The sequence below is a fragment of the Cupressus sempervirens genome, chromosome 4 (assembly GCF_028749045.1).
Source record: "Cupressus sempervirens isolate cs-2001-9-10 chromosome 4, ASM2874904v1, whole genome shotgun sequence".
Classification (NCBI taxonomy): Eukaryota; Viridiplantae; Streptophyta; class Pinopsida; order Cupressales; family Cupressaceae; genus Cupressus; species Cupressus sempervirens.
The window spans coordinates 732,550,260-732,622,348 of record NC_143121.1 but is presented as its reverse complement, the minus strand read 5'-3'; positions in this window follow the sequence as shown (position 1 = coordinate 732,622,348).

Here is a 72,089-nt window from a genome sequence, read left to right as displayed (position 1 = left end):
TTGCATGCTGCTAACATGGGAGACACGTTCTGACAAATTCATAGGAGTCTTCTTCAATGGTGGGCCAATAGTAGCCTACTCTAAGGATTTTTCATGTTAGGACAATACCACTCGTGTGGGCACCGCAAACTTTGGAGTGTACTTTTTTTAACACCATCGCGGCCTCATTTTTGTCTAAACATCGAGAGAGATTATCATGATAACCTCGATGATATAGGGTATTGGCTATGATAACATAGCAAGATGATTTTTGGATGAGGTTCTGGCATTGGGTACATGTGAGGTGAGGGGATATGATACCATTGTTAAGGTAAGGGTGAATCTCATGGTACCATGGGGATTGGGGACCAACCAAGATACAAACACAATTTGAATCCTCATTCACATAGGTGGGTGTGAGGAGATGCTCAACTAAAAATTCATACTGTGTAGCTACTTGGGGAATTTCCAAGAGCGAGCTGATAGTAGCCATAGCATCTGCTGCTTTGTTCTGTATTCGAGGCACTTGTGTAAATTGAAGCTTTGTAAAATGTTGGGTTAGCTGATCAACTAGCTATTTTTAGGGTAATAGCTTTTCATCTTTGGTTTGATATTCATTTAGGGCTTACCTGATGATGAACTGAGAATCGCCAAAGATTTGTAACTTAGTGATGTTCCATTATGCAGCTATCTTTGATCCTGCTATGAGGGCCTCATATTCAGCTATATTGTTGGTGCTAGGGAATTGTAGCTTGAAGGCTTTTGGAATGTAATCTCCTTCAGGTATGACCAACAATATTCTTGGCCCTGATCCATGAGATGTGTATGAGCCATCAAAATAAATTTTCCATGGGGGTTGTTCTTCAATTAGACAGATATGCTCATCTGGAAATTTTGTGATCAAAGGATATGCATCTATTAGAGGTGCATCAGCTAGGTGATCTGTTATAGCTTGCCCTTTGATTGCCTTTCTATCCACATACTGGATGTCAAATTCGCTAAGGAGCATAACCCATTTGGCCAAATGGCCTATAATTTTTGTCCTGGAGAGCATATACTTGAGAGAGTCGATCTTGTAGACTAGTTGGATGGTATGACTGAGCATGTAGTGATGAAGCTTTTGAGTTTAGAAAAAAACTACCAAAAAAGCTTTTTCCATAGGAGTATAATTGAGTTCATAACCAACTAGGGTTCTACTGATGTAGTAGATGGCTCTTTCTCTGCCGTAGTCATCAAGTTGTGCTAGAAGTGCCCCTAGAGCAATAGGCATTGCTGATATGTACAAGATCAGGGGACAACAAGGAACTGGTGGAACCAAGATAGGGGGATTGGTGAGATACTACTTGAGCTTATTGAAGTTGTGCTGACATAAAGGATCCCACTTGAAGTTGTCATCCATCTTTAGTAAATGTGAAAATGGTGTACACTTATCTGCAAGCTGGGAGATGAAGCACCAGACAAATTGAAGCTTTCCCTGAAGAGAGCGAAGCTGTTGCAGTGTCTGGGGAGGAGGCATGTCTAAGATAGCCTTGACCTTCTTGGGGTCGATCTCTATACCTCATTTAGACATTATAAAGCCTAGAAGCTTGCCAGATGTGACCCAAAAGACACACCTCTTGGGATTCAGCATGAGATGATATTTGGCTAACCTATCAAAGTCTTTCTCCAAGTCAGCAAGATGATCCATGAAGGTATGAGATTTGACCAAGATATCATCCACATAATCCTCCAAAAAGCTATGGATGAGATCATGAAAAATGGCTATCATAGCTCTTTCATAGGTAACCCCAGCATTCTTTAGGCAAAAGGCATCATGTTGTAACAAAAGGTTCCCCAAGGGGTAGTGAATGTTCTCTTATGTTGAACCTCTTCTGCAATCTTGATTTGATTATACCTAGAAAATCCATCAATGAGGGACAAAATTTCATGTCCAGCTATAAGATCTACAATCATATCTATTTTGGGCAAGGGAAAATCATCTTTTGGACAAGATTTGTTAAGATCTTTGAAATCAGTGCAGATTTTGATGTCACCGTAAGGTTTAGTGACGGGGACCATGTTGGAGATCCACTCTGAGTAGTTGATAGGTCAAATAACCTTAGCAGCTAACATTCTTTCTAATTCAGCTTTGACCAGTAATGCCACCTTGGGGTGCATTTTTCTAAGCATTTATCTGATGGGCTTGATCTTTGGATCGACTGCAAGATGATGAACTACAAGCTTTGGATCAAGTCCTGGCATGTCCTGATATGACCATGCAAATTGGCCAATGTTCTCTCTTCAGACCTCCAAGAGGAGGTCAACTTGGTCTTATGATAGGGATGCAGCAATGTGAACAAGTCTAGGGATTGCTAAAGAACCGATGTTGACTTCTCTAGTATCTTCAATTAGAATAGAAGACACCTCTGGTCGATTATCTTGAGGAGGCAATGCTAAATCCTCATGTTTTTCTTGTGGCTCTAGATTTTCTTGCTGAGGGGTTCTCTTCGCTGCCTTAGCTAGTCTCAGATTTTCCTTAGTTCCAGTTTTGGGTGTATGGAAACTAGGTTGGGGATTTTCTCCAAAATACCCTTTGGGATCTAGCTTGTAGATATAGGAAGAATCTGGCTTTATTTTCTTATGAGGAGTTTCGACTCCCATGAATCTTAGAAGTGCTTCCTCTGATGTGAACTCATCAATGTGTATGATGCTTGGTTGGTCGCAATCTATGAGTTGTGGATGGGCAAGTGGTAGGTCAATGAGGTGGATGGATAGTTCTTGGAGAATAGAGTCTCCTAGGGAGATTTGGTCTAGGATATCATCATAGGCTCTCTTTTCAACTTCCTCAGGAATGTCTTCGATTTCAACAAGGTCACGGTGAATGTTTGAAAAAGTGTGACTATCCGTATTGGTTCCCCCAATTGTGGGTATGCCAAAGCCAAGACCTGACTTTGATTCCCACTAGTGTGCGTCGATGGGGCACTGCATGCCTCTTTCTTCTAGTCCTAGACCACCAGCTTGATAGTTCCATTTTTCAGTGATGAGCTTATGTTCTTGGGGATACTTCTGGCTGAAGTGATCAAGGCATGCTTGATTTCTTAGAGGTACATCCTTATGTAACCAATTGTTGATATCTGGAGTGAGCTCCTCATGAAGAGGGATTTTCGAGGATACAAAGGTTGTTGGGCCGAACTATTTGTATCGAGGAGGTGGAATCTCCTCAACTTTGTGATATTTTGGTTGTCCATGGGCATGTGGATCAAGTGGGAGTGCCCCAACAACAAATGCATTTGATAGACTATATTCTCCATAGCCTTTGTTATTGATCTTCACAGTAGACAGGGTGGAGGCGAGGATGGTTTCTGGGTCATTACAAGTGTGGGATGAGTTGGCGATGGCTATGCCAATATCAATTCCAAGGAAATGGTTTGTCTATGAGGCTTCAACCACATTGCAGTAAGCAAAGGGTTTTGGATCGGCATGGATGGTTACCTCAGTGCCTTGATGCAAAAATTTGACGCACTGATGGTAAGTGGATGGAACGGCTTTCATGGCATGAATCCATGGGCGACCGAGGAGGATGTTAAATGGTAGGTTTAGATCAATAACATGGCAGAGTGTCTCTTGGATGACTGGCCCAACCTTGATTGGCAGTAAAATAGTTCCTTCTGTGGTTCTTTCCAAGTTGTCATAAGCTTTGATGGTGATAACCTCATTGATGATATCTGCCTCAGTATATCCAGCTTGTTTTATGAATTTTAGGGTGCAAATATTCAAGGCTGATCCATTATCTATCATTACTCTTTTCATGGAAAAATTGGATACCATGATGGCTATGCGAAGTGGAAGGGTGTGATCTAGCTTGACCATAGGTATGTCGGTGGGTTTGAATGATAGGGCACATGAGGAGGATAGCTGTCCAACAAGATTACGAAAATCAGTAGCGTTGATATCTGAAGGGACACAAGATTCTATGAGAGCACTGTCAAGAATGTTCTTATACATGGGACTAGTGCGAAGAAGGTCTAAAATGGAGATTTGGGCTAGCATGTTCCCAAGGTGTTCCAAGATATTGTACTGGGTTTTTGATGGAGCTGATGGTGTTGTTTAAACTAGTGGGTCTGCGATGTTAAATTGCACTCTTCGAGTGGTGATTGCACACTCATTGTTTGGTCCTTGGATATTGATAACATTGACAAAAGGCTCTTTCTCAGATATACAACCTATGCGGCTACCATAGTCTATATAGGATGAAGTGTGGTCAATTTTCTTCCCATGTTGTTGGTTCGGCTTGCGGTTGTTGGTGTTGTTTTTGTTGTTTTGGATAGGTGCTTTTCCAAGATTTTGGTTGTTATGAGGAGGAAAAGCATTTTGATATATCTATAAGCCTGTATTGGGAGAGGTTTGGGTGCCAACGGTGATTTCTTTTTGAACAATGAGGTCCTACACATAATCCTTCAGTTTCATGCATCTGAGGGTAGTGTGACCTTTTGCCCTATGAAATTTGCAATACTCATTGTCTTTGTACCATGCAGCTTTGGATTGGCTTGGGTCGATTTGCTGGGTAGGAGGAACTTTGATGAGGTTTTCCTTGACTAATTTCTCAAAAATGGCATCCAATGGCTCACCAATGGGTGTATAATTTCTAGGTGTAGGTTGGAATCTAGGCTTTTGTCCTGCAACTACATTGATGGCATTAGCTTGATTGCTAGACCCTTGAAAGTTGGGTCTTGGATTGTGGTTTTGATAGCTTTGGTTATTCTGCTGTTGGTAGTTGATAGCTTGTTGATTATTTGGTTGATATGATGGGTTGGACTAGTTTTGAGAAGGACCAACAATATTCACATGTCTGGTGTCAGTGATGCCATCTGTTGCAACATGCTTTTTTTTGTTCCAATACCTAGACTTGTCATTGGAATGTGATTGATTTTGGTTGGCTTCCTTGTAAATTTTGGCCACACCATCTTTAATGAGTCCTTGCTCAAGGATCATTCCTTTCTCCTTGATATCTTTGTAGGTCTACAAATAGTTCATGGTCATGTGGTGAACCAAGCTAGGATAGGCATTATCAATAAACATTTTCACCAAATGGCACTCTGGCAAGGTGCAAGATATGTGGGTGGTAAGGGTTTGCCATCTTTGCAGATATTTGGGAAGGCTTCCTCCACCTTTTTGCTTAGTGTGGACAAGATCAACTACTGATAGCTCTGTCTCAACAAGATGGGCATATTGGGCTACAAATGCCTCAGACAATTTAGCAAAGTTTTTAATTGTGCCATATGGTATTCTATAAAACCATTCACAAGATGGTCCGGCCAACCTTTTGGGAAAGAGACGCAAGAGGAAGACATCATCATATGTTCTTGGTAGTGCATGTAAAATTCTTTCATATGTGTGATAGGATCTCCTTTTCCTCTAAATTTTTCAAACTTGGGTGTCTCAAAATGCTTGGGAAATGGTGTCATGGTAATGGCTCTATCAAATGGGTAAGGACACACATTCTCAAACTTGAAATTTTTTGGGTCATTTAATTCTTGGATTTTCTTCAAAGTTGTCTTCATGGCTTCCCATTTTGCATTAATGGGTGATGGATTTGGTGCCTCCAATGTAGGAGTGCCCTGAGGTAGGTATGTGCTAGATGGGGCAACGGAATATGGATGGCTTTGAGGTATGGGCTGGTAGGGATTGTACATGGCTTGGGCAACTGAATGGTGGATGATGGGTTGCTGTGGTGGAGGTGGCACATATTGCTGCATGTGTTGTGAGGCTTGCTATTGATATTGGATTTGAGGTTGGGATTGAAGAACATAAGCTAGCTATGGGATAAACGGATTGCTTTGTGGAGGTAAGGTATAAGATGGTTGTGAAGCTTGGGGAAATGATCGGGGAGCTTGTGGAACTTGACTTTGGATTTGAGGAGTTTGACCAATATATGTGGGTTGTGCCCCCATTTGCAAAGGTGTCTACATGGAAAAAGAGGCCAAGTAATTTGTGGCTGGTGGTGGTGGATTTCCTCCTAGAAGTGGCATAGAAAAATAGTTGGTAATAGGAGGTAATGGATTAGTTGGTGGTGGAGGTGGTGGGAATTGAAAGCTTGGAAATGGAATTGATGGGGTTTGATAGCTTGGTGGATGGGTTTTAAAGCTTGGTAGAGTGGTGGTAGGAGCTTGGGTCACTTGAGAGCTGGGCAGAACATTGGTAGTAGCTTGTGGGGTTTGATAGCTTTATGGAGTGAGGGTAGTAGCTTGTGGATTTGTGGCTGATGGCACTAAGCTCCAAGAACCTAGTGGAAATGATGGAATGGTGTTCTTAGCTGAGGTAAAGAAGTTGGGGGTGATGAAGGGTTGATTACTTGGCCCCATGGGTGGCATCCCAGTTGTGTATTGCTGAGGTTGGCCAAAGATACTAGCACTAATTTGGGAGATGGCTGGATTTGGAAGGCTAGGTTGGGGAGTAGCGGCACCAATAGTGAAGTGAGTGAATGATGAGGTGCTTTGGGTTAAGGGGGTTTGGGATGGAGTGGTATGGACCAATGCTAGAGCGGTGGTGGCTAGATTGTCTTATGGAAGAGAGATTTCAACTTGAGTGGAGGCTGTTATGTTTGGGTCTATTGGATCATATGGGGTGGGTTGAGGCTCTTCTTTTGGCACATATTGAGGATAATTGGAATCATAAGAGCCTATGGGTGGTTGGAGTTGACCAAACAATGGGTGAGATGGCTTTGGGGAGGAGGTCTTCCAAAGTCGAAGGCTCCGATGTTGTCCCTTCGAAAGTTAGCCATGATTGTTTCCTTGTTTTTGTCTATAATGGCCCTCACCAATACTGCATTTCCTAGTTGTTTTATGAAAGCTTCAATGTCAATAGGTGATGGTATAGCATTCTCTGGGCTGAAGGATGGTTGAGTGCTCAAGGGGAGCGATGATGTTGGATCCAAATGATAGGGCTCCATTATTTCCATCTTTTTCTTGCCTAAGTGAGTGACGAGTGGCATGAAAATTCAGAATGTTCCTAGGGATGAGATGCAACAATGCTGATGGATTCAAAAGGGGAAGGCTTTTCTATGCAAATGATTTCCTAGGTTGAGGCAAAGCTGTATGACAAAACCTAAGGAGGATTGGGTTGGGGATTCTAACTTCAAAGATGTGTTGCCAAAGCACGAAAGGTCTACTTTCCTATGTGCAAGCTTGGTGGTGTTTGTGTCAACTTAAGGATTGACTGATGATCCTTTAGGAAGAACACGAGATTGACCACTTGTGGATCCCAACCTTTAGCTCAAGGTGATGAGGGATAACAAGTGACAAAGCTAGATTACCCTAGACAAAGCTCTGTCAAAGGGATAACCTTGGTGAGGCTGGTGGATTTGGAAGGTGTTAGGAATGGAAAACTTTTGGCAAAGTGACACCAATTTTGAAGGCTTGGATGTGAATTTTTTGGGTTGCTGGCTAGATGGTTTGATTCTAAATGAGGTGGATGAGCTAAAATGCTTAAGGGGATGACTAAAGATGGCTGGATTTCCTACAAAGATGACTCTAAAGTGAAACTTATGCAATAAGGTGTGGAGAAACAAGGGAGTCTTTCGATTCACCTCTCGATTCTTATACTCTGTCGGAACGCTGGAGTTGAGGTCATCCCAAGGGGTGATGAAATCCCCAAGCAAGCCTCCTAAAAAGAGAAACAAGGTTTTGGATCCTAATCTTATGCACCCAAGATGGCCTCGAAAGATGACAAGGGGAGAGAATATTTGGATTACCTTGGGCTAAAAGATAGGATTCTTTTTCAACTGACGCTTAAGTTTTCTAATCTAGACTTTGCAAGCACTCATGTTTAAGAGACAATGTTCAATTCCAACTTTGAAATGCACCAACAATGAAAAAATTGATCGAAGAATGCGAACAAGAAGAAGAGATAGGGTAAACAAGAAAGTAAACCCACGTGCCCGGAGGCCCTCCATGTCAAGTATCGATTGATTTTCTTTAAGGCATTCAAGATTGAGTGTTTGTTTGTTTTAAACCCAAAACAAAGATGTGTGAAACTCGATTGTCAAGCGCGTGCTCGGAGGCCCTCCATGTCAATAGTTGTTCAATTATTATACCCAAATGAAGTGTTAGCGAAGCTAATGTGCATTCAAGAGATTTTCTAACTTAGAAAAACCACTAAAGACCCAAGTCAGTAGAGTTTGATCTTTGTGGAACACATAACACCCTCTTAGGTGGACCCATCCCCATAGATGGCGCTGAGATTGCAACCAATGGTTAAATTGATGGGTGATTAAAGAAGGTGAGTCCAACTACAAACTCACTTAATGCATCTTTATTAGTTTTTATAACTTAGAAGATTTATAAAATGTAGATTCTTTTTATGCCCCAAAAGATGATTATTTGATCTATGGCATTCAAGATTGGATTTGTTGTTTTAATCATGCATTCAAGGAAAATTGATTTTTCTCCATGGCATTCAAGAGTGTGTTTTGAACAACATACATTCAAAGAAAAATGTGTTTAACCATTCAAGTTCATTCCATGAAAAACCTAAAACACATGATTAAATCTATTGCTCCAACCTACAATAAGACAAACAAAAGCAAATTAATTAGTCACCCAAAATTTTCCAAAACGAAAGCTTAACTATGGGAAAAAAAAAATTAACTTTTTTTGTTGTTTTTCCTAAGCGAAAAAATGCTTAGAATGGTCTAAATCCTACGGAACCACTAAAAGTCAAATTTTTTTAACTACAAAGTGCAAAAATAAAGATTTTAAAACAAAAATGCAACATAAACAGGTAGAGATGACAGTTCAATAGGCGGAGACGCCAAAATTTAGAGACACTAATCTGCAAAGATGCCAATCGGCGGAGACGACAGAGAAAGAAGCGAAGACAACAGGTCAATTTTGCGACACAAAAAATAGGAGACAAGCATAGATGCTAATTTGTGGAGATGTTGATTTGTAGAGACGATGGTTTGGGTTGGCGGCAGTGCAGATGACAAAATAGAAAAGGCAATGATGGAGACAACAGAACTGGAGAGGCGGCGATGGAGACGATAGAGTAGCTAGCGGAGGCGCTGATCTGCGGAGATAACTAATTAAGGATGTGGAGACAACAGAGTAGCTGGCGGAGACGACAGAGTAGCTGGCGGAGACGACAGAGTAGCTGGCGGAGACGACAGAGTAGCTGGTAGAGATGTTGATCTGCGGAGATGTCAGTTTGCTTGCGTAGATGAAAAAGTAGCTGGCACAGATGATAGTTTGTAGGCGCAGATGCCAAACTACGGAGATGACACTGCGCAAAAAAAGCTGAAAAATGCAGAATTTTTCTAGAATTTTTTATATTTTTTGTTATTTTCAAATTTTTGAGGGTATGTCTTCTTCCCAAGTGCGCCCTTCAAACTGCAAAAATAAGTGAAACACCCTACAACTCACTCAAACAACAAGAAACATTAGATTGTTAGAAAAAACAACATATAGATAAAAATGGATGATTAAATGACTCATAGTGGGGTCCCACCAGGTGTGCCAAAATGTATATGCTATATTAGTATGTTAGAAACACTAAATTAAGAAATCAAAAGCATTTACAAACTAAAATACCATAACATAAATGAGAGACTAAACAGAAAAACCCCAATTGGAAATGTGAGCCAAATGAATGGACTCTCCCAATAGGATTTAGCTCTTTGCTTGGTAGATAAGTCTAAGGATTGGGATGTATGCTCAAGCTTCAAACTAGCTTCAATGGAGATTTTTGGGATTTTTGGTGTGGATGTATGAGATTAGTATAAAACTTGGTCTTAAAATGGCATTATAACTTTAGCTCAAAAGTTGTGATGATATGGCTTGAGAGGGGATTCAATTTATAGGCTAAGGGCTTGAGGGATGGAGGGTTAAGATGTAAGGATGGAGAAATGGTTAAGAAGGGTTGAGATTACATGAGAGGAGAGCACATGGATTGTGCTTTCTTACAGCCAATCAAGGAGTGACACATGTCACAGGGTGAGTGGGTGGAGGAAAGGGCAAGGATGAGTCAACAAAGGAGGCTTAAGGGATAACATCTTCATAAAGACCCTTCATAATGGCTTGTAAGAGCAATGAATGGGCTTGTAAGAGTCTTTATGACTTTTGTAAGAGCATTCATTGTTGGGTGGTTGGGATATTTTGGAGGGAGTTGAGATTGTTGACTTTCCTTGGCTTAGGAAAGTCTTAAGCTTGCTTAGGGAATGTGACAAGTTTAGGAGGTGGATTAGGCTTGGGTTTAGGATTAGATTAGGGATGTTAGAGATTTTTAAGTGGATGGCATTCATAAGGGTGGGTGAGTTAGTGGCTAAGCTTGGTTAGTATGGGTGGATGGGGTGGATTAGGCTAAAAAGAGGGTTTAGGATAGTTTAGGGGTTATTAGATTTGAGAGATTTATTTATCAAATAGATTTATTTAATAAATGAGGATTTTGGAATTAGATAGAAGAATAGGATTAATTGATAAATAATAGGTTATTTGATTTATCAATTAGGACTATAGATGATTAATTAAATTAATCAGCTAGGGGATGGCAAAGGATTAATTAAATAAGAATTTAATTAATGATGCCTTTAGAGATGCCTAAATTAGATTACCAACATGGTGTAATCAAATTTAGGTGTCTACATTGGGGATAAGATCCAATGCAGGTGCCTTGAGATTTTCAATTAAAGAAGTGGAGGGAGTGCAAGTTTATGAAAGTAATTGGCTATAAAGAGGGTGTAAATCATCAAAAAAGGGAAAATAATGTATATAAAAAATGATCCAAAACTCCATTTGAGAAAAACCCAAAAATCATTTTCAAAATTGGGAACTTTGATTTTTTGGCAAATTGAGCTTTCGAGGTTCGCAGGTCCACAGCTACGAAGGTCCACAACTTCGCATCTATGTAGGTCTGCAGCTCATCATTTTCATGCAGGTCTGTAGCTCTGCATTTTTTGAGCTCCAAAATTCAAAGGTGCATCGACAGTTGACTGCCAGTTCCAAAAATAGCACGTTCCATGCATCGAGAGCACATTCTGATGGTAAGTTAACTTTGACACACACCTAGAGAATGGTTAGTTTCTATTTTTGATGCATCTATGCACTTCCACTTTGACTAATGGCTTCCTCCTACTTTCTCTCTCATTTTTTCTTTGTTTTCGACAGATAAAGGGCTCATGCATCGAATTAATGAATAAAATATGGATGGAGTCCTTCTAAGCACTAGTTAGATTGTCAGTTTGTATATATTTAGTTTGTTTTAATGTTTTAAAAGCATTTTTATTGCATCAAGATATCTCTCACTCTCAACACAAATTGAGGAGAGGATTTCTTATAAATACCCCATTGTAAAATGTAACAAGGGTCGCCGTTATTATGCAGTAAAATTATGCTTTTGGTGCTAGCATTTGGAGTGTAGTTATTCTTTCCTGAATGTGTCATTTTTTTGTGGATTTTATTCATGAGATTGTGATTGAGCCAAAATTTTATTGCATTGTTTCTAGATGTGCAATCTTTTAGTTCTAGTGTTTGCTACAAATATATGAATTCTGTTGACATAACGAGATTTAGAAGAGATCACCCGATTGTGTCTGCATAGCTTTTTGTCTCGCATGAGCACACTTTTCATGGCCTTGCAATTTGATGAAGAGTAAAACATCATTCAATTTGTTAAAGATTCTCATTAACGATTGCATCAGTGGATTCTAGAAAGTGTTGCTCCTGTTTTCATTGGTTTCCTACCGATTTCTTCAAAGGTTTAACTCGTAGTGTGTTGTGTTCTGTAGCTTATGTCCGTTTAGGAATTTCAATTTCAAGTTATTTGATTTCATGTTATTTACTTTGCTAACTCTCTATTAGAATAGGACCTCATAGTAGCTACATTGTTAGAATTGCATTCATTCAAAAAAAAATAGAAAATAAAAAAATATTGTTCTTTTGGTGTGATATTTTGAGACAGCAAATAGATTTTACTTTGATTCCAAGATAAAAGAGTTTTTAGAACCAGCAAAAGCTTTCTTGTGAACACTCACATTTATCTTCTACTGAGTTGGTTTTGGTACGTCACAAGACAAACATTGAGCCTTGGAGTGGATCGTTAAAAAGATTTACTTTTCAAGAGAGGAATTACACTATGGATTCCTGTTATTGACCTTGTGCAAAACGAATGCTCAACACAACTGTACTCGATTCAAGGTATGAACTATAGTGCTGATATCTTCTGTCCATTATTTGATAGCAATGTTCTTTTCAATCATTAGAGTTCTTGCACAGTCCATGATAGATCTATTCCTCCTTTCAGCTATTCCATTCTGTTCGGGAGTTTTAGGAGCTGATACCTATCTTTTAATTCCTTTTTCAATGCAGAAGTTATTGAATTCATGGGAGATGAATTCACCACCCATATCTAATCTCAAACATTTCAATCTTTTCTCGATTTCCTTTTCTACTCTAGCCAAATACCATTTTAACTTCTCAAATGCTTTTGATTTCTCCCTCAAATACATGATAGTCATCATTCTAAAGTGGTCATCAACAGAAATAATGAAGAACTTTTCTCTAGTATAGCTCTTAATTCCAATTGGTCCACACAAATCAGTATGCACAATTCCCAAAATTTCTTCAAACTGATAGTTTTTACTTTTAAAGCTAGTCTTTCTCATCTTACCAATCTAACAATTCTTTCATAGAACAACATCATGTTTCTTTATACTAAGAATGCCTCTTACTTTCCTGAATTTTCTTATTTTCACCAAGTTATCAAAATTCACATGACATAACCTTCTGTGCCATAACCAACTTTCTTCCACTTGAGAAATAAAACATGAACATTCACTAAGTTCAAGATAGAACAAGTTACCTTTTGTTTGTATGCCTGATCCAATCAGCTTTTCTTTGTCATCTAGTAGTCTTGCCTTTCCATGCATGAATTCCACATTGAATCCAATATTGATTAGCTATGCCACACTCAACAGATTGTGTTTTAGTCCTTCAACCCAATAGGCATTATGACATACAAGCTCTTTCGTTAGTGAGATTCTTCCTCTTCCTTTTATACAACAAGGTTCATTATTGCCAAACCTCACACTACCACTATCATAGTCCTCAAAATGTTCAAACTTTGTTTGGTCACGAGTCATATGATTCAAACAACCACTATCTATGATCCATGTATCATTTTTTCTTACATGAGAGATAAGTGTCATCTTATCTTCCTCATCATTATCAGATTCATCTTTCATAGCAATGTGAACAATTTCATCTTCACTATTATCAGAATCCTTAGAATCCTTAGCCATTAAACATGTTTTCTTACTTTTTTCCTTGAATGATTTTAAATCTTTCTTACCATTGCACTTGTGACCTTTCTTCTCATCCTTTTTTTTCTTGTTTGGGCACCTAGCAGCAATGTGACCAATTTTCTCACATGAAAAATAGATTAGAGGAACCTTACCTTTATATTTTCCTTTGGCTCTTGAATATTTCCTTGCAAATAGAGCTTCAACCACCTCAAGATCATTGTCAAAATTCTCTTCTAATTCTTCTTCATTTTTTGACCAAGAATCCTTTATCTTCTTGCCCTTTTCTTTAAGTGAAAGCTTGGCCTCAAATGCAAATTCAATGTTCTTGGAAGCTGGAATGTAGTTATCATAGTTATCTAGCCCAAATGCAATCAATCTTCCTACTATGGCCTCTAAATTTATCTTATGATTTGCTTCAAATCTCCTTTCCTGAATTGTAGAAACTTTAATTGCATAAATGGGAAGTAATGTTCTAAGAACTTTACTTACAATTGTTTCCTCTTTGATATCTCCTCCTGAAGCCCTGATTACACTGATGCTTGCTCAGACTCTTTCAACATATTTAGCAATGTTTTCATCCTCTCTCATCCTCATCTGATCAAATTATCCTCTTAAACTTTTTTCTTTGGCTCTTCTCACATTTTCATCACCTCCATAGATATCTTCCATCTTGTTCCACATAGAAAAGATAGTTTTGTAATCCTTGATATCATCAAATTCTTCATAGCTTAGGGAAAATTCAATGTCTATCATCACGGTGTTATGAGTCTTTTTCTTGACAATGTCATTGGTAGATAATGTAGCAGAAGGAGTTACATATTCTTCATCAAGATATTTCAATCCTGTATCTCCAATGGAAGCTAGATGGAGTCTCATGAGACCTTTCCATGCTAAGAAGTTATCCTTTTTAAGCCTTGGAATTTCCCTCTTTTAAGACATCCTAATCTTTAGCTTAGATCCTTGAAATCCTTCTTGCAAGTACCAAAAGCTCTAATACCAATTGTTGGAAATATATATGGAGTAACTAAGAGGGGGAGTGAATCAGTTACCACAAAAAAAAATCCACAGATCCCTTAAATGTCCTATAAAAATAGTTACTACTATCACTCGGTAATCATATAAAAAAAATTTGTAACTTGGTAGATGTACTATATGTTAACTTATTACTAATCATTAAGCATTTACAAAGATTTAACATGCATTTATAAGGAAATAACATGAACACAACAGACACTAGATTTAACATGGAAACCCAATATGGGAAAAACTTCTAAGTAACTAGCTACTGATTTTCACTCTTCTAAAGTGAGCCCTATTAGGAGCCAACCCTATTAAAAGTTACAAAACACACTGTTAGGTGTGACCTTATTAGAGGATTTAATCACCCTATTAGGAGTGGCCTTACTAGAGGACTTTAGAATAATTCAATAGAACTCTCACCTTGTTAGAGGATTTACAAAGTGGCTGATAGACCAACTCTATTAAGAGATTTAGAAATCACTGGTATAATGGTGAGAAAGTAACAATGAAGTGACCTAAATGCGATGCAACTAAATTGCTGATACAGAACTCTGTTCTACTTTACTAGATCCTCTCTAATCGAATAAGTCTTTGCTACTCCTCATGGATATTTGAGCCTCCTTCAAAATTTTTTAACTCTTTCCTCTTTACACAATCAACACACTTGCATGCTCGCTCATTACAATTTAGAATTCACAACTTGACCTTTTATTTATACCTTACAAATTGTCAAGTCAGCTCATTTACAAGTTACATTTATCAATAATTATTACCTCAATTGGCTACACTCATTACATAAAAAAATTAAGCTTTATTTCCCAAAATAATGAAATCCTTCATTGGCTGACCTTGCTTGGTAAATACTACTCTAGAAATGATTTACATTGTTCACCAACTAAAGCTCAGTGAACACTACAAACTCTACAAAATCTTTTGGAGATTGAGTGAACTCCATAAGCATTGACTTTCCTTTGCTAACCTTGTGAGCTCGATTACCATTGACTTGTGCCACAGAATCCTTCAATGCCTAAGTGAGCTCAGTAGACACTATTTTCATAGAGTAACTTCTAGGAATGCTTGGTAGACTCTAGAATTTGCTTTGCTAACCAACTAAGCTCGGTAGACTTTATTTGATGACTGATATGATATTTGTGTAACATCAAAGACAACATAAAATTGTATCCAACAAAAAGTATTAGAACTTCTAAGAATAACCTATGAAATTTTGATTCTCTGTTAACGTGTTTATTCTTCTATGTCTAGAATTTTTTCCCTTCAAAAGGCACTATAGTTAGGAGAAAAGATGTGTTTGTTCTATACCAAATAAATGAATATATTGCAGAAATGGGTGACAATTATGGCAACATCATGGACAACTACTTTGATGTGTTCAAAGATAAAATGAAAAATAGGTTCAAGATACCTAAGAAGTTAGTTGAGGACTACAAGGATGATGTGTGCTTCATGGTTTATTGTGAAAAGGTATACATCCAGGCAATCAAGCCTAGAATTGTGTGGGTCAAACCTATTGGCTATGAGACAAATATTGATGAGACCAAGGATATCATTGCATCCCTTGTCAATGAACCTATTGATCCCAAGGCCCCTCATTTTGGTACTTATGAAGAGGCTAAGGCAAGAATAGAGCTAGAAATAAAGCTCCCTTAGGTAGTTAACAAAGGGAAGAGGAGAATATCCAAACTAAAATCTAGTGCACCTCTCATGTTAACTAAGGGTAAAAGTTAAGATGAAGAATAGGCAAAGGATAAAGAAGAATCAGAAGAAAAAGAAGTACCTCTGAAGAAAAAGGGCAAGGTGATCATCACCAAGCCTACAAAATCATCCACCATAGTCTTCAAAAGGAAGTCAAAGAAGAAACGAAGTGACATTGTACTCAGTAGACCTCCACCCACCTTTCAAGAAAAATTAAAGCAAATGGAAAAAGGAGTTGGACTAAAAAAAATTTAAATCATTGAAATATGAGACAAGGACAGACATATAGTAGAAACAAGTTAAAGAACTAGTGCTGAGTAAAATGGGTAAATGGAAATACTCACTGGACTAAATTTCTTATCAAACCTCTAATGAATTGCTAGAGAAAATAAAGCCAAGATGGGATTTTTCCATGCAAATAGTAAAAGACATGTATGCACAAACCCTAAGGTAGTTACTACCAAGCATATTAGATATTGAGGTAAAAGAGTCTTTAAAGAAAAATGAAGAAAAATTGACTCTAAGGTTTAATACATATTTAGTTTTGATTAAGGATATAAAGCATGTAGTTAAGAATGCTACAAACACTTGGAAAAATATTTGTCATCTTCATAGATGAAGTGAATATCCAATTGAAGTAAAGGATGGTGATGAAGAAGAGGATAAGGAGGGTGGGGGCCCTAGCTCAATTGGCTAAATCTTCCCTATTGCAGGGGGTTGGTCATGGGTTCTAGTCTCCCCCGTCCCCGTGGTACTAGTTTGTGTGTCGCACCAGCACTATCGATCACATTAAAAAGTTTACCTGGTGCATTAAAAGAGTTAAAAAAATAAAAAATAAAAAGAGGATAAGGAGAAAGATGAGGAAGAAAATGTTGAAGAAGTGACTCATTTTGATAATGAGGAAGATGAAGAGGATCAAGGTGAAGAAGCTACTAAGGAAAATAAGCAAGATGGTGAGGAGATTGACCCAGTCAAGATAGCTACTATAGTCATTGTGTCACTTCCTCACTCCCTGAGCAATCCTTTGACTACATCAAGTATGGAGATAGCTTTACCAAGTTTAGGTGTGACTACTACAGACATATCAAATGTCCAATCACTCTTTGCCCCAACATAGCTCAACATATCATTGATAGAAGTGAATTTTTCTTCATCAACCAAGGTGGAGACTCCCACTTCATCTACTGAGTTAAGTTCTTTAGCAATCACCTCTACAATTTTGAATTCTTCAATTTTCAGTGCATCCATGGTAAGCTATCTAGTTTTGTCGACTTCAATTTTGGATTCTACAATTTTGGATTCTTCTAGCATCTCTAAAAGTATTCCATCAATCAGTACTATATCAATTTTTACTCTAAGTTCGAGCATGTCCACTATTGTTTACATTTTGGGTACTAAGGCAATAAGTACAAGGAAAGTTGATCCTCAAGCTCAACCAAGTACAAAAAATTTCAAAGAAAAGGAGACAAAGGAAGATATAAATTTGAATGAGGAAATAGAAATTCCTAAATGGGATATCTACAATCTTTTTATAGATCAAATGCACATATTTGGTGAACTCCTCCAGAAAATGTCCAAGAAACAAAGATTGAGAGAGGAAAGAGACAGAGAATATAAGATTATAGATGATGCCAAGAATATTTTGACCAAGGATATTGGAATTAACATTGATTCTTCTCAACCTATTTTATTTCAGCTTGGAAAGGTAGTCCAAAACTTCAAAGAGGACACTACAGGACAAGAGAAACTAGTTGAAAAGGCTAAAAATCAATTCAATAGTAAAGTGTTGGAGCACATTTCTCAACAAATAGTTATTCATCAAGTTGAACTTTCCACAATTTTGGTCAATCTTGAGGTGTCTTGTTCAAATGTGTCATCACTTTTTGCAAAGCTATGTGATGTCACTAAGTATACCAAGGAAGTTAAGGACAAATTGTCCAAAATTGATACTAATCTTAAAGCAAGTGCTCAATAGCTAAAAATTGACCCTAGTTCAAGCTCTGCACATTTTAAGAAGATAAAAAATTTGACAGACATGCAAGCTGAGTTGTTAAGAGAAGAAACAAGGATCGACTCAACATTGGTTGATATACAAAACGTGATCCTTCCAGTCATGGATTCTATGCAAAAACACATTCTATATTAAAAGAACCTGATTCATGATAAAAACTTCTTTGTTGCTGACCACATGATTGAATTATCAACAAAAGTGCAAATTTCCATTCATACATGCAAGGTATTGCAAAAAAACTGGGATACAACTTTTTCAATCACCCTTAAGGTATGCTCTAAATTCTTATCTCATTTTGGTCTCTAAATGTAAATACGTTGCAATAAATCTTTGCCATTACTGTCAAAAAGGGGGAGATGAGATATGGGAGAAAAAAAAAGTTACAAGGGGAGATATGTTATTATTTGTACATAGTAGAATACATTGTATGGGGGAGAAATATGCTATGATGTAGACATACTCTATATAAATTTTCAAAGATAAATTTTGAAAAATCTCAAAAAATAGACTAAGCTAGTATTACATGGTGATGAATACAAGGTATTCAATTTTGGGCTAATAAATGTTTTTTTCACCAATACCAAAGGGGGAGATTATTGACATATCAATCAAGTTTGTTATTAGTGACACACACTTATTCAGATTCCCTACAGCCACTGAGCTCATTGAATAGTTTATAGTATTTTCCATGTAATTCAATAGCCACTAAGCTTCTACAGTTACTACCAAGTCTTTTGGACTAATCTCCATGATTACTGAGTAGATTTAGTTAGTGTGAAGTCCAACAGTTCAAACTAAGCATTTCAGTGTACACCAAGTTTATCAAAGGTTACCAAGTTTGCAATTCATCTGACGTGAAGCCTATTTTTATCAAGCATTATAGTATCTATCAAGCTCACAACTCAAGTGATGGGAAGCCAGTGTTAACCAAGCTAATTCATAGTAACCAAGTGATTCAGTGTTTACCAAGTTGCACAATATCTCCTGAGTCACCAGTGTAGACTAAGTTCAAGACTACTTAAAAGTGATCAGTATGGATTGAGATTCTACATCTATCAAGAGCATGATGATTCCAAGCAATGAAACTAGATGTCGTGTATCAGAACCTCACTGATTCAGTCTTCAGGACCCAAGTCTCTTCATGTGGGTCGACTTTGTAATATATGTGTTAACTTGTGTCATGGTTCACTTTATAATTTTGTAAATTGGATTGGCATACATATTTGATGTATTGTATCATATCCAATGTAAGTAGTATAAAAATGTGTATAAGCAAGAATGAAAATGTGAGCATATGTATTATAAATGCAAAAAGTTCAAGTTCTGAATGCAACATCAAAAGAATTGTAAAGGCCATATTAGTACAAGGAGCAAAAATGACAAATCTATCACAGAAAGGTGATTAGTACACTAAGGAATCTCTATTCACAAACTCAGTTGCAAATTAGAGATCTACTACTTCATCCTAATAGGTAAATTGGTCAAAATCCTCTAACAAGGTAGGCCTAATAGTTTTTTCCAAATCTCTTTATCGAGTGCATACTTCATTGTATGTTTGTAAATTCTCTCACAAGGCGGACCTGGCAGTCCTATTTTCTCCTAATAGGGTAGATCATTAGAAGTGATCAATGTAAGCCTTAACAAGCCAACTTTATGTTGTAATACTAATGTTTGTAGGTATCATCCCCACCCCAATTTTACTTTCTATTTGGAAGGTTTCTAGGTCACCAAATCCTTGTTTTCAAGTGTTCTGGATGCCTTCATGTTTTCAATTTCTCATGCATGTAATTAGATTAGATGTGATGAATTAAATGCTAATTGGTTTATTGGATTAAGAATTGAAATTGGTAGAAGTTTTAGAAGTTACTAATTCATGCCTCCCCTCTCAGTAACTAAGCATAGTCTTGAATATTTCCAACATACCCATGTCCACAATTGAACTACCAGCTCTCCATTTTCATTTGATGTTTGATCAATGAAATATGGGCTAATATAACCCACACTCTTATATCAAATTAGATTCATGAGTAATGAATAATGGTGGAATCTAAAATTCCCCAGTTCTCCTCTCCATGTAGACTCAATATTATCTTTTATTTTCTCTAGGATATAATCTACATAATCATATTCTCCACTGTGATATTCATCTTGTACATCTTTGGCCACAATGTATATTGACCCATATACCATATCAGACCCATCTTTGGCTACCACTTTATGGACACCATAAATAATCTTCACAAAGTAATTCTTGAATTTGTCAAGGGGTACCATTTTATCTACTTTCTTTGGATAATCCCTAACCTTCTTGAGTTCCATAGGGATGTGTTGCATCATGGTTTTCCTAGTGTAGGCATTGGTATTCCTCTCAAACTTCCCTTCATTTTTTCTAAGTATAGTGGTTCACTCATTGCACCATCTAATCCAAAAGGTTTTATCAAAAAATCATGTTCTAGTGTGCACAAAATGGTTCCATCATGCCAATGAAATGATTTGGTCACTCAATTGTAAGAGTTAATTAGGGCCTTTAACAAATCAACATCTACAAATACTTCTAGGAAGATGAGCTTTGCCAAATTTTTCTTCCATAGATTTTAGATAGGGATCTTATCAAATATATTATTTTAAAAATATCTAAACAATTCATACCTGTCAACACCAAGGCAAGCAGCATCTCTGTAAAATGTATATAGGTCTCTAAAACTATGGTCATTTTTAGAGATGGCCTTTGAGGAATCTGGAAATAACTTTATCCATTTGTTTGTATATTTACTAGGTCTCATCTATCATATTTTTCCTCCTTTGCAAGTGGATTTCTTAGTAATATCCATGTCTATAGCCTGGATCTCTTCCACCTTTTTATTCAACATCTTGATTATGAATTAGGAATCTATAAAACTCTACAACTGGCACTAAAACTCTACAAATCTTTACACTAAATACTTTGTAACTTCTTGAAATCTTTCGCTTTCTACAAATGGTAATATGTTATTTCCTAGAGAGTGTCTTTATGCTATGTGTACTCCATCAACCATCATCATGCATTGATTTCCAGCATGCATGAACCTTAAACCCATTTTTTTTCTATCACCTCAATGGAGTGTTGACATAACTATCTAGCTTTGCATTCTCTATACTTTACTCATATTTCATTGGTCAAAAACTTGTCATTTTTGAGCTCGGGAAAGGGAAAAAAGAACTTTCACATCTTATTTTAGGACTTGTGATCTTATGGTCCACTTTGAATTTCAAATGCTTCACATCCTCCTAAGGAAGAAAATTGACCTTTATGATCTTATGATCAATCATGTTTTATATTTTTAAAGAGGTCTTTTAAGTTTCTCATGATCTTATGAGCCACATCTTATCATAAGATTGGAACATTGAAAGAAAGCTAAAAACTTACACTTAACACTTTATCAACCTTTTCATAACATTGCTTCAACATATATAAACTTTTACAATCTTATGATCACAACTTTGTGTAACATCAAATGTTGTCTTTTCTTATATTACAATCTCTCAATCACAACTATTTAACTCTTATCATAGCTTTAGAAGATTTCCTTTACTTGCTTCTTTAACCTCCCAATCATACACTAGTTTTTATCTCCTCTTAGTCGTAGCTTTGGAAACTCTAACATTCACTTTTCCTTAACCCTTATGACCATAAACTTGACATTACTTTTACTCTTCATATCTTCAGAGGACTTTATTGATATGTGTTCAATTTCCTTATGCTTGCACACTTGGCCCCACTTCATAGGATCATGGCACTTAATAACATTAGCACTTTTTGTCTTACAATTTGATGATTTCCTTTCTTTCGTATGGTTGAGGGTCCCCTTATAAGCTGTTATGGTTATATGCTCTTCAGTTCATCATAAAATCATATCACTTGGTATTCACCATAAGACACAACAATACAAAACTAGGATGAGTGTAAGATCATAACTTACAATTTTATGATTATATTAGATACCGTAACATTGGGAGACCCAAAATTTACCTTTTCAATCAGGAGAAATCCTTTGTCTCATAACCTCTAGAGAAAAAAAATTTAAACTTACAATGTAGATGATGAAACCCCAATCATAAGATCATAATAAAAGATTGAAAAATTGAAAAGCACAGGCAATCTCCCACTTGAGCATAACTCCTAGGGTAAAGGTTAATTTGTATTATAGATTAAGGAAATTTCTTAATGATAGGGTAAAATACATAATCCATATGACATTACAATATCCTATGCTAGGGAAGAATTAAACTGGGCTAGAGAAAAACTTATTAGGTCAGCTCTTTTTCTTGAAAAATGACAACAATTGCATAACAAACCATAACTGCACAATACTTTCAAGACATTTTCACCATAAAAAAATTTCAAGGTTTTGCATAGTGAAAATAAGAGCTATTAGTGGCTCTATCTAGGGTTGATGAATAACCTATATTTATGCAAAAAATTAGAACTTTTGGAATAAACAGACCACACACATGACAGCAACAATGACAACATTTAGAGAGCAACACTAAGACCAAGAAACACTGTAAATATATATAAAGATTTACAAAATGTATATACCTAGCTAATGGTCATGGAAAGATAAGAATTACCTAGCTGATGTTCATGGAAAGATAAGCATTTCAACAAAAATACCTCTTCAAGGATTTTCCATGAACTAGTAATTCTAGAATATTACCTGATAACTTCCTTATGAAATAAGAGTCTTCTCCCCAATTTTCATGAACTAGATATGGTCCTAACCAAATGGGATCAAACTTCCCACATTTTCTTTTGTCCTCTAATATGGAATTCTATAACAACACCATATCTTGGGGTACAACTTTCTTGATATTGTCCTTTTGTCATACAAATGTTTAACTTGGACTTGTAATTTTGCATTTTTGGCATAAGCATCCCTTCTTGTTTCATCCAACTGCATAATGTAATCCATTCTAATATGCATCTCATCAATGAGATCATCATCATAATGTTGAGAAAACTTGTACACACCCCTAAAATTGTTCTGATGTAGCCTAGCTTGTATTCCATATACTAGATCAAATGGTGCACATCTTATAATTTTCTTCATCGTTACTCTATCAACCCATAGTGCTAATTGCAATTTAGAACCACAAGCCCTTTTTTTTCTTGTAGGATGCTCCTAGTGATCTTCAACATACTCTTGTTGCTCTATTCTACCTACCCATTTCCTTGGGGATGGTATGGGGAATCTATTGATATAGCAATACTATACTTGTCACAAAATTTCATAAATTCTTCAAACCTAAAACACATGGCATTATCAGTCATAATTTTTTTAGGACATCCAAATTTGGTTAAAATAGTTTTTAGTAGAAAGTTATTCACCACATTACTAGTAGCATTCCTAGTAGGAATAGCTTCTACCCACTTTGTAAAATAGCATGTTGTCACTACTATCCATTAGTAACCAATATTGGATTTGGTTGAAATTTCTCCTATGAATTCCAATCCCCATTGTTGGAAGGGTGCTTGTACATATACTAGTTTAAATTGCATGTTTCCAAAAATTTAAACTTTCCACTGAATCTTTGACAAGGATCACACTTTCTCACAAGTTCATATGCATCTTTGAAAAGAGTAGGCCACCAAAATCCTACTCTAATCACTTTGTGAGCTATTATTATAGCCATATAATATCCTCCACATACTCCACTATGCATTTCATTCAAGATCATTACTAAATGATCTTTATCAACACATTTGAATAATATACCTACCATACTTCTCCACCATAGCTATCCACTCATAATGATATATTTGATAGCCTTTAAATTTATGTCCCTTTTTCTAATTATCACTTCAGCCTAGTGGAGCTTTCATGTATTGCAAGTAAAATATGATATCCTTATACCAATCACAGATATCCATATCACATAAGCCATCTATGCCCTTACTATCAAGTTGATTTATTTGATTTTCTTTGAGGTTTTCCTCTACCATAAGCTTGGCAAGGCCTTGAGCTTTTACCAACTTTGTAATATGAATGTCTATATTGAACTCTTAGATTATGTTGATCCATCTACATCTTCTTCCTGAAGACTCTTGTTGTGAGAAGATATCCTTGATTGCAACACTTGGAATAAGTGCAATTATTGTAGCATCCATTAAGTAACACCTAAAATGTCTTAACTATCTTGACCAATGCATAATAATTCTTTTCACTTATGCCATATTTTAATTATGTAGCCTACAATGATTTACTAAAAAATGCTATCGATTCCTTATATACGTCCTCATTTTTCTATAATAAAATTGTTGCAATGGTATGGAATGAGGCAAAGAAAATATGTGCATTGGCTTAGAATAATCAAGGTTCTTAAAATAGGAGCATCTTTTATTTCTTGTTTGATTCTTTGAAAGGCCATGCTTGGTTCCTCATCCCATCTGATCTTAGAGCCCTTTTTTAACATCTGAGAGATAGGTCTACTTATTTCAGCAAAGTTTGTAACAAATATTCTAAGGAAATTTATTTTCCCAAAGAAGGATTGAATCCCCTTCACATTCTTAGGCTTTTGAATCTTATTCATAGCTTCTACCCTTTTAGGGTCCATCCTAACTCCTTCTTTCCCTACCAAGTGGTCTAATAATTTTCCTTCAATAATAGAAAATGCACACTTTTTAAGATTGAAAGAAATACCATACTTAAGAGCTCTGATAAATACCTTTTTCATATGCATACAGTGGTCATTTTCATCCTTTGAATATGTTGTCAAGATATCTTGATACACCACTAAGAACTTTTCAATTATATCTGCAAAGGCCACATCCATGGCTCTCTGAAAAGTGGCACGAGCATTAGTTATGCCAAAAGGCATTCTATTGTAGACATATGTTCCCCAAGGTGTTCTAAATGATGTCTTATACTACTCTGATTCCTTTACAACTACCTGATTGTATCTAAAGAAGTGATCCATCATAGACATCAACTTTGATCCAGTAACTCTTCGCAACATGAATTCCATGTTTGGCAAACCATAATTGTCTTTTAGTGAAGAAATATTTAGATTTCTAAAATCAACACATAGTATTATGTCACCATTATTCTTCCTAATAGGAATTGAATTTGATACCCAAGAAGAATTCCTAATTTTCTTAATGATCCCAACATCTCTTAACTTCGTCAATTCCTCTTGCATCTTTAGAGCTAGTGTTGGATTGATGGGTCTCTATTTTTGTCTAAAAGGCTTAGCTCCTTCCTTCAATGGGATTTCATGTTGAAAGAGATACTCTCTATAGGCTTTTATATCATCATAAGACCAAGAAAAAACATGTTTGTACTTTCTCAGAAAATTAATCAAACTCTTCCCAATTTTAGGAGACAATTTCTTTCCTATATATATATATGTATGTATGTATGTATGTATGTATGTATGTATGTATGTATGTATGTAGATGTACATATATGTGTGTGTGTGTGTATACATATATCTACATATGTGTACATATATCTACATATATCTACATATGTGTACATATATCTACATATGTGTACATATATGTACATATGTCTACATATATGTACATATGTGTACATATATGTCTACATATATGTACATATGTCTATATATATGTACATATATGTATATATGTATGTATGTATATACATATATATACATATATGTATATATATGTATATATATGTATATATACATATATATGTATATATATATATATGTATATACATATGTATATATGTGTGTATATATATCTATACATATATATATATACATATGTATATACATATATATATCTATACATATATATACATACATACATATATGTATATATGTATATATATGTATATACATATGTATGTATGTATGTATATACATATGTATATATATGTATATACATATGTATATATACATATATATATATATGTATGTATGTATATATATGTATAGATGTATATATGTATATATGTATATGTATATATATATATATATGTGTGTGTGTGTGTGTGTGTGTGGGTATATATAGACATATACACATATATATATACATACATATGTACATATGTAAATGTGTATGTATATGTATATATATATATATATGTATATGTGTAAATATGTATATACATACATACATACATACATACATACATACATACATACATACATAGATATAGATATATATCTTTTTAGGTGCTTATTTGGTCCCAAGATTAATCTCCTCTAAGTCCCTTATATCATGTTCATTTTCATTTGTCTTGGATCTATCAGAGTTATAAAAAATAGTCTCCAACACAACCAACCCCTTAGGAATCTTATTCATCTTTAATTGGGTAACTTCACCCAAAATAGTGTCCTTACAATCTATTGTTTCCACAAGTGTTGCACAATCAATCTCATGTCCATGGTACTTGTCCTCATTGAGAAAAAATTTCATGATATCTTTTTCATCTTCAAACACTTGCCAAATTTCTAAATTATTGGGGATTGAAAGCCTATTTTGTATCTCAATTGTAGACACACTAGCAAATGATATATCATTAGACTTGATTACTAAATTAGCCAAAAAATCAGCCATCTTATTATTTCTTCTATCTATCTGAGATATGCCAAAACTATCAAATGCTTCAATTTGGTCCCAAACAACATTTCTATATTGTTTTAGCCTCTTATTCTTGGAAGCATATTTCTTCTTAATTTGAGACACAATTAGCTCTAAATCACTAATAAAATGCATGTTCTTAATTCCATGATGTTTTGCCACTTTTAATCCTAGTAAAAGGGCCTCATACTTTGCAATATTCTTAGTACATGTAAAATTCAAAGTAAATGAATACGTAAAAGTATTATTATTTGGAGAAACAAAAAAAACTCAAGCTCCTAACCCTTCTTTGGAATTAACCCCATCAAAGTACATGGTCCAAAGGTTTTGAGAATCTATAAAATTTGTTACCTCTTGTGTAATTACTAGAGTTGGCTTTTCAATTTCTTGAATAATAAGCTCAACTCTAAAAGCATTAACCTTAGTATCCAACAAATAGGTAGCATCTCTATCAATTTTGTGCACAAGCATATGAGTAACTCTTCATTCTCTATCAACTTTAATGGCCTTGTCCTCTATGTCAAATGTAGCATAAGAAAGATCACATTGTAGGCTTCCTCCCATTGCAACACTCCATTTCCTTGAGAGCAACATCTCTTACTATGGAGGAATATCAACTACTAAGACTATCATGGTTAGTTCAACATCAAGGTATGTAGCTAACTTAAAAGGAAAAGCATTGATTGTACCTATGATAGGCACTTCTCTCGCACCCATGGCCCTACATCTTGTTGACATTATAGTCATGTTTGTTATTAGTGACACACACTTATTCATATTGTAAGTATTTGCCAAGCATATTATATAGTTAATAGAGTTAACCAAGCATTTCAATCTCTATTGAGTTCAATAGTGGATACCAAATCCAAGGGATAGTATTCAATATGTGCTTAGTACTTTCTAACATAATGGCAATCAACAGTGTAAACTTAGATTCATAAGGTTTACCAAGTTCCTTAGTGCAAATCAAGTTCTGCAGTGCTTACCAAGTTTGTAGTTATAACGATGTGAATCCAATTTCGACCAAGACACTCAATGTTAACCAAGTGATTTAGTTTTTACTGAGATTGTAGTGATAGCATTTATCGAGCCATGCAGTATGAATCAAGTGATTTAGTTTATATCTCAAGTTTCACAATATTCACCAAGTCACTAGTGTAGACCAATTTTAGACTACTTGGAAGTTATCAATATGGATTGAGCTTCTACGTCTGCCAAATGCATGATGATGCCAAGTATTGACTATGGATGTTGAGTATTAGAACCTCATTGAGCTAATTTTTAGAACCCAAGTTCCCATAGTTTTGGTCCACTCTGTGATACATCAATTTTCACCAAGGAAATAAGAGATAAACTATCAAAGATTGATGGAGATCTGGGGGCAAAAGTGCACAACAATTGCAACTTGACCTAAGTTGTAGCTCCACTCACTATTCAAAGATCAGATTCTTAACTAATATGTAGGTAGAATTGCTAAGAGAAGAAGCCAGAATAAGAGCTACACTGGTAGACATTTAGGGCATGATTCTCCCAAATATATATTCATTGCAAAAACATATTCCACATGCCAAAACACTCATCCATGATAACAACTTCTCATTTCCAGATCACATGATATAACCTTCAGCAGAAGTTCAAGTTGCATTGCACACATGCAAGGTGTTGCAAGAAAATTGGAACAAGAAAATGATGTTGATTTTAAAGGTACATTTAGATTTCTTGTCACATTTTGACATTTCTGTATAGTATATAGCATACATCTTTGGCATTAATGTCAAAAAGGGGGAGAATATCTATATTATAAAGGGAAAGTATACATAAAGGGATAGAAAATGTATATATCAAATGTGAAAAGATGTAAATTATATTGTATATATATATGGGGGAGCATTATATATGTATAGATACTCAGAGATGCATCTTCTACAAAAACAATTTTGAAAAATCTAAAAAATAGAGTACTCTACCAAGTTGGAAACACAAGGTGATGAATAAAAGGTGTTCTTGAAATTTAGTTTTAACTGATAAGTGTTTTTTTCACTAATGCCAAAGGGGGAGATTTTTGACATTACAATCATGTTTGTTATTAGTCACACACACTTATTCAGATTGTAAGTATCTACCAATCATATTGTATAGTTAACAGAGTTAACCAAGCATTTCAATCTCTACTAAGTTCTACAGCTACTACTAAATCTAAGGGACAATATTCAGTTTGCAAAGAGAAATTTCTACCATAATGGTAATCTTCAGCGTAAATTGAGCTTCATAAGGTTTACCAAGTTCCTTAGTGCAAACCGAGTTGTGCAATGCTTACCAAGTTCACAGTTACAGTGATGTAAATCCAATGTTGACCAGGCCACTCAGTGTTAAAAAAGTGATTCATTATATACCAAGCTCATAGTGATAGCATTTACCAAGCCATGTAATATGAATTAAGTGATTCAGTTTATATGTTGAGTTTCATAGTATTCACTAGGTCACCAGTGTAGACTGAGTTCAGACTACTTGGAAGTGATTAGTATGGACTGAGCTTCTACGTCTATCGAATGCATGAGGATTTCAAGCATTGACTATGGATGTTGAGTATTAAAACCTCATCGAGCTAGTCTTCAAAACCCAAGTTCCTGTAGTTTAGGCCAACTTTGTATTTTGTGTAAACTTGTATTGTAGCTGACTTTTTTTATTTGTAAATTGGATTGGTAGATATGTAATGTATTGTATCACATCCAAAATATAGATATGAAGTAAGATATCAAGTAGAGAAGAGTAGAAGTGTGAAATACAAGCCTATAGCAATATAAGGAGCAGCAAATATTAATCTATCATAAAAAGGTGATCATTACACTTAAAGAATCTCATTCAACAAACCAAGTTATAGACCAAAGATCAACCATAGTTTCATCCTAGCAGGTGGATCAGTTAAATCATTTAACAAGGTAGACTTAACAATCATTTGTAAATCTCTTTACTGAGTGCATACTTTATTGTATGTTTGTAAATCCTTTTGCAAGGTGGACCTAGCAGTCCTTATTGCTCCTAACAGAGCAAATCATCAGAAATGATCATTGTAAGCCTTAACAGGCCAACTTTATACTATAGTACTAAATCTTGTGGGTATCATCCACACCAAATTGTACTTTCTATTTGGAAGGTTTGGGGGTCACCAAATTGTTTTTCAAAATTTTATGAATGTTTTGATGTTTTTAGTTATTCATGCATACAATTAGATCAAAACACACATGAAGGATTAATTTGTAAATAAGGATTAAGTTTTCTTATTTACTGATTCATCCCTCCCCTCTCAGTAACTTAGCCTATCATATGTATTTCCAAGACATCTACCTTGCTTTGTTTCAACTTTCAGACCTAAGGCTTCCATAATTCTAAATGGAATGATAGTATTAGAAGCCCCTGAATCAATCATACAATTCTTTAATGTATTCCCATTTATGATCAGACTCAAGAAGAATGGGTCAATTTTTTCTATGTAAGTTACAAATTAATTATCCAAATACATCTAAGGTATTCGGGAAATAACTCAATTATCTTCCTTTTCTTTTATTAGAAGTGGTACTTATTGTATTTCTGATAGTTCTTGCTCAATAATATTACTATTTTCTATCCCAACTAACCAAGAGAAGGCCTTATTCTTATGCTCCTCTATCCTAAACATCTCAAATAAAGGAACCTTAATAGTAATTTGAGATAACATAGAAATCATATCCATAGGGTGATAACCAAAAGATTTGAGAAGATTACCTCTAGTTGTATGTATTTGAACAATAGGATCTTCTATTTTCTTGGTGCCATCATATCCTAACTTCATTTTTTATACATTGATCTTGACTATTTCTTCACCTTCAAACTATTCTTTCTTCTTTGGCTCCCATTTCTTTCTCTTACTATCTTTAATCTTTACAATCACTAGATTATCCTTTTTATTTTCATCATCCATTTTGTGAGTAATATCTTTAATGAAAATACCAGATGGCTTACTAGCAATATTGTTCATAGTCATATGCAATTGGGCTATCATTTTTAGCAATGATTCTATCAATCTCTTCATTTGATGGTTTTCTTAAATTCATGTGCTCTACATCTAATATTATGCTGCACATCTTCTCTTCATCTTGATCTTCATCATCTGAAAATATTTTTTGATGATGCAATTGATACATATTTCTTTAATTCTTAACATCATTCTTAGAATCATCTACATCATATTCCTCTCCATTTATCACACAAATTTATCATGTTACATGTTATATCTTTATGCTTCTTTTCTTCCTCCCCTTCTTCATTTTGTACTTACTAATTTTCAGAAAAAGACTGAGCAACTACACAATAATTTGGAGGATGAGGGGATGGGTACACAATACATGAAGGAACATTATCTGTCATTTTTATAGAATTTATTTGCAATAGATCTGGTGTAGCTTTATCTTTAGTACCTTGAACAAGATTAGGGATGGGTTTATCATCTTTCCCCTGTATGGTGTAAGGATATTTTTTCATCCTAAGCTTCTTGTAATTATTATAAAATTTGGGCTTCTCACCATTATTTGGCTTATTAGTATGATATGTTGGTGGATTCAAATTCTTAAGGAGATTCAAGACTTGACCCATTGTATCATCTTCAGGTTTCTTGGTCATAATAGACTTATCACCTTCTTTCTTATTTCCCCTTAGACTGAATAGCTTTGTATCATCCCTTCTCCCTATCTTACCTAATGCTTTTCTATTATTTTTAATACTGATAGCCATTTTTTAAGCAACTCTCAATGTTCTAAGATCCTTATCTCTTAGAGTATAAGCTATTTTACTATCAAAAGCATTAAAATAATTTGTAAGACACATATATTCCCCTAATATCATCACTTGAAACAATTTATATATCCCCTTTTGGAATCTTACATTTAAATCAAATGTAGACTCATTTGGGTTTTTCTTTATGTTGTTAAAAAAAGTCAATATAAAACTAGCAATGGTGTTGTCACCATATTGCTCCTTGAAAAGCTTCTCTAAGTTACTCCATGAGCCAATATTGTCATCAAGCAATCTTCTAAACCAGTCCCTAGCATCTTTAGTAAGAGAATGAACAAATAATTTCATCACTACATCCTCATGCTCCACCTTATAGTCATTTAGCATAGCTATAAATTTTATGAGGTGTTCTTCACTACTTATAGCATTATTTCCTGAAAACTTGATGACCTTGCCTCTCAAATAATTAGAAATAGAATTAGGAAAACTAGGGATTCCTATGAAGGAAATTTTCTTATATTTATCCATGTATATAAGCCTTCTCTAAAAACTGGCAATATTTGATGCGCTCAGTCCAGCCCCTTGGGTTTGTATAGGGAGTTGAGGTTGTTGAACTACAAGGACTTGGCCAATTGTTGCAGAAGAAGAAGCATGTATTGACTGAGATTCATTTTGGCTAGTAATTTTAGGTCCATAGACAAGAAAAAAGGGTATATCTTATGAAGGCTAGTTTGGACAAGATGCCAAGGCAGAAGTAGATTTAATAAAATGAATATTTTTTCTAGTCTCTGCAGCATGGGCCTCATATTCAACTTTCTCAAGTTCTTTTGCCAACTCTTCTCTTTCTTTCTTGTCTTTATCTAAATCAAAGTCAATTTTAGACATGGTAGACTTATTAGAAAGAACTTGAGGCTTATTAATCTAAATCCCTACCTTTTTCTTTCCATTATCAAGATTTTTCACAGTTGGATCTATGGATTCAAGTTCAACAAGCTTATAGAGTTGGATTTGGGAGATGACAAGGCCTTCCCTTTCTTTTAGAAGGCATTCCTACTCTTAGAATTTGGATCTCAAATCTTCAACAACCCCAAATACATCTGTATGCAATTTAGAAGATCTTTCTTCTAACTTCTTATTTTGTTCCTGCAAGGCATTCATTCTCCTAAGTAGGTTATCCCTCTCAATGAGAGTATTCATCATAATTTTTTCCCTCTCCTTCTCCAAACCTATGCATTTGACCTCTTCCTTAGTCACATTTTTTTCTAAGAATATCCACTTTAGTAAGCAAATCATTAGGATATATGCTTTTTGTTTCTAATTCTATAGGGTCACTGAGATCAATAAGGTTTCTGTCAATGAAAGTAACATGGCGAGGGTAGGATCAACTTGACTAAAGATCCTAGGTCTAGGATATTGATTTATTCTTCTTCAATTACTATATCTAAAAGTCTTACACCCCATAGATGATACCATTTTGTCTTGGTAAGGATGATTTTCATGAAAAATTGTAGCAAAAAGATTACCTAGAAGCCTAGAATTCTCAAATTCAGAACTATGGGACAAAACCTCTTTCTCAACTATAGGTTGGAACTAAAAATTATCTTTGGGTTTCCATGCATGACTAGTTTCTCCATTATTGTTAGGCCAAATCTTCTTATCACCTTTTGGTAACTTTGTATACAAAGAGATATCCGAGTTTTCCCTAACATATGATCTTGTGTTTCTCCTTCTATCAGCCATTCTTCACTTTATTATGAGCACTAGTTAGGAAAACCTAAGACCAAGTCATCACCAACTACGGGGGAAAAAATTATAGTGGCTAAAATATAAGAAACTTCACGGGAAAAGAATTCCTAAAAATAGATCTGATGGAGGGAGCCAACCCAGATGATTTTAATATTGCATACTATGGGAATGTAAACCCAATATGGCTAATAAGGAACCTTAAAGCATACCACACATCAAAAAACTCTTTGGTAATGGGATTATTTCAAATTCTCAAAGTTTTTCATTGAAAAGGAACTAATATCAAACATAGGCACAAACCAAAGGATATATAACTCCAGATGGATAACCTACAATAGAGATTCTAGCACTTCAGAATTTCTTTCTTTCTTTAGACTCCCCCATAGAGTCACCATTTTTTTTGTGTTTTAATACTACAGGTTGTAAAATTCCTATGCTAAGATGAAAAAGATTAAAAAATCCTAAGGATTAGCTAATTCACATATTTAGCATAAGTTATCTCAGATCTAGACCAACTTCAACAAAGTACACAAGGGCTTTCTACACTTTAGGCTCTGCAGGGCCAAGGCAAGTGCACCTAAGGATTAAGATGGCTTCTTCTTTAATTTTTTTTCTTCAATATTTTCTCACTAATATTCTTCTCTTTAGATCTATCCCTTATAGCAGATAAATGGTCAACAATCTTCTTGATATTGTAATCGACTTATGTATCACAACAAAAAACTATAAACTCCAAGAAAGCTAATACACAAAGGAATGACCAACAATTTAGTTCTTTATTACAGAAATGGAAAATTGATTTTGATTTAAATGTGTATTGTGCAACCACATGACTACATCAATTTGCATCTAAATTAATGATCAATGCCTTATTCATTGTTATACAGAGTCAAACTGGTAACTCTAGATCTATTTAATTGACCTAAAATTAAACTTGATAGCTATAAACCCTGAATTTCATTCTTATGATATCCCTCCCATATACCTAGAAATTCTACCATTCATAAAAGCATTTACTTAATTCCTTGAATTAAAAAAAATCAATGAAAAGACATACGACTCATCCAAGATGTATTAAATTGAAATAAATTTTAGCATTTCAATCTCAAAAAAATAGATACATGAAAAAGGAGACAAAACTCATAGAAACAAATATGAAAAACTTTCCTTTCATATGAATTTTCCATGAAAACCAAACATTACTGGTATAAAACTCAAAACATAACTCAAGATATGAAAAAATTTGTTATTCAAGATTAACTATATTCTCATATTTGTAAAATTGAATACAACATACAATTGACACAAAACTTTGGACAGACTGCAATAACATAAACACTAAAATTCTATAGGGTTTGGACACTCACTCCACATCTTGAAAATCCTTTTATAGAAGGATTGAAACAGTTTTTAGATGGACACATGTTAAAAATTTACTTGAATGAAAATATAAAGATATTTTACATTGTTACTTTTCAAACATTCTCTTTAGTTGATCAAAATTGGGGAAGCAGTTGCAAAATTGGTAGGTGGCACTTTCTTCAGGTGTCTTCAGTTTGAATTTGTTCATACTATAACTACCTATTGCTTTTCTTTCCTTTTCTCTCTATTTTGTCTCTTCTTCCTTTAATCATATTTATTTTAAATGGTCCTTGATGGCAGAGCCTTGATTTCTCCAACTACCTCCCAAACATATATTTCCCTTTTGGTGGGCCACTCAATGCCTCTAACTTCATCTAAGTCTTTTACTGCCTTATTCTATCTGGCATCTATAATGGCCTTTGATTCTACCAAAAAAAAAATTAGTCTATTTCAACTGTAAACAATGAATCAATTAAATTATTAAAAGGAATGTCACTATCATCCTCAAAAATTGATGTCGATCGTGTTTGTGTTACCATTGAATTAAAAGAATGTGACTATTCTTTCCAATCTTTCAATTTATTTTTAGCATCCAAAATTGGTGGCATGCAAGTCTCAATCCCTTGAGACAATATTTTCATCTTATCTTCTATCATTTGCAATTTACCAGTGAAGAAACCTATTAACTCTTTTACAATCTCGAGGCCTTCCTTCACTATGATGATCTTATCTGGTAGATCTAGCTTCTTTTCCATTAATATGATCAATCTTACCAAAAACTATATATATGGCCCCCACTGAATTAAGATAGGTTATAGCCATACAACTACTTCATTGAAAACATGCTAAAAATCTTGTAAAGAAATAAAAAGGGCATGAGCCTATTGGGAAATTTTCTTTAGGGTTTCCACTCTATGGCCTATCATGCATTTTAGGATAGTTGTCCTTACCTCACCACCTTGCTATGGGGATTGGGCATCGACGCCCATCCTTCTTATCTGTACTTCATCTTGCTCTAGCTCTATATTCTGAGTAGACATTTCTATTGTGACCCTTGTTGGTTGTTCCTAGCTACCCTGTGCCTTGTTTTGCTCTACATTATCTAATTTCTCCCTCAAGGATGCAACTTCAACCTCTAGTCCTAGAGCTTTGGCCTCCAATTCTTATACCCTTTATTTATAGACATTTCTTTTTCTAATTTCCTTTTCATAAATCTTTCTATTGTCTATGTAGTCATGGAATGTCTGAGCAAGTTTTGTCTCTATCTCCTCCACTTTAGCCTCATTCATGAATGAGAAGTGTTTCATAGCCTTGGAGGTTTATGCACCTAATCTACTCTTCAAATTCCACACTATCATATTACCTTGAGTAGTGTTTTGCACATCCATTAGCTTTGGCTTGTTATTTTCAAGAGTCATGCCCCATACTGCTAGAGATTTAGAATCAATGTTGAATACTAATCCCATTTGAAGTTCACTAGCTCTAAATTCTTCATATGAAATAGCATTTTGTTGTCTTCTTATCTAGTCAAGCATGAAATCTTGTTCTAGATCCCATCCAAGCACTAGAAACACACCACTTCTTTGTGTTAAGTCTCTAGCCTCTGTAGGAGTCATTAGTTTTCTCTTTGGGTCATAAGCATGAAGTTTATCAAAAAATTCTTGGATCTTTCATCAGATTCTCCCAATTTTAACTTCAGGACAAGTTCACTTTTTATTTACCTTATATAGGTAACTCTTGAATTCAGTAAACTTGATGGACTTGTCATCTTCTATGAATTGTTGAGCTTGGACAATTCTATCATCGAAACTAGTTGTAGTTGGCTCAAGGTCAGTCAAAGGTTCTATGGTGTATTTACCCTAGCCTGTAAGTAACTTTTCCTTAGGTTATTAAAGTATTGGTTTTTTCTAGGCATGATTTGAAGTGTCCTTTATTTTACCTTTTTAAGTATGTAGACTACTTTCTACCTTTTTTTACCCTTGGTAACCCATGATGCTTCAGTAGATCTTCCTCTTTAATCTCCAAGGTTACAAAAAGCTCTAGGCTATCAGGGTTTATCCTTTCCTCCTCTCCAATTAGCCCTGTAGGCATCTGTGCCATGATCTCTACCATTTTCCTTATCATGCATGGATAAGGGATATCCAAGTAGAAACCCTTAACGTTTGCATATGCTCTTTTCATCTCATTCTCCAACCTCAAGACATCATCAAATTTGGCTAGTTTGTCTATAACTTCTCCCTCAGCTACAATATTTATAATCAAGTCCTCCTGGGGTGACTCCCTTATACTTAGAAATACAAAACCTCTGATTTATTTTAATGTGATCCTCATGTAACCCTCTAGGTCATACATTCTATAGGAGGTAGTTCACAAATTATAATGGTGGAGGAAAGAATGAATTTGATCTAATGATTCTTTTCCAATTGAAAAGTCTCCTATTCTAAAATATCTACAAGAAAATGTGCCTTTAGGCACTTTAGGCCCTAAGTTTTCCTTATTTACCATAAACAACTACCACATGAAGTCAATGATGGCTAATTTGGTAGGAATAAATTTTGGCAATATGTGGGGTGGCTAAGGGCGTCCATAGACTCTCATGAGAGAAAATGTTGGGAGCAAGAACTGAAGCTCCAATTATGGTCTAACCTCTTAATTTTAGGTATGACGTTTGGTCTCAAAAGGCTTTTTAACATCTCAAGATCCCTAAAGAAGCTATGGTCTAACATCTTCATATTAACAGAGCTAAAATTATCAAAAAATTAAACAAAATTAGAATATTGATAGAATCTATCCCATTCCCATGTCCACAGTTGAACTAGAAGCTCTCCATTTTCATCTAATGTTTTATCAATGAAATATGGGGTAATATACTCCACATTCTCATATGGAATCAAATGCATTAGTAATGAATAATGGTGAAATTTGAAATTCTTGAGTTCCCCTCTCCATGCTAGCTCAATATTATCTTTCATTTTCTCCAAGATATTATCTACCTAATTGTATTCTCTACCATGATATGCATCTTGTACATCTTTGGCCACAATGTATATTGATCCATATACCACATTAGACCCATGTTTGCCTACCACTTTGTGGACACCATACACACTCTTCACAAAGTAATTCTTGAATTTGTCAAAAGGCATCTTTTTATCTACTTTATTTTGATAATCCCCAACCTTCTTGAGGTCCATAGGGATATGCTACATCATGGATTTCCCAGTGTAGGCCTTGGTATTTCTCTCATACTTCCCTAGAATTTCTTCTAAGTCTGGTGGTTCTCTTATTCCACCATTCAATTGAAAAGCTTCAATGAAAGAAGCATGATCTAGTGCGCACAGAATGGTTCCATCATGCATGTGAAATGATTTGGTCACTCGATTGTAAGACTTAATTAGGGACTTTACCAAATCAACATCTAAAAATATTTTTGGAAAGATATGCTTTTCCAAAGTTTTCTTTCATGGATTGCAGATAGGAATCTTATCAAATATATTGTTGTACAAATGTAAAAACAATTGATACCCATCAACACCAAGGCAAGTAGCATCTCTACATAATGCATATAGGTCTCTAAAATCATTGTCATTTTTAGACCTAGCATTTGAGAAGTTTGGAAATAACTTTGATCATTTGTCTGCATATTTACTAGGTTTACTTTGTTGGGTATTTCATCCTTTGGAAGTGGATGTCTCAGTATTCTCCATGTCTATAGCCTAGATCTCTTCCACCTCTTTATTCAACATCTTGACTATGAATTAGGAATCTAGAAAAATCTGCAACTGGCACTGTGAACCCTACAAATATTTACACTAAATACTCTATAACTTCTTGAAATCTTCTACTTTCTGCAAACAATAATCTGTTACTAGCTAGATAGTGTCTTTATGTTATGCTTACTCCATCAACCATCTTATATATTAATTTCTTACATGCACAAGCCTTAAACTCAATTTTTTCTATCACCTCAATAGAGCATCAACATAACTGTCTAGCTTTATATTCTTTGTACTTTACTCAAATTTCATTGGTTGAGAACTTCTTTCATTTTCCAACTCAAGAAAAGGGAAAAAATATGTTATTGTCTTATTTTAGGGCTTGCAATCTTACAATCCACTTTGAATTAAAAACCCTTTGTATCCTCTTAAGGGAAAAAATTCACCTTGATGATCTTACGATCGATCATGTTTCGTATCTTTGAAGAGGCCTTTTAACTTTCTCATGATCTTATGATCCATAGGTTATTGTAAGATGAAAACATTGAAAGCAATGTCTTCTTTAGAGCCATGAACTTATGCTTAGCATTTTATAAACCTTTTTGTAACATCACTTCAACACACATAAACTTTTATGATCATATGATCACAACTTTCCATAACATTGGATCTTGTCTTTTCTTATCTTATTATCTCTTGATGGAAGCTATCTAACTCTTATAGTAGCTTAAGAAGTTTTCCTTTAACTGCTACTTTTACCTCTCGATCATACGTTGATTGTTATCTCTTCTTAGTTATAGCTTTGAAAACTCTAACATTCACTTTTCATTAACCCTTATGACCATACGCTTGGCATTGTGTCATAGCTTTGAAAGCCTTCAACATTTTCTCTTAAGATCTTATGATACTTTACTCTTTGTATATTCAGAATCTATATTGGCATGTGTTCAATTTCCTTATGCCTATACCCTTGGCTCCACTTCATAAGATCATGACACTTAATAACCTTAGCACTTCATTTTTCATGATATCATGATTTCCTTTCTTTTGTATGGTTGAGGGTCCCCTTATAAGCCTTTATTCTTATACACTCTTTAGTTAATCGCAAGATCACATCACTTGTTATTCAACATAAGACATGATGATATGTAGCTGGGATGAGCATAAGTTTGAAGATTTCAAAATATATGTTTGTGATGCTACATTTACATTAGATGTCATAACATCAAGATACCTAGAATTTACCTTAATGATCATGAGAAAGCATTTGCTTCATAACCCCAGGAGAAAGAAAACTTACACGTACAACTAGATCATAAAACCCTAGCTATAAGATCATAGCAAAAGATAGAAAATTTGAAAATCACATGTGACATCCTACTTGAACATAAAACCTAGGGTAAAGTTCAATTTTGATTGTAGATTAAGGAAATTTCTTAATGATGGATTAAAATACATAATCCTTAGGACATTACAATATCTTGATCTAGTGAAGAATTAAACTAGACCAGAGACTTATTAGGTCAGGGGTTTTTCAAGAAAAATGACAATAAATGCATAACAAACCCTAACTATGCAACACCTTCAAGATATTTTCACCATATATTTTTCAAAATTTTGCATAGTAAAAATAAGGATTATCACTAAATAAATAGGAATTTGTACAATAATAAAGTGAGTTGCTATGGAAGAGAATTTTTGAATCAACAACAAAGGCAAGAGTGAAAGACACTGTAAACATTGAAGATGATTACAATAGTAAAGAAAGCTCAAGTTTTTCAAGTCCATAAGGTAGCATGTCCCTTGTACATGTGAACACCCCTAGCACTCTAGAGGCCAAGTAGTCAAGGCTCACAGATAAGGAGGTAGAATCGTAGATTGTGAGGAAAAGGAAACAAGTGTAAATAATAATATTGTTTCAGCACCTCACATGGAGGAATGAAAAGAATCAAATGAAGTTGAACTAATTGCAGTGAAACTAGTTTTTGTCTCAAACATAGATGCACAAGAAAGATCAAGTGGTGACACCCATTCACCATCTCTCAAAGAAATATTGAGTAGAAGGACTCCCTCACCTAGCAGAAAGAGAAAAGCAATAAAAGATGTTTCACTAGATATTGAAGTTAGTCTAGATGAAATCATTGAGATGCCACAATTGGACCTATAAAATATCACCTTGGAGAAAACAATTTTTCTACAAGAATTTTTAGCAAAGAAGAAAAGGCAAGAAGAGCTCTAGAAATACCACAAGAAGAAATAGGTACTACATGATGTAAAGCATATTTTTGTTGATGCTTTTGACATTCAAAGTTTTGATGAAGATTCACCAATTATCAACTAGCTTGTAACTATAGTTGATCAAGTGAATATTGTAAATATGAAGCTAAATTAGAAGCTAATGGATTGGTCTACTAGAAGATTTGGAACTAAGGTTGTGGATAAATTTTCCATAACCATTGTCAAGTAAAAAGTCCAACTATAAGAGAGAGTACTAATTATGATTGAGCTAATATAGAAGGTATAAAATTTTGTACACAATTGTGTAAAATGTGCCAAGATTCACTAACAATATTCAAGCATAAATAAATCAAATCCAAGTTGAGATGAAGAGATCAAAAAACATTATTTCTGAGTCAACAAAATCTCACATTGATCATTTCAATAATTTATTGAATGCTCAAGGCACATTGGCTAAGCTTCAGGTAGCTAACAGCAATATGAAATCCAAATTTATCTCTATTTAGGTAATTATGATACCTCATTTGGAGGTCATATAGAGAGAATTGAAAATAGCCTAGGATCTTATCACAAAAGATCACAATCTTTCAGTGGCTAATAGTTTAATTGATTTGGTTGCAAGAGTACAATGGCAAAATCATATTGTGGAAGCAACAAGAACCACATGGGATCATGCATTATCCACGATTAATAGAGTTCACAATAAACTCATTAAAAAATATGGATTACTTCCACCTGTTCAACCCAAACAACCATGACCTATAGTGTTCAAAAATAAGGGGAACAAAAGTTTTGAAGAAGGAATGAAATGTGGTGTCAAAGGGACAAATACAAATGTCAAAAAAGGTGAAATAAAATTGTTATTCATTTTTGTATTGTTTATTCATTATTCATCGACAAAAGTCATAAGACTAAGGGGAAGAGCTCATTTATCAAATTGTATTGTAACGATGTAAATATGACAAAGTGTTTTTTCCACTAATGTCAAAGGGGGGGATTGTTGGTATCTCTAACTATTATTGTCTATTAGTGTCAATTACATAGTTGTGTACAAGGTAGAGTCAAATAGTTATCACTATGAAAGAGCTACTCTATATAGGTCAAATCATGTACATAAGAAAGTATGTACTGAGCTATGTAGGAGTCGAGTAAGTCTATGGTCACTGATTATTTCAATACAAGTTGAGCTCATCAACAACCAGGCAAGTTCCAAGTATACAAGTGTCAAGTTATATAGTGTGTGCTAAGCACAATACATACCAAGAATCAGAAGAGTAATATCAGTTGAGCAACAACAATGTTGAGTATCAAAAAATAGTAAATATTGAGCAATGCAAAGTTTATCTAAAAGTTAGTAATGGAACAGAATTTGAGGTAATGTGTTTTACAAGATGACTTGGAAGGAACATTTAAAGATTGTAGAGATTGTTACAAAACATTTAATTAATGTGGATTACATATCCTTATGTTGTACGATCAACAATTCAGTTGGAGAGCTTATTATGGAAGGATATAGAAAACTCTTTTTCAAAGCCTTTTAAATTAAGACGATCTTAACCTAAATCAGTGTAAGAGAGTGAAGTGTATAGAGTAAGTTCAAGAGTAGAGAAGTGTATGCATGTGAACAAGAAGTAAAGAGAAGGATCAAGATTAGATCAGAAGTCAATGAAGGGTTCTACTATCATCTTGTTGGGACTCAAAATTGTAGCCCTGATTTTGATTACCACTAAGAATATTAAGCCCTATGAGTGCTTTTAAATGCATATGTACCCTGTTGTTCGTTTGAGGCCTAAGACGTGTTTAATGTTTCTAACACCTTGCATCCAATACATCTATGTTTTTCATAAAGATAAATTTCCATTATGAATCATTTCGTGAAGTCCTATTTTGAGAAATTGTCAAATCGACATTTTCACCTATGTGAAACAATGATAGGAGGCCATGTTTGCATGTGAATATCTCAGACCCAATAATGTTTCATGACTCACTGCTTTGCGAGTATTTAATTTCCATACTAGAGAACCTATGTTTAGATTTTGAGTCATTTTGAATCCATTTGATTAAGTTTTGAATCCCTCAAAGTTGGTCATTTATCGATGTCATGCTGATATGAATTTTTCTGAATTCTAGGAAGCCCTATTTGACTTGTTATAACTTTTGACCAGTTCACCCGAATGAGAAAATCCCTTTCGCATCATATTCTAGGGGTTAGAGACTTTTTATATGTCAATTATGAGCCTATGATGAATCTGTTTGGTTAATTTTCAAACACGATTCCAAATACAATTTCTCACTTTTTACTAGTGTCAAGAAGTGCAGATTTGTCAGAAACCCTACTCATGATGTTATAACTTTGATCCCATGATTGTTAAGATTGAACAGATTATACCATTGTGTTGCACTCCAAAAATACTTCAAGTGTGCCAATTTTCAAGTCTTGATGAATCCATCTACACACATTTCCAGGTCCTTTCCATTTGCAAAAATCACTTTTCTGCTAGTGTTTCCAGTCTACAAATTTTGAATGGCCCACTTTGACCACTCGCCAAATGCATCCTATTATTCATCATGAGCCCAAATCATATATTCACACTCTCCTCATTATAGCAAACAAGTGCCCCAGTTTTCATTCCCTCAAGTGTCAGTTTTCCCAAGTTTCAAAGCCAACTCCGAAGGCAATTTGTTGTTTTCTGACATGTTTACTCGCAAGTAATTTTAAAGGGGTAACTTTGACAGTCAATATCTTTTGACTGGGAATTCATCATGAGACAAGATTCAATAGGGAAGGAATATGTGGAACAAAGAATCAATGTGTCAAATTTTATAGCCTGTTCAGTTGTTTAGGTAAGTTTTTAAAGCCGATCAAAGGACCTCCTAGCACTAAGTCAACAAGTTGAAATAAAGTGATAAAATAAGTTTTAAATGACTTTCCAATAGTCGAGTTTGTTCCAAATCAGTATTAAGCAATCAATGGATCAGTTTTGCATTTCAGTTGTTCGAAAACAAAACAAAAATTTAGTCGAACCCACTTCAGGGGGTCTGAATAATCTACATCAGATTGCTAAGAGGTTATGGATTGAGATTATCCAAGTGACATTTTAATGTTTCTAGATCATATAAGAGCTTTAGGTTTGAAATTTGTTACAATTGTGCATCCTTATAATAAGGTGATCACTTGCTATTTGGCAAGGGGATAGATGGAAAAGGTTCTTTTAACAATCAAGCATTTAAAGGAAATGGGTTTACAATTAAATCCATTTACTTATAGAGTCTAGATCAATGCATGTACTCCTATGTCTATACATATAAGGAGTATTTTCTTTTGATATCTACAAGAACTAGGGAGTGTAGAACATATATATTGTAGTCCTTTCAAAAGATCTTTGTATTGCATCTTTGTGTCAGGTCTTGGTGGTGCTATCTTCATAGTTTTTTGCACTATTTTTTACCTAATTAAGACTCATCAAAACATGCTAAAAGATTCAGATATTGAGGAAACTATAAAGATCCAAAACTACATGCTCGTATAAAGGGTCAAATGGGTGATGCAGATAATGTCATGCCCCCCTCTAAGAAGAGCGTTGCAGGCAAATAACACTCTAGAGATGATGAACTTGATGCTGAGGGAGAGGATTCTTGACAAGAAACTGGAACTTTTTAGAGGGCTAGTAAAGACATACTTGCAAGTCAAAGAATTTCAAAGGTTCTTCGCAACATGACATCCTCCACTGCAGTTGCCAATCCTTTTTCAAGCATACGTTAGAGCACAAAGAAGGAAGATGTTGAAGAATGAAGCCATAAGCCACAAGGCAATCCACAGCTTGAGAGTCTGAGATAGGGGATATTATTTGAGAAAAAGGAGGCACCAAGGAAGTAGCCCCATAGCATAGGCAGAAATACCAATCCACACTAGTAAGGAAAGTCACTACCCAAAGAGAGCAGGAGTATGTCATGAGCAGGCAAGGAGTTTTTAAGAAGCCAAAAATATAGGGTATGCAATGAGGAAGACCATGTAAATGAAGCCAAGGCAAGAGTGACTGATCAAAGAAGATAAAATGTATTAAGTAGGGGGGCAGTCCATATTGAAGCCAGTCAAATGGAATGCAAACAACATTTACATAGGAGGCAGCCCTATGGAAATCAAGGAGACACCCACGTCAATGTTGAGGAGACCACCATAGTATTAGAAGAATCCCACTCCATGCCCATGGCTGCTACAGCATTCAGCATGAGTTCCATGGCAAGGAGAAGGTAGAGAAATATGTCGTGTTTGTCCCACATTGGTGATAAGTTGAAATTTTCTAATGTTTAAATAAAAGGGTGCTCACTCTTGAAGTGTTTTCAAGACATGCAAGGCTTACAAAGCCATTGTTTTCATGGTGGGGCTGCTAGGCCAAGTGGACAGTGTGGTTAATAGATTTTGACCAAAAAGGTGTCAAAAATGAAGGTATTCTCATGGGATCATAAAGCAAGTTTGAAAGCTCTATGATGTTACACTTACCCCGTATGGTCAGGAGGTAGATGTTAAGGGCATTATGACCCTACAAGAACTAAAGCTCCCCATATGGTTGAAAAAAAAAATTTAGAGGTTCATGATGGTACACACCTGTATGAGCATAAAGGAAAATTCAGAAGCTCATGGTGGTTCAAAAAATGAAGTAATGCATATGAGTGTAAAGAAAATTTGAAGGGGTCCCGATGCTACGTGAGAAAAAGATTTGAAATAATAATAAAATATTATTATTAAAATGTTTCAAATGCATAGGAGATGTGGGACCCACCTAGGTTGAGAGCCAATCAGATTTTGACACTTGGCATCTGTTGGCATTAAGTTATTATTATCATTAGTGACAACACTTATCTATATCAGTATAGCTACTGAGCTCAGCACTCAATTTCCTACACTCACCGAGCTTCACAGTTTACACCGAGCATCCACAGTGTATACCGAGCTTTGAAGTTCACACTGAGCATTCCAATATTCACTGAGCTTCACAGTATTTACTGAGTGATGGAAGTGTAACCTTTACCAAGTGATGAAAGTGTAATGTTTACCAAGTGATGGAAGTGTAACATTTACTAGTTGATGGAAGTATAACATTTATCGAGTAATGGAAGCGTAGTATTTACCAAGTAATGAAAGTACGGTGTTTACCGAGTGATGGAAGTGCAATGTTTACTGAGTAATGAAAGTGTAGTGTTTACCAAGTAAAAGCAAGGTAAACAAAGGATTCAATTTTTATCGAGTGACACTACATCTACTGAGTCACCTATGGTTACTGAGTTTAGAACTATGTCGAGTGATTAGTATGGACCAAGCCTTCACTTCTACCGAGTACATGACGATGCCGAGTAATGCAATGGATGTCGAGTATCAGAAGGTCACTGAGTCAGTTCAGTGAATTTGAGTTATTTACTATTGGGATGACTCAATAATGTTTTGTTCACTTGTGTTATGCCTGACCTTGCAATTGTAATTATTGGAATGGTATATATGTAATGTATTATATCATTTGCAAGATGTATGATATATGGAAAAGAGTATCAAAAGAGACATGTAATGTTTTAAGAAGTGTAAATGTGAATCAACAGAAGAGCAGAATATTCAGCAAGGTCTACAAGGAGCAGTAAAGTTTCAATAGTCACAAGAGGTGATCTATACTTTAAGGATCTAATCGAAAAACCAAGTTTGTAAGTCGATCCATTGTTTCATCCTAATAGGTGAATTAGTTTTTTAAATCCTTTAACAGGGTAGACTTAATAGTCTTTGTATAAATCTCCTAACAGAGTGCATACTTCAGTGTATGTTTGTAAATCCTCTAACAAGGTGGACCTAGCAATCCTTTATGCTCCTAACAGGGTAGATCACTAGAAGTGGTCAATGTAAGCCTTAATAGGCTAACTTCATACTATAGTAACAAAGTTTTGTGGGTATCATCCACACCCCAGTTTTACTTTCTATTTGGATCGTTTCTGGGTCACCAAATCACTATGTACATGTGTTTATGCTCTCATATGTGCAATAGATTAAATGAATGAATTGAGAATAGTATATATGGTTAATGTGTTGAATTGTTTTAAAAAATTTGAAGTTACTAATTCACCCCTCCCCTCTCAATAACATATCATATCTTGAATATTTCCAATAGGCATCAGTGAGAGAAAATGAATATAAAATAAAATGGAAATATCAGAGAGATTTCAACACATAAGTTCCTAAAATTGAAATATTTTAATAATTTTAATATTCTATATAGCTTCGACTATGTAATTTTTTAAAAATTTCAATTTTATATGACTATTCACAGTCTAGGAGCTTGAATTTCAAATGCCCATCAGAGCAGCATTTTTTATCCGAAATAGGAATTTCAATAAACTGTTGGAACTGGGACAAAATGAACTTTTAGAAAATGAAGTCAATTTTTGCATAGGTGCTCACTAGTTCATGTTATTAGTAGTTTTGTTTTTTTAGGGGCATTCTCAGTGGAACGGGCAGTTTTCATAATGGAGCATCAAAATCAATTCGGGAACAAACATTGAAGTCTGTTGAAGCCTAAAATGAATTCTAGAAAAGTCTTCATCCCTTTAGAGTTCAATTTTAACTTTTTTTTTTTGTTGCCTTGAGTTCAAATTTGGCATTAAAATCAATTATTTGTTCAATCAAATATATGAGATATTTTGTGCTTTTGAGAGCCAAAATGATGAAGATTTGATATGTAGTTATAGAGAGAGAGTAGAGAGAGATTTTTCAGCTTCTTGGCAATCTGGGAATTCTTTTCTCCTATATCTTTCTCTTTCTCTTTCTTTGTGGGGGTTGGCAGTTTTCTCTGGGGGAAACCAGTAGGGTTCTAGTGTTTTACTATGAAACTAGGGTTGTTGATGGTTTTACTTCCTGACCATTGAGCTAAGCTCTAGCAGTGAAGGCCACACTTCCACTCTTGTGCGGATTTCATTTCACTTCATGTGTTGTTATTCTGAGATAATCAAAATTGATGCTAGATCATGTGAAGTATCTTGAGTTACATTTAGTTTTACTAGTTTAATGTATTCAATCTTTCATGGGATAAATACAAAAGTAAATTTACAATGAATTATCTGGTTTTTTTTATTCTATCTCCTAATTTTTCAGATGCTATTAGCTTTGAGATTGATTGAATAAGGTTCATTTGATTTAAGATATCTTGGATGAGTTGTATATCATATTTTTTGTTGCTTTTGATTTAAGGAGTCGAGTAAATGCTTCAATGTTCTGATAGGGTTTTTGGATGTATGAAGGGGATATTTCATAAGAATGGAATTTGGGGATTTCAGTTGATAAACTTAATTGTAATGCAATCAAGTTAGGTCATCATGCTAGTAATGACTCTATGTCCCAATAGATAAGGCGTTGATCACTAAGTCAAATGCAAGCTAATATGAATGTCATTTACAGTTTCCAGTTGCCTAGCGACCCCTAAGATCACTTCAAAGTCAGATTTGAGTCACTAAATGGCCTTGTATAGGGCCAAAAAATGGGGATGGGAAAATGTGGTCCATAAGGATATAAAATTCTTGGAGATCTTTCTAAAAATGTAAACGGTTTGTCAATCAGAGTCCCAGATCAAAAGTTATGCCTCCCGGAAGTTGAACTACCATTTCTGGATTCTTCTAATTTTACATTGAGTTCTAACATGTTTTCTAGAACCTTTTTTTTTTACTATGGATTCCAAATGGCATATTTTAGAATGTATTCCTAACCCTAAACCTAATTTGGGCTACTTAAGGTCATTTCTAGCATTGTAAATTTAGTTTTTGGTGGAGTTTGGCAGAAGGCACTGTGAGAAGGGTGTTTCTCCAAAATCTGATAACATTGTAAGCCCATAGGGCATGTCATGGAGTATTTTTTTTGTACTAAATGTAATAGCATATCACTTCTAATAATAATATTCTCCTTTTCATTATGAGACTCTACTGGGGAGTCTATGAAGAAATTCATTATTAGAAGTATTGGAATCTCTGGTACAAATAGCATTTTCATGAAGTGTTTTCCATTTCTTCACCAAAGATTCATGTTCGCCAATCAAGTTTTATCCATTTGTAGTAGTGGCTTTGAGGTTGAATGTAAATTTTATTTCTAAAAGGTGTTCATCTTTAGTCAATTCAGTTGGTTGTTGTTTTCAAAGTCTCATTGTAATTTCAGAGTCAAGAAAGTTATGTTTAAACTTTGTGTAGAAGTTTCAAATTCAAGATAAAACTAAAGAGGTATCTTCTATCTACTGTTGTTTCAAATTAGTTTGTGCTATTTTCCAGACTAATACAATTCAAGTCTCACTTAATGTGAGTGGTGACTTGAAATTAATCTCTATACCAGTGTAGTTCTATACATGAATTGTGATTAGTTTTTGTAGGAGAAGAGCATATTCGAAGAGGTTGAAACATTCAAATGGTTAGTAAGATTTTTGATGTGTTGGTTTAAATAGTTCAATAAAGAATTGATAAGATTTTCAGTCTACTATTGTAAGTAGTGGACAGAGAACTTTCAGCCATCCAAATCTTGAGGTTTTTTTTTTTTTCATGTATTATCTTTTCATGAAAATTGATTGTTAAAAGGTAGTGTTCTCCATCAAGTGAGTTTCATCACTAAGAGGAGGAGAATAGTTTAACAGGTTTCATACACCTCATTGGATATAGTTTTAGCTTGTTGTATTTAATTTTGTGAAGTGTATTTGAAGAGAGTTATTTGGTAGAAGGTTGTATAGATCCCTTGTAAATTTGAATCTGAGATTTATTATGGGTGAATGAGTTTCAAATCTTTGAAGAATATCAAGGTTCTATTCATCTAGTATGCAGCTTGTCACTGAAATTCCTAGATCTATTTCTACCAAGCGGTCTATGGCATTAAATTTCAATGGCATTCATGGTTTCCTAAATATCATTCCTAATGATCTCAGAAATAAATTGCCTAAGTTTAGTGGGAACCATCCTATTTTAGCTAGTCATCATGTTCAGTTGTTTAGTGATTTGATTGGTGATTTTGAAATTGCTCATGAAGATGTGCATATGAAGTTTGTTTATACTTTGGAAGGCGATGCTACAGACTGGTTTTGTTTTCTACCAGCATGTTTTATTTCATCTTGGGGTGAGTTGCATTCCACCTTCATGGAGCGATTTGGAGAGAGAGTTAGACTATATGATTCTTATGATAAGTTTTTGAAGATTCATGTTAAGTGTGATGAACTTGTGCCTCAATTTAATATCAGATTTGAAAAAGTTTTGAATGAGATCCCTGAGAGTTATAGACCTAATGATCAAATGTGTTTAGTTATTTACTTTGATGCATTTGATAAGAAAATGAACTATATACTAAGGGATAAAGAACCTAGGACATTATATTAGGCTTTTATGATTGCTATAGAGATTGAAAACAATGTGAAATACGGATTGACTAGAAGTCATTTTGCTAGACATGTGTGCCAGTATAATGTGTTTGAAAGAAAGGATGGGTGTGGTGTTGATGCTTCAATTTCAAACTAGAATATCAACACCCCTACTATAAGCTATAATCAGATTGAAATTTCAAATTAGGATGTCTGTGTAGAGAATAATGAGTCTATTGCAAATGAAGAGACATATGTTCATGATGTTACAACAGTAAGATGTATTCCAGACTTTGATAGCAATAAGCAATGTGATGATATTGTAAATCAAGGATTAGCTACAGTAGAAAATTCTTATAGTGCTAATTGTGTACATGATAATGTTGCTAATGTTTCTAGACATGAAGTTGTTGCACCTAAATCTTAGTCTTGTACAAGTGAGGAGGCTAAAAGTTATGTCTTTTTTCATGAATTTGATATTTCTGATCTGACATGCCATTGAGAGATAACACAAGATGAAGAATGTGAGTCACATTTATCTCAGTCACAATCAGAAGAATAGAGAACATATGTTTGTAATGTTTTAGCATTGGATGGTAAGGTGGATTCACTTGATCAGTCAGATATGCAAGAAATGATTTCTCTTATTGATAGATTACATCATGTTGATAATGTTATAAAATCTGAAGTTGAAAGATATTCATCTCAATATGAGGATGAAGAAGCTAGAAGTGACGTGTCAAGCGATGAAGGTGAAGTTTATGATCTGATGTATCATGAAGAAGCCTCATGTGAAGATAATGATTAGAGTTGTGGCTCGAGTCAATAAGAGGACAGTGATAGTACATGTTCATCTTCCTATGAATCAGATGTGACATGGGAAGAAGAGAGCAATGATGAGAGTGTAGTTTCGCATGAAGATGAAGGTATGATTTCTTATTCTAAGTCTAAAAATGATAATATATCTTAGTTTTTATGTTATACAAATCAGTTTGGATATGAAGATCTTGAGAGGGATTTTTCCTCAAAGTTTGAACATAAAGAAATGGTTGATTAATTTGATGCTAATGGGTTTGAACATGGAGTTTTGAGTGAAAGATTATTAAAAGGTTTTATGTTAGACAATGAGGTTGTAGCATATGGTAATGGTTTTAGTGTTGAGTCATGCCCCATTCATAGAGGTCATCTTTAAAATGGCAATGAAGGTGATTTAATCATTAATATTATATGTGTGGTAGATGAAGAAGAAAGCATGTCTCCATATGATTCTGATTTTTCGTCATATGCTGCAAGTTTTTGTGATAATACATTGGGTAATGAGTTCAAAGTGTACACTAATGATTTATATAATGAAGATCTTGATGATGATCAGCCCATCTTTTGTCCAAATGTTCAAAGAGGATCCTTGCATGGAGTTATCAATCGATTGTTTGAAGAAGACATGGAAGTTTCAGATTTAGTTGGGCTAGATGCAAATAGCGATACACTGTCATACTATTGTAACAAATCAAAATATTGTTCTTCCATTTGTGATATTGAATTTTCTAATGATGTTGCATTTTATGAGATTGAAAATGAGGTATATGATGGAGTTGTCTTTGAAGAGAAGCTGACACCTCATAGTAAGTTTTATGATGATTCATATGAGGAAAAAAAAAAATCAACATTTCAATTGTGAAGATACATCAGGAGGTTATGGAGTGATTTCATATTTTGATGATGATAACATGTGCGAATATAAATTTGATCACTCATTTGAAATCCATCTAGCAACATTTCAGGAAATGCAAGGTCAAGGTATGAGTGATATATATAGCTCATTTGATGAAGTTGAGTATAAGGCCTTTGTATTTCCATTTGATGATGTTTATGAATTAGTTTATAAAGATCAGTTTTAGTTTAATGTTGGTATTCATATGCATGCTAATGTTCTCTTTCATAGTTAGCAAGAGGTTGAAGTTATGCCAAGTTTTTCCATGCACTATTAAAGTGATGGTGATGATTTTGTTTTTCCAATTGAAGAAACTGAAGATATGTATCTAATTGGTGAAATATATATGAGTAATAGTTTGAGCTTAACTTGTGAAAATGTCAATGAGAGTTAGACTTATGACAAAGGTAAGAAGGGTTTTTGAAGTTTGGTGGCCTAGGGTCATCGTTTGTACATAGTAGGAATAGTTATTTCTTGCTTTCAATAAAGTTGTTCGAGAGAATTTTGTGCTATCAAGTGTGTTCTCTATTTCTTCCAAAGATCTAAATCCTTTCCATGCCCACAAGGGACATGCATCCCTAGATAGAACCACTATTGGGACTCAAAATTGTCACCCAGATTTTGAGTACCATTGAGAAAATTAAGCCCTATAAGTTCTCTTAAATGCATGTGTACCTAGCTATCTGTTTGAGGCCTAAGACGTGTTTAATATTTCTAACACCTTGCATTCAGTACGTCTATTTGTTTCATGAAGATAAATTGCCATTCTGAATCATTTTGTGAAGTCCCATTTTGAGAAATTGTAATGCCCCACCCAGAGATCCTTGGAAACAAGGATTCAAATCAAGCCAAGAATTTTTTCTTTTTACAAGTATGAATGCACATGACAACATCATACAAGGATCAAAACGATTGCAACGGAAGACTTCACCATAATCCCAGCAACAAATAGACCTCTGAATGCCACTACCGAATAACACACGCAAACAAAAGCCAACAACCACCACAACAAGATGAGGGCTCAAGAAATGACCACTCATCAACAAAACACCAAGCTGGGGTAAAATGTAGAGTCTCAAAATTTGGCTAAGCCTGAAATCCTGATGCCCTGAAAATTGGCTAAGTCTAGATTTTTGAAGCCCTGAAATTTCCTAGAATCTTTAACTTATCTCCGAGAGGTCTGAAACCTATCTCACAAGATTTTTTGCATATATTAAAATATATCTTAAGTATAAAAAATTAACTTATACTTAAATGATATATTTTAAACCCCAAGAGACTAAAATAGAAACACAAAAATTGCATTCAAGAGAAACCAACAGAATTCAAAATGGAACAAAATAGGGTCGAAGAACGTCCAAAAGGGTATCTAAAACTACTCGCAAAAAGTTTGAATCATGAAGAAAAGTGCCCGTTGTCGGCCCGTGCAGGTTTTTCACAAAAATCGTGTGACACTTTTTACTAAGGGAGGGCGACACTTCTCCTTAAGGTGTGCAACACTCTTCTAGTGTCATACGATACTTCTCAAGAAGGCATGCAACACTTTACAGCATCGTATGACATTTCTCCAAAAAGTGTGATACACTCTTCCAGTGTCGTACAAAATTTCTGAAGGTGTGCAATACTTTATAGTGTCGTACGACATAGTTTGCATGGGCGTGTGATACTTTTTAAAGTGTCACATCATGCTAAACAAATGTTGCCCATAGAAACACGAAAACACTCTCAGAAGCAAAAAGGAGCAAAAAATAGAGCAAAGAACCTCCACACCAAGGAGTACTAGATCCATAAAGGCTTGAGGAATGAACACTCTAGTGCAAAAATAACACAAAAAGAAGAACATCTATCCATCTAAACTACAGTAGCAAAGAACACACTGAAATAAACATCACAGAGAACTAAACAACCAAACTAAGTGTGTGGTTCCTCACAACCATCAATAGCATCATAAGACCATCGTGGGTCCTAGCCATCCCCCACGCGTAACATCCCAAGTCACTGACCAAATTGTTAATACTGTCGTAATAGGGATGTCACTACTAAAACATGCAACAATATAAGCATAAAGAAATCTAACATGCTAGTAGAAAACCATAAAATAATCCTACAGTAGATAACATCACCTATCACATGCTAAATAGCAATAAGCAACAAATATATTACTAAATCAAATAACATCATCTAATCATATGCTAAACATCATGATAAGGGAATGCATCAAGCAAACTAACATCATCTAAACATGATATACAAGCATCCCAATGAAAGCACAAATCATAAGAAAGCATACTTCAAAACTCGAAGTATCAAGTTAAGACATCCAGCAACAGTCGCACTAGGACAAAAGACCATCTTTGTACACCAGTCCCTAGCAATGGTGAAGGTAGTTACACCTCCCAACCACATGGCACCCATAGGTCCACACCCACCGTGCTGATGGAGATAATGATCCAACCACAAACACACATAATGCACAACATCCAAGGCTAACACTCACACCAGATAGTATGATGGCTGCAACCAAGAACCTAAGAAAATGCAAGGAGTAAAGGTCCTGGTCAAACACTCAAAAGGCTGCTAAGTAGGGGCTTACATCCTGGAGAGTCACTTGGCATTGAAAAGCCCAAGCTCAGATCGTGTGTCCTCAAACTTAACTGGGTGCTCACACATTGTGTCCTCAAACTTAATCGGGTTCTCACACATTTTACTTATCTTAAGTTTTATTAACAATCACACATTTTATTTAGTTATCACTTGCTTAAAACTTCTTATCCTTTGTCAACCTCTGGTGCCATGAATGCCACGCTGTGAGATAGAAGCCCCCTCCAGATGCTACCCTACCCTACCCATGTTCATCCTACAAGAAGTGTCTGTGGGCATGCATACTCCCATCCCAACCCCAATGATCATAACTTTCAGCAAATCCATGGAAGATCGAGCCTCGCAAGTCACCCAAAAAATGTACGCACATGTACTCGTATGTGGCACACTAGCATCACAAAGATCATAACACAAGGACAAGAATGAGAACACAATGCAAAGAAAACACCCAACTGAAAGCAACACAGAAAGGATGGATTCCACATGAATCCCAAAGCCAATAAAACCATATATCATAAAATCACTCAGCCGGCCTCGATCCAACAGTATGGATTCTATATGAATCCCAATGATGCGACAAGACCAAAAATCATGAACTTACTCAACTAGCCTCAATCCGAGAGTATGGATTCTACACGAATCCTAGCGTTCACGAAACAAAAGCAAAGGTCTAAAAGAAACAATAACACCAGGTATAAAATCACTCATTCAAACAAAATATCAAGAGTACAGATGCAACACGCATCCCAATGCAACATAAAAGTGCAAAAGTGGTCTGACTGATATCCAAATAGATCATCCAAGTCCACGACCCACATTGTGCCAAGAAAACTTGAGAAAACAGGGCAGCACACAAAATGAAGTAAAAATCCCAAATTTTGAAAAACTTTCAAAACTAAAACCCATTTGGCCTTTGGGTTCAAAAACTCTAAAAATCCAAAAATAAATGGAATTGGAAACCGTATGCAAAAATGGATAGCATAACGGTGTAAAATCCCAAACCCTCATCCCGAAAAATAGGAAAATGTTCATACTTGCCCAACTGGGTAGAACTAGCATATAGAAACGGAGGGGAACACTACTTCTCAGCCTCCAAAAAAATGGCTACCAAAAATAGAAGTAGAAACGGAGCAAAAAAAATAAAACAGGAAAGCCCTACCTCACAGCCAAAAGGGTGAAATAGAAATCTGAACCATAAAATAAATATCTCGCAGAAGTAGCTGAAAATTGTGGCAATCCAAGGTTTTCCCGAGCTGGACCCAACGAGCCCAACCTCGCGATGATCCCACGCTCATAGCTCCCACAACGAAAAAAATAGTAAATCCTCATGAAGAGGATTTTCAGTTTTACTCTCCAACTTTCCAATTCAAAAGTGAGAACTGAGGAATTAAATTCCTCTTTGGATATTTATTCACTTTTTGAGTGAATAATCGATTAGGGCAAATAACTAGCCAACCTAGTTAAACCCCAAATCAACCCAAACGAAAATGACTATTCCTATAAATAGGAATTCATCTATGGAAAAGCTGCTAGAAATTAAAATAAATCAATTAAAAATCCCGAAAACTCAAAAACACATAAATCTCCTTAATAACTTTCGCGACAATGCGAACCTCTAAATGCACAAACACGCTTACTGGTCTAATCACATAATGTAAACAAGTTCGGATTTAATAATCACCGAAAGGTTTAATTTAAATACTTAATAAAGGATACGTCGACCATATAAGGATGACATTGGAAAAATATGAATGGCTGAATCACTAACTCCATGTTCCACTGCCAGGGATATAAATCCTACACACTAAACAACATGATCAAGTGCAATTGCATATAATAACATAGTCGAAGCAATAATGTGTTAAATCACCTAATTTAACCATTTATTTAATTAGATTAAAATCATCTATTTATATCACTCACGTTCACATAAAGCATAACAATGCAAGAATGAAGTAAATAACCATAGCATTAAATCCATCACATAACATAATCAGAGATATGTCCAAATACCAAGTAACCAGATATCAGCATAAAATACACTGTCATCTCAAAATGGCATCATCATGCAATATGATTAACTGAATAGCATAGTAGTCTAAAATCCATGATACTGGAATCAAAGTGTAACATTTGACCTTCAGGTCCTCTCAAATGTAAACATAACATGAGTAACAAATATCTCTCTAATCAGAAATATAACAAGGTAAATGTCTGTAGCACATAACCAAATAATCCCACATGAACAATCCATTTCTAATCATTAATGCATTTAATAAAGATTGATTACTTTGCATTAAAAAGGCATTTAAAACACATAAACAACCATAGTCATAAACATGACTAACCACTGCTACAGGAACCTAGTCCAGTGTAGCATGGTAATAGTACATAGTGCAATCTCTACACACATCTCAAGGTAATCATGAAACAACCTCATGATACCACATCAATCCTGGTAACCACTGGCACAAACCTTAGTGAACCAAAAATCACACCATAATCTCTTTGATCAGACAAAAGCATAATCAAAGCAACTGATACAGAAACATAAATCTGAACACATCGATGGTGTAGACCACTCAGGGTCACAATCATGATCCCATCACAAAAAAATATCAGCAAGGTTTCATCCATCAGGATGACTTATAGAAGTCAAATGGGAGAGGCACTACATCATCCCCCCCAAAGACTAGGCTTACTCCTAGAAGCCTGCAATCCAAGAATAGAAATTAAAACACACAAGAACCAAAATCAAAAGTGAGCAATAGGAATGACTCAAGAAACTCTCTACAAGTCAAACCCAAATCACTCCAACATTCTCAAACCATCACGTTAACCCCCAAATAGGTTAACCACGAGAGAATGGGTGTCACACAGTTACAAAGTCCTCCAACAACGAGCCTTCTATGCACTACAAAGAACCCATCTAGGCATAGAGTCAACAATACAAGGTAAGGAAAATCCCTCTCTACCTTTTCAATAGGTTACCAACTACAACATGCACCAACAACAAGACAACAAACAAGGTCAAAACAAGATACACTTCCAACAAGAGTTAGAATCATGGGGAATAACCATCCCAAATTTTCCAAGAATATTATCATGTCACACATGATCATTCTGGAATGCACGTAAACTCACCCTTAGAACAAAGAGGATGAAATTTTACCAACAAAAGGACACACTCCAAAGGACTACTCACCACCAAGCGTAGGAGGACGACACCTCACCAAGGCACAAAAACTCAACTACCACTAGAAACTAGGGTAACACAACCCAACCAGACAAGATATCACCTTTTCATAAGGTTGCACAGACTTTTGTCAATGGACACAATCATGAAATGTTTGCATACCAACTCATGAGATGGTAACATGTGTTCAACGATACCATGTCCCTCTAGCACCATGCTAGGAAAAATACACCCAATCTACCGCTAAACTCAATCTCTAGCCTCAAGTCAATAGTTAATGAGAAAACTTGACGGAGACAATCCACCTAAAGATATAAGCTTAGGGAGAAGGATACTATAGAGTATTAGGACTAAGAGGGAGTCTCTCTTAACCTCTACAATAAATCAGCCCAAGACGCATTAGGGAACTCACAATTTCCCCAATCATCAACATACTCACAAGAGAACACTACTGAGCTAGTGGCATAACCACGCTAGCCTAATCTCACAAGAGAGAAAAGGATACGAAGGTGCACCCAAGGCAACATCCAAGAAGGAGAATTTAGACTCATCAAAGAACTGAGTCACTCCCAAACAATAAGGCAACATCATCCCTGAGCAAGGAACACTCACAAACCACACTACACCTTACAAGGGCGATTCAGTGCAATAGGAAACACAAAAACCCAAGCACGAACCCCAACAGGTACCTAGTAGATTATGAAGACATGATAACTCTTCTGTTATGAATAACATGAAGAGTTAAACTTCTCCAATGGCCATAAATATGATATGTCATGATTGAATTGGCCTCTACTCAAAAAGATACTTGGAACACCAATCAGCAACTCTAGAAGCCATAGCTTTTACGTCCAGACTCAGATTGAATCCATTTGAAAAGTGTCAAAAAGATATCGACAAGGTCTAAAACATGAAGAAGCTAAGAGAGACCTAAGACCTAAGATCTGAGCCACCACTCAAGATAAAACCACAAAGGCAAAAACAATAGTCTTGGCCACCAAGACAAGCAACAGACAAAACGTCCAAAACCACACAAGGACACACGTGCCCAAACAACATATGACATGGAATGAATGGTAATTCACACATTGAAACCATCATTACTCTTCTTTCATAATTTCATTAATTAAACATAATATAAGCACTAATGCACAATGAAACTGGAAGATTTTCAAGCAAGGGTCTAAGAGTCACCATAAAACAAGTACATACATTTCAATTTCTTTAAGAATACACTATGTTTACTCATCTTTTAAACCATTCAATTACAATAACAACTTTAAATCTAACAGAGACACATTAGCATGTTCTCCATGATATTATCCCTTGAACATACTACCAAAGGTTCAAGATGAACATGATAGATTCACAGCACACAACTGGGCAGCAATAAAACACATCCAGAATAGTCATCATGAAACATAATCAAAAAGCCCAAATGGGAGAATTATCAATTCCAACAGTAAGTACAAAAAAGAGCTCACTTCAACAATAAGTCAAATGTGACAACTATCACAAAGAGAGCGATAGATAAAATTTGATGACTACTCCAAGAGAGGAAAAATACTGAAAACTAATGCTAGCCCAAAAACATGAGGAAAGTACCTCTAGCCAAATAGAATAAGGCATCAAACAAATCACATTACAAGTGATGACTGAGTATAGTCACACAAGAGGGATAAACCACCACACAATGCTAAGGAATACATCATCCTAGCAATGTTAGAGAACACACTCACACACATCAAATAGTAAACCATTAGTAATTTCATGCATATGTAGGAAACAATAATTTCCATGCAATACAACATTTAGATATTCAACAATTTATTGCAAATTTTAATAAGCTTAAGAAGCAATCAGATTGGGGACTTAAGTCATTAACGCAAATATATAATGCAAACCTACTACTTTGCAATGATTCACAATAAACACTCATTTTCAATGAAAGGAACCATTTTATTCTTATAATAACAAAATAAAGAATCACAATTAAGATTCATCTATCTATTGGCAATAGGAGAAAATAGGGAAACAATGCACCTACTCCACAAGGAGAAATAAAAAGAGGCACTCAAAGCCAACACATGGACACCAATCAATGGTTCCATCCAAAAAGGGTCACACAAGCAACCAACCAACCAAGGCCAATCGATTCTGCCTACAAAACTAGGAAGACTCACTTCCTTCTCCACATTCTGATCTAGTTGCATCTACTAGACAAGCAAGTCCATCCCAAGTAGATACTGAAGCAAGAAAGATCACGATTTCTCATCAAGACACTCACACTCAACTAACATAGCAACAACTACAAGGGCAACATAAACAGAAAGGTCCCAATGATTCAACATGGGCTCTAATACCAGATGTAATGCTCTGCCTAGAGATCCTTGGAAACAAGGATTCAAATCAAGCCAAGAATTTTTTTTTTTTTTTACAAGTATGAATGTGCATGACAATATCATACAGGTATCACAATGATCACAACAGAAGACTTCACCATAATCCTGACAACCAACAGATCTCTAAACGCCACTACTAACTAAAACAAGCAAAAAAAAGCCAACAACCACCACAACAAGATGAGGGCTCAAGAAATGACCACTCATCAACAAAACACCAAGATGGGATAAAATGCAGAGTCCCAGAATTTGGCTAAGCCTAAAATCCTGAAGCCCTAAAAATTGGCTAAGTCTGGATTTTTGAAGCCCTAAAATTTCCTAGAATCTTTAACTTATATCCGAGAGGTCTAAAACCTATCTCAAAAGATTCGTCACATATAATAAAATATATCTTAAGTATAAGAAATTCTCTTATACTTAAATGATATATTTTAAACCCCAAGAGACTTAAACAGAAACACAAAAATTGCATTCAAGAGAAACCAACGGAATTCAAAATGGAACAACATAGGGTCGAAGAACATCCAAAAGGGTATCTAAAACCACTCACAAAAAGTTCAAATCATGAAGAAAAGTGCCTGCTGTCGGCCCGCACAGGTTTTTCACAAAATTCGTGCGACACTTTTTACTAAGGGAGGGCAACACTTCTCCTTAAGGTGTGCAAAACTCTTCCAGTGTCATATGATACTTCTCAAGAAGGCATGCGACACTTTATAGCATCATACGACTTTTCTCAAGAAGGCTTGTGACACTCTTCCAGTGTCATACGACATTTCTCAAGAAGGCGTGCAATACTTTACAGTGTTATACAACATAGTTTGCATGGGCGTGCGATACTTTTTAAAGTGTCACACTATGCTGAACAAATGTAGCCCATAGAAACACGAAAATACTCCCAAAAGAAAAAATGACCAAAAAATAGAGCAAAGAACCTCCACACCAGGGAGTACCGGATCCACAAAGGCTCGAGGAATGAACACTCGAGTGCAAGAACAACACAAAAAGAAGAACATCTATCCATCTAACCTATAGCAACAAAGAACACACTGAAATAAACATCACAGAGAACTAAACAACCAAACTAAGTGCATGGTTCCTCTGAACCGTCAATAGCATCATAAGACCATCGTGGGTCCTAGCCATCCCCCACGCGTAACATCCCAAGTCATTGAACAAATTGTCAATACTATTGTAATAGGGACGTCACTACTAAAACATGCAACAATATAAGCATAAGGAAATCTAACATGCTAGTAGAAAAGCATAAGATAATCCTATAGTAGATAACATCACCTATCACACGCTAAACAGCAGTAAGCAACAGATATACTACTAAATCAAATAACATCATCTAATCATATGCTAAACATCATGATAAGGGAATGCATCAAGCAAACTAACATCATCTAAGCATGATATGCAAGCATCCCAAAGAAAGCACAAATCACAAGAAAGCATACTCTGAAACTCGAAGTATCAATTGAAGACATCCAGCAATGGTCACACTAGGACAAAAGACCATCTCTATACACTGGTCCCTAGCAGTGGTGAAGGTAGCTACGCCTCCCAAACATGTGGCACCCATAGGTCCACACCCACCGTGCTGATGGAGATAATTATCACACCACAAACACACATAATGCACAACATCCAAGGCTAACACTCACGCTAGATAGTATGATGGCTGCAACCAAGAACCTAAGACAATGCAAGGAGTACAGGTCCTGGTCAAACACTCAAAAGGCTGCTAAGTAGGGGCTAATATCCTGGAGAGTTGCTTGGCATTGAAAAGCCCAAGCTCGGATCGTGTGCCTCAAACTTAAATGGGTGCTCACACATTATGTCCTCAAACTTAATTGGGTGCTCACACATTTTACTTATCTTAAGTTTTATTAACAATCACACATTTTATTTAGTTATCACTTGCTTAAAACTTCTTATCCTCCATCAACCTCTGGCGCCATGAACGTCGAGCTGCGAGATAGAAGCCCCCTCCAGATGCTACCCTACCCTACCCATGCTCATCCTACAACAAGTGTCTGTGGGCATGCATACTCCCATCCCAACCCCAATGATCATAACTTCCAACAAATCTACAGAAGATCAGGCCTTGCAAGTCACCCAAAAAATGTTTGCACGCGTACTCATGTGTGGCGCACCAGCATCACGAAGATCATAACACAAGGACAAGAATGAGAACACAATGCAAAGAAAACACCCAATTGAAAGCAACACGGGAAGGATGGATTCCACACGAATCCCAAAGCCAATAAAACCATACACCATAAAATCACTCAACCGGCCTCAATCCGAGAGTATGGATTCTACATGAATCCCAATGATGTGACAAGACCAAACATCCTGAACTTACTCAACCGATCTCAATCTGAGAGTATGGATTCTACATAAATCCTAGCATTCACAAAACAAAAGCAAAGGTCTAAAAGAAACAATAACACCAGGTATAAAATCACTCAACCGAATACAACATTGAGAGTACAGATGCAACATGCATCCCAATGCAACATAAAAGTCTGGAAGTGGTCTGACTGATATCCAAATGGATCATCCAAGTCCGCGACCCACATTGTGCCAAGAAAACTTGAGAAAATAGGGTGGCACACAAAATGAGGTAAAAATCCCAAATTTTGAAAAACTTTCAAAATTAAAACCCATTTGGCCTTTGGGTTCAGAAACTCCAAAAATCCAAAAATAAATGGAATCGGACACCGTATGCAAAAATGGCCAGCATAACGGGGTAAAATCCCAAACCCTCATCCCGAAAAATAGGGAAATGTTCATACCCGCCCAATCGAGTAGAACTAGCATTTAGAAACAGAGGGGAACACTAGTTGTCAGTCTCCAAACAAATGGCTACCAAAAATAAAAGTAGAAATGGAGCAGAAATAATAAAACAAGAAAGCCCTACCTCACAGCCAAAAGGGCAAAACAGAAATCTAAACCATAAAATAAATATCTCGCAGAAGTAGCTGAAAATTGCGGCAATCCAAAGTTTTCTCGAGCTGGACACAACGAGCCCAACCTCGCGACGATCCCATGCTTATAGCTCCCATAATGAACAAAATAGTAAATCCTCATGAAGAGGATTTTGGGTTTCACTCTCCAATTTTTCAATTCAAAAGTGAGAAGAGAGGAATTAAATTCTTCTTTGGATATTTATTCACTTTTCAAGTGAATAATCGATTAGGGCAAATAACTAGCCAACCTAGTTAAACCCCAAATCGACCCAAACAAAAATAGGCTATTCCTATAAATAGGAATTCATCTATGGAAAAGCTTCCAAAAATTAAAATAATTCAATTAAAAAGCTCGAAAACCCAAAAATACATAAATCTCCTTAATAACTTTCACGACAATGTGAACCTCTAAATGCACAGACACACTTACTAGTCTTATCACGTAATGCAAATGAGTTTGGATTTAAAAATCACCGAAAGGTTTAATTTAAACATTTATTAAAGGATATGTCGACCATATAAGGATGACATTGGTAAAATATGAATGGCTGAATCACTAACTCCATGTGCCACTGCCAGGGATATAAATCCTACACACTAAACAACACGATCAAGTGCAATTGCATATAATAACATAGCCGAAGCAATAATGCATTAAATCACCTAATTCAACTATTTATTTAATTAGATTAAAATCATCTATTTACATCACTCACGTTCGCATAAAGCATAACAATGCAGGAATAAAGTAAATAACCATAGCATTAAATCCATCACATAACATAATCAGAGATATGTCCAAATACCAAGTAACCAGATATCAGCATAAAACATACTGTCATCTCAAAATGGCATCATCATGCAATATGATTAACTGAACAGCATAGTAGTCTAAAATCCATGATACTGGAATCAAAGTGTAACATATGACCTTCAGGTCCTCTCAAATGTAAACATAACATGAGTAACAAATATCTCTCTAATCAGAAATATAACAAGGTAAATGTCCGCAGCACATAACCAAATAATCCCACATGAACAATCCATTTATAGTCATTAATGCATTTAATAAAGATTGATTACTCTGCATTAAAAAGGCATTTAAAATACATAAACAACCATAGTCATAAACATGACTAACCACTGCAACAAGAACCTAGTCCAGTGTAGCATGGTAATAGTACGTAGTGCAATCTCTGCACACATCTCAAGGTAATCATGAAACAACCTCATGATACCACATTGATCCTGGTAACCACTGGCACAAACCTCAGTGAACCAAAAATCACATCATAATCTCATTGATTAGACAAAAGCATAATCAAAGAAATTGATACAGAAATATAAATCTGAACACCTCGATGGTTTAGACCACTCAGGGTCACAATCATGATCCCATCACAACAAAATATCAGCAAGGTTGCATCCATCAGGATGACTTATAGAAGTCAAACAGGAGAGGCACTATAGAAATTGTTAATGAAGAAATTCTCTAATGATGTAGGAGCATCCAGTAGTGTAAGGGCAATCCTATATCACCCAAAAATCTGCTTGCTATTGGTTTCTATTTAATTTGTTTTTATTTTTGGATACCCATTTGTGTCAAATAGAGATTCAAACTCTCATAGTTCCACCATTGGTTTTCTGGGTTGGTGTTTTTGAGCACCTTGGAATGTGTCAATTTAGAAAAAAGGTAATTTTATAATTGAGCAATAATTATGATGAGTTAGAGGGTGTAATTTTGAGAGATTTTTATAATTGTAATTTAAAGCACTCTATAAAAAGAATCAGGTCAAAAGGCTTTACAGTTTGAAAGTTATGCAGTTTTAAGTTGCTTGGAGACCCCCTAAGAGCACTTCAAAGTCAAATTTGAAGCACTAAATGGCCTTGTACAAGTCCAAGAAATGGGGGACAAGGAAATCTGGTCCATAAGGATATAAAGTGCTTGGAGAGCTTTCTAAAAATGTAAATAGTTCATTAATCAAAATCCTAGATCAAAAGTTATGCCTCCCGAAAGTTGAACTACCATTTCTAGTTTCTTCTAATTTTACATTGACTTCTGACATTTTTTTAGAACCTTCTATTTTGGATATGGATGCCAAATGGCATATTTTAGAATTTATTCCTAACTCTAAACCTAATTTGTGCTACTTAAGGTCATTTATGGTATTATAAATGCAATTTTTGGTGTAGTTTGGGAGAAGGTACTGTGAGAAGGGTTTTTCTCCAGAATCTTATAACATTGTAAGCCCATAGGGCATATTATGGAGTCTATTTTTTTTGTACTAAATGTAATAGCATATCACTTCTAATAATAATATTTATCTTTTCCTATTGAATTTATTTTTTATCAGGATGTGCCCTCATCAAGTGGTATCAGAGTGGGTTTTCCTGAGTTTGTAGATAGAGTGCCAACTATGAGGTAGTTTACACTAGAACTATGTGGTTGTGGGTTTTGATATAGTGAAAAGGTGCCTCCATGAAGGGAGAGTGATGGAAGGGCTGGAGTTGTTTCTCCTGAGGTTAGAGCCCTCCGGAGACAAGTTCAGGCATTGCAAGAGAAGATTCATAGAAGGATGAATATAGATGCAGGTGATGAAAGTGAAGAGGAAAATGAAGAAGAAGGAAATATTGTGTAGGAAGGGGAAGAAGATGCGGAATTCCTAAACTAGGTAGAGGAGAATTTTTTAGGGCCATTTCCAAGCTAGGAAAAAGACCTAAAATTAATGTCAGCATGTTTTCAAGAAATCTAAACTTAGATGAGTTGATCAATTAGATCAATGAGCTAGAGGAATAATTTGAGTATGAAGATATCAAGGACCCTGATAAGGTTAAGTTTGCAAAGGCCAAAATGAAAGGCCATGCCAAAGTATAGTGGCAAGAGATTTAGTTGAAAAGAAATAGAAGAGGAAAGGAGAAAATCATAAGATGTAATCACATGTTGGACAAACTAAAGAAGAGTTCATTCCTATTGATTACGACCTTTATCTATTCAAGAAGATGAAAGGGTTAAAGAAAGTAGGAAAATCTATCTAAGAATACATGGAAGAGTTTTATTGAGACCTTATTAGGATGGGGCATGCAGAAGAAAACAAGAAGAAAGTTACTCCTTACCTTAATGGGTTAAGACCTAGCATTGAGGAGGAGTTAATTCTAGTTAGAATGACTAGAATTGAAGAGGCATACCAATTTTCCCTATGAGTTGACAAGAAGTTAAACAAAAAGTTTGATTAAAGGAAAAGAGGGTGTAGTCAAGGAGGAAGGGGTGGTGGCAGGTCATTTGGAGGCCAAAATGAGAACCAGAAGAAAAATGAAGATGTGGATACCAACTAAAACTAGAGCAATGAGGGTTTGAACTACTCTCATGATTAAATCTTTGGAGATTAGAGAGGAAGAGGTAGAGGATGTGGACAAGGTTCAGGAAGTGCAAGATTAAATGGTATATGTTTTCATTGCAATGAAGAAGGTCATAATACCTACGAATGCCCTCAATTCCAAGGAAGGATAGATAGGTGAGTTGATGTTCAAGCAAGGGTTTCTCATGTGATTTATCATGCACAATCATTACATTTAGAGGATGCATAAAGAGGAGAGGTTTTAGTTAATTAATGGGTCTTGCTAAGTAGTGAGACTGAATCTCGATAAAGGAGGAGTTTGTTTCATACTAGGTACAAGTGTGTGAGTAAATGTCATGATGTGATGGTTGATGGTGGGAGCATTGACAACTTGGTGTCAAAGGAGATGGTTTCAAAGCTAAATCTCAAGAGGGAGAAACACCCCCATCCCTATCAAATTTCTTGGGTACAGGATGATCATAAGGTCTTGGTTAGTGAACAATATTTGGTAAAGTTCAAGATTGGGAGTTATCATGATGAGGATCTCTATGATATCATCCCAATGGATTTCTACCATTTATTGTTAGGAAGGTCATGGTAGTTTGATAGGCATTCTATACATGATGGTCATGCAAATACATACTCTCTAATGAAGGATGGAGTTTTCCACAAATTGAAGCCCTTGATAAAGGAGGTTGAAAAGCTATGTAGTAGTGCTAGGGTATGTCTTGTTAATGGAAGAAAATTTATGGATGGCATGAAACATCAACATATGTATTATGCTTTGATTACTAGAAAGGATAAGGAATCTAGTAGTGAAGTTCCACTTTAATTTTTAGGTCTATTAAGTGAGTATGGAGATGACATCTCTGATAATGTTCCAAAAGGGTTTCTGTCAATAAGGCAAATTAGTCATCTAATAGATTTAATCCCTGGAGCTAGTTTTCCTAACAAGGTTACTCATAGGATGACTTCTACTGAGACTGAGGAGCTAAATAAACAAGATCAAGAGTTGTTGAAGAAAGGTTTAATTTAAGAGAGCCCGAATCCATGTGTACCTACAATGCTGGCACCAAAGAAGGTTGGGGAGGGGAGAATGTGTACAGAGTCTTAGGCTATAAATAAAATAACCATCAAGTACCAATTTCCTTTGCCAAGGATAGATGATCTTATGTTCTGCTTGAGTGGAGCTTAGTACTTCACAAAGATAGGTTTCAAGAGTGGTTATCACTAGATACAAATACGAGATGGAGATCAGTAGAAGACTTCATTCAAGACCAAGGAGGGTCTATATGAATCATTTTTCATGCCCTTTGGAGTAACCAATGCACCAAGAACCTTCATGCAACTTATGAATGAGGTACTAAAAAAAAATTTGGGAAATTTTGTTATTGTCTATTTGGATGATATTTTGATTTTTAGTAAGTCTTTTGATGAACATTTATTGCACATTCATAGTGTCCTTGAAAGGTTGAGGGAAGAGAAATTTTTGATTAATTTAAAGAAGTGTAGCCTTGTGAAAAGGGAGTTAGTCTATTTGGGGTTTGTTGTATCAATTGAAGTTCTCAAAATGGACCCAAAGAAGGTAAAAGTCATCTTGGAATGGCCTATTCCAAGGTCAACTACCACTAACGTGAGGTCATTCCATGGTTTGGCTAGTTTTTATAGGAAGTTCATTAGGAATTTTAGTAGTATATGTGCACCCCTAACTGAAATAATGAGGGGGGATAGAAAAGAGTTCAAGTGGACTATAGGAGCTGCAAGGAGTTTTGAATTACTGAAGAAGAAGGTGACAGAGTAACTTGTATTAGCACTTCCTAATTTTAGTAAAGTGTTCTAGGTAGATTGTGATGCTAGTAATAGTGCTATTGGGGCTATGTTGAGCCAAGAAGGTGTTGATCTGATTTTTTATGTATCAATTTTTCCTAAAAAAATTGAAAAAATTAGATGAGATTTTTCCTGTTAAATCATAGGGTTTTAGGTTTTGGTTTAGTATATTTTGATACCTTTGAAAATCTGTCAAAAACCCTACATTTGGCTTATCAAGTTCTATCCTAGCGCAAGAAATTTCAAAAGGGGTAAGGAGCGAATATTCTTTTCCCACTTGCTTGAGTGTTGTTGTTGAGTCTTTTGAAAAAGGGGTTTTAATCCTGCCATCGGATCTGATTTAAATCCACGATTGTCGCATATTCGCTATCGAAAGATGCTCACATGTTACGCATAGCAAGGTAGCGATCATCGAAGAAATATCTGTGATACTTAAAAGTGAAATCTAACGCTACAAAATGTATTAATGTGAAGACATTTTGACCACGTGCTATGTCCCAGACTTGCCGGCTTCAAGAAGAAATGCACGTGGAAAACCTTACAAGTGGTGTCACCGGAGTTCAATTTATCCAACAATTTGTCAAGTCGCTACTGAGAAATCCATGCAACTTTCCGATGGTGATATAGAGAATGCTCGAAGTTTATAAAAGACAGTGTTCTTGTGAACTAAGAGGTGATTTTGAGGATCCCGAGGAAGATATGGCGCAGTTTTCACTTTTATTTTTCTATAGGTTAAAGTTAGTAGTTCTATTTTTTGAGCATCATTTTTAATGGTTATCAGAACTTGCCATATCGCTAGCCGAATAGTTGGTATTTTTGCCGATAGCAATATAGCGACTGGTTGGAAAATGGTGATGTAACTGAAAGTTCTCAGAGGTGGGCCCTGAATGAGTGACGTGATAAGGCTGAGTTGTGGAGATCAAATTACATGGTGGCATCCTATTGAGCATTTTTTAGCCGAAAATTTTCTATTCGTTGGAGCTCCCCATATCACTAGCCAAATTGTTGATATTTTTGCCAGTAGCGATATAGCGACCTGCCTGAAAATCATGAACATGGCAAGGCCCAAGATGTATGATGTAATTAAGAAATTGGAAAATGTATATGTCTGCTAGTGTGTTGAGCCAACTTAGCGAAAGTTGTATCCTGGATTCACGATCAAACCAAGATCAAAGGCCATCGTTAACTCGCTATGGAAAAATTCTTGGAAGTTAAGTATAGCAAGTTAGTGAAGTGTTGGCCCACCGCTATTGCAGTAAATTGCTGACCACAAGATCAAGTATGAATTGACGATGCTCATTAACTCGCTATGAAGAGAAGTGCAAAAGTTAAGTATAGCGAGTTAAACAAGTGAGGGGCCTACCATTTTTTCCTCCAAAGGATGTTTCAAATATCTATCATGCGATCAATGCAAAATCAATGGTTATCACTAGCTCATTATGGAAAGGTGCTTGACAGTTATGTATAATGAGTTAGTGAGTTGATAAAATGTGTCCTTGGTCATCCATGGGCCCAATTTGAAGCTCCAACATTGAAGGAAAGGTATATATGGAGGCATTTTATTGTCTTGACTACCAGTGTGTTAAGAAGAAAATTGAATTAGCTTAGTTTTCATTCCCAGATTATAGGATTTTTCAAGGATCAACAGTGCAAGTTTAAAAAGAAAGTGTGACACCACTCTATTTTTATGTTCTATGCATTTATCAAAAGTGAAAACTTCACATGTGGGAGAAATAGAGTATAACATAAGAGCTTTTCATTAATTCCAGTCCCACGCAAAAAAAGATTGCAAGTTTTTTGAGCACAAGAGCCTATTGATTGTATTGTGTTAAGCTTGGTAAAGATGTGAAGCTAGTCCTCTGTTGTTCGCTATCAATTACAGAAGTTTAGAGAAGAACAAGTTCAACAAGTCAAGTAAGTATTCATATTACAACATCTGTGCCATTCCAGTTCTTTCAATACTATCAAAATACCTCCTACGAAAGCATTTTCTGGGCAATTTAATTATATGGATAGGAATGTCCATGATGATTTATTAGAATTACTCAGAGAATCTACCACTGAACTTGAACAAGTTAAAAAATTGATTTCCTTAAACCCTAGGCTTAAAATTGTGGATGCCCTGTATGACAAGGGGAATTGGGTTAGGGATGCAACAACTACTCAAACTGGTCTTATCTTGTTTACAAAGTGGTTTTCAAAAAGGAAGTTGTTTGCCTCACATGCTCATGTCTGGAATTTTGATTTGGGAAAGTTAGTAGTTTTGAGTGGTTTCATCGATTATGATTTGCTTGAAGCTATTGCCAAGAATTATGACCAAGCCATTATTGTTGTGAGAAGAAAGGATGGTGTGCCTCTGGTCTCAATTAGTCCTAAAGAAATTAGAGAGGTTTTTCACCTAGAACCTTTATCATATTACCATGCGCAAATCAATCTACCAGAATTAGAGAATGAATACAAAGAAAAGATGGATGTAATTAGGCAAGGTGCACTGAGGGCACACATTGGTACAATAGGAACTTTTCCAGTAATTATTGCAGCCTGTAGAGAGCCTTTTAAGAAGATTCTTTTCACTTCCCAAACTGTAGGGATATACAGGACATTGTGCCGAGTTTTTGGTGAAGATGAGCAGGAGTTCATGCCCATTGGCCTCATGTATATGATGGTTCAAATTGCTTCCTTTGGTATGGATGTTATTTTTTATTTTGCTTCCTTTTTGGCTGAAGAGATTCACATTGGTTTAGTTGGGATTGTGAAGGGCAAGGTGGAAAATACTTTTGGTCACTACTCTCTATTAATGCATATGTTTTTGTTCAAAGGAGTGACATATTTTGGTAATGAGATGGAATAGAATAGAGAGGAGAATGGGGAAATACTACCGGTCCAGTTGTGGAGTGTAGATATGACCTGGGATGCAAGTAATGCCAATTTTGTCAGATTTGATAGGTATTTTGCTTCTAAATTGAGATGCCTCATATTGAGTGACAATCCCAAAAACCCTAATGTACTAATGAGTCTCTTCAGGCCTATGGATAACCCCCATAACTTCAAAGTTTCACATAATTGGCGAGATATCATCCCTTACTCTATTTCTACTATTTTTAGAATCTACGATTTTAAAGGGAGTCCTCGTGTCTTTCCCTACCAAGTACCTTTGAAAGTAGGAATGGCTAAAGATTTGTGGCAATTAGGAGGAGTAGAAGAAATGTTTTTGTTGAAAAGGCAACTAGGGTCAATTTTCCCTACTTGTGCAGTGGCCAATCAATTTTTGATTACCAAAAGAGGTTGGCTCTTCTTGTATAAAATTTTGGAACAGTATATGACAGTTATCTCTCATCCTCATTTTTGTGATTCTGAGGGATTTTTCAACCAAACATTAAGGCATAAAATTAAGTTGGGACAGGTCAAAGCATGATTCTTATTATCGAGAGGATATTATAAAGAATCAATTCTCATTGCAGGAAGAGGAAACTAAGAAAGAAAAATGGAGAGTTTATTCCCGAGATTTAGAGTTCATTCATTATTTTGATTGGGATTATGGTCCTTTAGATAATGCTAATATAGAGGCTGACAGAATAAATAAGCTCATGAATAACTTCCTTGGAATAATGGAAGCTATGAATGAAAAGAAAAAAAAAATTATTGATTCTTATCCTAATAAGGCTAGAGGAGTCATGAGGAGGTTGGCTTTCACTCCTAATGTAGGAGCTGGTCAAATAATTGTACAAAAGTGGCCTCGGTATACCATAATTTAGAATAAAAGGGTTCCTGTGGATAAGGGCAAGTAAATAATAGGATCCACTAGTATAGGCCAAGAGGAGAGACCTAATGAGCCTACTCCTAAGAGGCAGAAGGTAATAACAGAAGAAAGGCCTCAAGTTGAGGAATATTCACCCACTCAGTCCCCTCTGAGGATTGGAGAAGAATAGCTCACTGGTGAATAGATTGAATAGATGGGATCATAGGGAGGTATTTTTATTACTCAAGTAGAATTAAATAAGGTTAACTCTTTAGAACCTTCCCTCCCAATTTTGGATCTAACTATAGTAGATTATAGTGGTAGGGAATTGGACCTTGTGTTAGAACAGGCAAGTCATCAATTTTTGACTGATGACAGTTTTGTTAAATCTAGGGCTTTTCAATAGTTTGCATGGAGGGAAAACATGAACATTTTTTAGGAGAAATGTAAAAAGATGAAAACAGAGAATCCAAAAATGGATGAAACTTCCATTTAGAACCAAACTAAAGAAGAAATGATAAAA